A 72089-nucleotide genomic window follows, 5' to 3' on the forward strand; every position below is an offset into this window, starting at 1 on the left:
ATGCTCTTACTTTCACTAGTTAAAATAGCCGGGAGTTCTACTGTCAATGTTTTAAATTTTGATTCCACCAAATAATTTTATTTATTTTAAGTGATCTCCCATAATGATCATTAAATATTTCTTTCAGACCATATTTCTTCCTCAAAGATGACTGTTCACTATCTATCCAGGTTTAAATAACGCGTTGGACAGTTCTTAACACCATTTTAGTAGTTTCATCTTCTCCTGAGTAGTTTTCTTTGTTTGATGCAGGCCAATAATTTCACCCTTTCTGAAACAGTTACATCTTTTCCAAAACCACAGCATGTGTCTTCTGACATGGTTGTTTAAGAAATAAGAAGCTATTCACTGCAACTGAAACATAATAATCAGTTTTTGACAGATGGGGGGCTCTTACCTATTTGCCTAGTCAAATCCACGTGGCAACTTTATTTTTGGCTGGGCAGTGAATTACCCCATTGAACATTGATACGCCCCGGCTACAGGACAGGTGGATTTCATGTGGTTCGGTGCGGTCGAGCTGTGTTTTAACAACACACTGAAAAGTATTAAATGTGATTCATTTGTTAAACTCCTTCATGGTCAAAAGACGATTACAAAGTTGTGTGTTTGTAGAAAGTGCATATGTCTGTGCACCTGAGCAGTAAAAATGCAGAATTATGTAAAGTCTGCAAAATAGTTCAACAGAGAAGTCCAATGGATTTGAAATATTTTACTCAGTTAAATTGCTCAACCTTTAGGCCACATTTTTTGTTTCTTTGTGGGGTTGCCATTTCTCATTTGGTCAGAACATGACAACAAAGAGGAACCTGGACAATCTCCACTTAAAGACCGGCTTCCTCGTCTCTTAATCTTTAAGCCGCTTTGAGTAACCAGAGATCAAACAATGTCTTCTTTCAGGCTACTAGACAGACAGAAGTGCCCATACTTGAACCCCACTAAATTACTCTCGCAAGCTATGTGATTACAAAACACTTGTCACGCCTCTGTTATTCTACATAATCTGATTGAAAGGAAATCCTGCAACTAAGTGAAGAGTGAATACACACAGACTGAAATAAATGAAACCCACATACATGTGAGGTATCTTGTGTTTGTGTGACCTGGGTACGATTTCTTTGGAGAGAGCTTTATTTGACTTTGGCTTGCTTGGTAGGAGGGTGGGAGAGGTAGAGGTTGGCTTTGTGTTTTCAAATTCAATTGTCCACTATACAGTCAAAGAGCCTGAGCTTCCTGTGGTTTGCAGTAATAAACCTGAACTCGGGTTACATCCAAGTCACAAAGGGACTGCAAATGGTAAAGCTACAAACCCAGGGATGTGGACCTGTAATAAGGTCAATGCCTCGGGCCTCGGGACCTGCAAGTGTCAAAAAAGTTCAATCTCCGAACTCTGTCCTCAAGACTTGCCAGGCTGAGGTCTGGCCTGGTGGAAAAATAGCTTCCACAACGGTAACAGCGGATCTTCCAGGGCCTTTCAGACCCCCTCGTCTCTTCAAAGTCGGTGAAATTGGGGTCTTTAGTCTTGGTGGTTTACAACAAATTCTCTGGTCCGACCCCAAAATCGAGATCAGCTTGGCAAAGGAAAATAAGCAGCGCAATTACAATACAGGGGCCAGATTATTTATACAAAATAATGAATTTGTTTCTATACACGCCAATCATCTCACCCAGAAGCGAGTTTATTAATGCAGATTTTTTTTCTTTTCACTGGGAGCAAAGCTTTGCAGTAGAGGCATGTGTCTAGTCCATGAAAATGTTTGAGGCATGTGGAAAGCTTACACCCAGGCCCATGTTGACACAAAGTGATTAGTTTATTATAGAAGCCAATGGCCAGAGTACATGGGTGTTTGCTTCCATGTTGTTGCGGTAGCAGGGAGTGAGATCCGACTGGGCGCCCCTGACACGCCGCATGACGACACGTCCGTGGAATCCGAGAGGGAGAGAAGCCGCGGGGCCACACGGGACGGGAGAACCGTGAACAAGGGTAAACACAGGGTGCTGGGATGATGAATGAACTTACTCATCCTTCCATTTTGTTTCTACATTCTGCAATGGCCACTGCCGGTCGGTCTTCATGCCCTTATGCTTATTGCCACAGTAACCTGAGGCCAGGATGAAAACAAGCGCCCACTGCGAGACTAGCTTTCTCTACCAGGGGTGAGCGGTCCCTCTCTCCTGCTTTCTTTAGGGCCTGTACACAGGTCACTGTGGTTTTGAAAATAACAAGAGTGGGTTACAATACAATCATTTAGTCCTAAATTAGATTGACAGAGTATCAAATATGAGGAAACTCAATTAAAGCTCTATTACAAGCTGAACTGACTTACATGGATCTAAGGCCAGAGGTTCACACTAAACAAGGGTAGAAGTTTCCTGCCTACCCGAGGCCCGGTCTTATTAAGTTATGGGGGGGCTGATTTGATTGATGGGTACGCACACAGACCTGTTGCTTCTGAGGATGTAGGTAAGCCTCCGTGGTGACAGAATCCATAGTAATTCCAAGGTACAAAAGATATTTTTACTTGATGCATTCAACACTATAGCCATTCAGCTCGTCTCCATAGCTGAAATATTATTTGATATAAAAATACTCCGCCAGGCCCACACAAGAAGGTTCAAGGATTTGCCGTAGGGAAGTCAAGAGAAGAGGGGTGGGGGTTGACTGACTTCTCTGTAATCCAAAGGACACCGAGGCCTACAGCGGGTCACGCAGCTCAAAACAGATCAGGGTCCTGAAACTGGACGCTCCCGAAGCCTGATGAAATGTCAAAGGGTCTAAATTATAAACGGGTGCAACGATGTAAACACAAGGTCCCACATAATCAAAGTGTTTCCACCTGCAGTGACAGAGCCATCACTTCTGGGCATGTGGGTCATTACCTCACAGTCAGTCTGGTGCTCAGAGGGTAACCTAAGAGAGGCCAGAGCTCGCCTGTTGGCTGACTTGAGAGGAAGGAGAGAGTGGGAGCAAAGGGGGCATTTTCCTCTACCTCACCTCACAACGTAAACAGTGAAACAGTCCGCAGACCTACAGGTGCCTCTGGTTCTTTTTTTGCCCCAAGAACAAGGAAGGTCGACTAGAGAGGAAGGACCTTTGATGGTGTTTGTGAAGGTTCTTCAACCCTAAGACCTGATCGGCGCTGCACTCCTGCCCAAGGACTCTGTTAAAGTGAAGTGGGAGAAAGTCTGCTGCACCTCTGTGTCACCCAGCCCCATCACTTTCTCATTATCTCGGGCCTGACCTTATGGCGAACATATTAGTTCCTCGCCACAATACACAATACAGAGGACGATCTTTCCAATCATCCTCTTCACTCTCTTCTTTACTCCTCGGCATGGCAAAACAATTACCAGATAGCGAAACCGGCAATGAGCATGACAAAGTGAGTGACGTCTGGGAACCCAACACCTTATGAAACGATGCCCGACGTCTCGTAACGTTTTTACACATGACAGCATGACTGCTCTCCTGAGGGGTTCGTCTGAACACTAATCCATACGGCCTGCCGCTGCGGCAAAGCAAAGGAGGAGCAGGGAGACAAGAGTGTGTTAATGAGAGCCAGATCTGCTCTGTTCAGCTTTAGAGCCCGCTGCTGGCTGCATTGCTCAGACACAGACGGCAGGACAGAAAGCAGTCCATCACACCGCCCCGGTGGAGCTGCTCCCAGGCTCCTGTGGCATCAAGGTGGGCAGGAAATGAGGGCTCTGGGAGTTTGGAGCGTTGTGTTAAGTCTGGAAGTCAAAAATAGCCTTAGCTCCTTGCAGTTCTTTGTTGTTGCTGTGCCAACACGGGTAATCCTAGGGCTAAAAACCATCGTACTGCACATATCATTGAAATAATTTTCTTAAAAAGTCACATATTATGCTTATTTGCAGGTTTAAAATTGTAATTGGGGTTTCTGCTAGAATCTGTTTTCATGGTGCAGCGTACAAAAAAAAAACTTAATATTTCACACAGTGCCTTTGAAAAATCTCCTCTTTGTAGGGTTTGTCTGAAACGCTCCGTTTTAAAGCCGGTCTCTTTGAGCCCCGCCTTCCAAAAAGCCTGGTGTGCTCTGATTGGAAGCTGGGAGTGTGTTATTTGGAGGTAGTGCTAAGTTAGGTTAGTCATTTTACGACATCATAATAAGACGGAAATCTGACTTGGGTTTTTGAACACAGGTTTCAGGAAGGTGGTGGTGGAGAAAAAGAAGGTTGTTTTTTTCTATTACTTTTGGAGTCTCTAATCACACTGGGCACCCGTATTAATGGTTAAAAAACATGAAAAATAGGATGACCATGTCAGTCTGTTGATTTTTGTCTGTCTACTAATTAGTTCTAGATGGAAATATCTCATAACTGCAGACGTAAGTGGTCACCGAAGGACAAAGCCTTCCGACTTTGGTGATCACCGACCTTAGTTCCATTTGTGGCTTGGAGTTAGATGACTCAACGGCTACTGGATGGATTGAAATTAAATATGGTAAGGACATGTCCTTCACAGGAAAAAAATGTTAATGATTAAGGTAACCCTAGATTCTCATGCATGCATTTGTCCAGTACTTTGGTTAAAATGCCAACAAAATAATACAATTCCCATGAGCTGTGCTTTGTGTTAAGTTCTAATTAGCTAGCAATGGTAGCATGCTAATTTTACCGCATATACATCAGTGTGTTAGCAACAACAAACAAAGCTTCTAGCCTGGGGGGGGGGGGGGGGGGAGTGGGGGGTGGGGGTCATACATGATCAGATGTCCTAAACTGCAGCAATTTTGAAAATCGTAAAAAAAGGGTACATGCACAATTGGTGATCATTTGCAGATTCAATCTTCTCAAATGTGTTGTTGAAACAGTTATCCTTCTTTTCCATTTCTTGATTGAAATGTGTGAGTGGGCCCTAAGAACGTTTGGGGTTGGATATGTTGGTTGGACAAATCAAGCAATCGGAAAACTTCCAAGTCATTTCAACAATGAATAACATTTTTGACATTTTCCTTGTCGTCCAACTAGGAGGCTTTGTTCATCTCTCAATGGGCAGTGAACTGGAACTTCAGACAGGCTACTATACACTGCCCTATGTTCTCATGATGTGGCAATAAAAAGGATAGTGATTCAACCCACTTCTCAGAAAATATAGACCCTGTCAGCTCAGCCCCCTTGAGTAGCTGATGTTTTTCCAGTGTAGGCATGAGGAAACGGCAGCGCTGCAGCTCAGCTCATGGTTGGACCACATGAAGGCATTAATACTGCTGTATGCCTCTGTTGTTGTTTGACTGAGACATATTTCCAGACGGCTGCCTGGACTGCGGCAGGAAGATGAGGGATATGCTACGAGGGAAGAGTCCTCGCTCTCGCTGCCAACTCCGACCCTTCCATAATCGCCCAGGAATTAGGCACATCCCGGTTGAAGCATTGGTAGAGTGAATTATGACTGCGGTGGTGTTTCTTGAGAAGTCTGTCATAAAGATGATTTAGATAGATCACACGTCTGGGGTCTGAGGGTTCCTCGGACACTGTTTAAACACAAGTCTTTATTCCGAGGACAGAGGAATGTGAAGGGGCGCTGAGTGAAGAACCCATCACCTAACAGTGACATTTCCAACATGGCAACGATGACGACAGTGTTATTGGTCATCTCCGCTGGCCTTGAACATCAGAGGGATAACTAAAAAAGACTTCATTTTTTATACAACCTGGCTCCAGGAGTTTGAAAAAACACCGCTTAGAGTAGCATTAACACAGACCTATTCACATGGTTTAGCTTAAAAAAAGATTTTTATTCATTTTAATATATATGGCGGTTTGCAGTGAAATATGTATACATTCAGCTTTACAATTCATACAGGACTTATCCCACCAAATTCCTGTAAAACACAATGTACAAGGTATACATGTTTCAGCATATTTATGAACACAAAATAAGACAGCTATACCAGTTAAATAAGTAAAAGCCTACTTCCTTTTTGTTTAAATGTACCATTCAATTTAAATGGTAAACCTGTATATGTTTAATTTCCAGCTTAATACAAGTTAAAAAGTGTTTAAAGTAAATAACCTATGAAGGCCATTCACTGAACAATACTCACAAAAGAATGGCACACAGCTTCCCATGCAATTAAAAATATTTAAAAAATTCAATTTGTGATACGACATGCTTGTCATTTTCACCATCCCTGTTACAAGCACCAACTCTCAGAACTACATTTCCCATAACACATGCCAGCACTCGAATACTACAAACATGGCCAGAGGTCAGGGGTACATTTAGAACTGCTTCACAGATACAAACACAGAGATAGGAGTACTGTCAAATCCATTAGCAATGTGGAGCACACAGCCGTTGTCTTTGATTTTCCCAATTCAGTGGAAACACCCTTATGACTCACTGCCTTGTCTAATATTGAACACTTTCCCTTTGTGTCTGTGCAGTCAAAGGGATGTATATGAGAAAGCATAACAGTGCTAGTGATATTACTGGTATTATCTGTCTGAGTGAGCGAGTGCCAGTGAGTCGCACTCCATTAAAACAACTCGTTACAACAAAGGCGTGCAATTTTAAAAGGTTCCCTCTTCTTCGGCACCCAGTGGAAAGCCTGCCGGTGCCAATCTCTTTGATTTATGCACTCTTCCAAAACACACCAAAGGTTTGAAGTCCAAGTCAATAAAAGTAGTGAAACGTCATTCCAGACACTTGGTAACTCTATTATATTCTGAAGAGGGAGGGAGGCGGTTGTGTGTGGACAACAGAGACGCATGATCCGAGCACTTTGAGTGAGAGTGGTGAGGTTGGGATACGAGATGGCCTGGCATGATAAGCTTGTCCATGAGCAGCAGCATAATGTTCATGGAGTCTGAAGGGCTAGGATCAGAATCAAGCCCTGGGACAGAGGAGAGGAGAGATGTTGGCCCTGCGTTGGTGCAGATGTGCTCTCTAAGGCAAAGTGCTCCGAGGACAATAAGCATGCTGGAGACAACAAGAGAGCCCTTGGTCAAAACTCTTTTTTCCATTCTCATGATCATACTCCAGAGATTCAGCCGTACGCCAGACTAACTTTGGTTTATTCTTTCCGAGTCGTATCACTGCACTGCCATAACGGAATCATTCGAATGACGTGAGAACGGCTTAATATTTTGACCAAGGTCCCGAAAAACTGCACATAAACTGTTATTCAAAAACAAAAACAGGAAAACAGCAAAAAAAAAAAATTCACTTAAACTCCATTAAGAGGAAGGCTGAGCTGCAGCTTTGTTAATAGTAAAGTGTGCAAAGTAGAGTCTGTGTGAACTGATGTCACGTAAAGTGGACGGTCAACCCTTACAGTCAGCCCTCCGCTGCCTTCATGTCTGAGGAGCTGAGCTCAGGATGGGGTTTTGGGGGGTATTTGTGTCTATGCTTGTTTTAGTGTGTAACACTGCGTGTGTGGTTAAAGGTGGATGGGTTTCTTTGCGTACGTGTGTGTGTGTGTTATGTCCCACTAGACCAGAGAGCAGTAGCCACCACAGCTCCCTTCACCTCCGGCGTCTTCATCACTGAGCTGGACCCCTCCTCGGCCGTGGCCCTCGCTCTGCCACAGGCCGGGCGTCTGGATGATCTTCTCCACAAGCTCCTCAAACGCACACTGAACCCCGTCCCTGGTCTTAGCACTCGCCTCTGGGAGAACGGGGGGAAGAAAAAGGGAAAGAAGGGACAGATAGAGGGGAGAGGTATATTAAGTTGAGTACGGATGGAAATGGGGGAGAAAAGAAGATGATACCGGTGATGTGTGCATCATGAGGTCATGGTTTGAAGGCGAGCAGAGGAAAATGTCTCAACAATAACTGTCAAGCCCAGACACTAAGGGATATAGTAAACACCTGCTGCACAACACTACAGCGTCCAAACACACTGGAGGAGTAAGAACAATAAGATAAAGAGATAAATCCTATTTAAAATGCCTAATCAGATTTAGTAGCTTTCCACATTTTTAGAATAACAGTTTTTAGCACTTGAAGATAAAGACTAGGTGTTTAACTTGAAGTCATTTCAACAGTTTGAAGTAATCCTTCACTGACTAATCTGAAAAATAAAAGTACAAGAAAAAATAGAGCGCATTGAAGATGATTTAGAAGCCCGTTTTATAAATAGAACTATACAAGCATTCCTCAGCAAGTATGATAGTTATTTTCAAAAGCTGTTTCCCTGTGTAACACTGTGCTGTAACTCATGCCCAGCAGTTGTGTGTGGAGCGGGGAATCCTCCTGACTTACCTATAAAAAGCATGGAATGTTTTCTCGCAAACTTCAGCCCTTCGGCCCTGTCTAGCTCGTGGTTTTCCTAAAACAAAAGAGAGGTAATGGCTTATTTGAGGTCTGTGGGGCTGAGCCGACAGCTACTGTGGTCGTCACAGGGGCAGAGAGGAAAAGTGATTTTCATGGACAAAGAATGGGACATAATAAATTCATAACGCTCTACTTAGTGGGCATTCTCTATCCCCCCTGACTGATTCTGGTATCCAGCTGCCAACATTATGAAAGTGGGTCTGTCACTGTCGTTTAGCTCTGTAATTTGTCAAATAGCTCTTAGCTGACTTTTCTTCTTCTATTTTTTGAATGATACTTTTTCTTGGCAATTTACTATCCTGTTCAGTGGAATAAATGTTTAATTAATTTATTGAATATTTATGTTTTTTTCTAGATACAGACCTGTTTTAAGCATTTCAAATTCATCCAATGATTAAATATATATATTTTTTTAACACAATATTACTTTTGGTCATTGCTCAAGGCATAGGCCAGACGTACAGTGTGTGACGTGCTGAATTAACTGTTTAGATAGTGTGGTGCTCCTCTCTAATCAAACAGCCTTGGTATTATGAATGGGCGTCCATACATAACCACACACACACTCACCCTATCGATTTTATTTCCCACAAGCATTTTGACGAGGTCGTTCCTTGTGCAGTAGGTCTCCAGCTCGTTGAGCCAGTTGTCGAGCTTGGTGAAGGTTTCCCGTCGTGTGACATCATACACTGTGTGAAAGCAAAAGGGACAGGACGTGGTCGGGATCAAGACAGATACATACACTGTACTTTACCAGGGCAGGTTTGAACCCCTTGCTGAGGGAAATGTATCGCTCCTGGATTTGACCATGTTTGAATCCATGATGCAACAGTTAGAACAATAGAATAGTTAGAATTATATTAAATCGTTATTGTATTTACACGTACAGGACCTAATAGAAAGATGTATATTGTCTTTGAAACAAAAAGGTGTTTAAGAGTGATTAAGTCTCAAGATTAAAATCACATTTGATTGTTTCTTTAATGTAAAGAAAAGGACAGACCTGATCAAACTTAACTCCTAATTATTACTTATTTCATTTACATAAAAAGACAAAAATAATACAACAAATAAAGAAGAATAAAATAACTAAACTATTGTTATCAATTAAAAAGACATGGTTGATAAACACAAAAGGCTCTCATAATCCCAGTGCTATAGCAAGTTGCCTTAAGTATCTGCATATCATTAGGGTATTAGAGAGGTCAAAAAGCATGGGTTGCAGAGGAAGTGGGTTTGAAAGGTTAAGCTTAGTTCATGTGTGTGTGTCATATACAGACTGTACATGCATGTCAATGTGTGGAGTCTGACTTAAGGGTAGAAACGTACTTCCAGAGAGAGATGCAAGAGTGTGTGGGTCACAGGATGAAAAGCCATCACTTCTTTCTTTTTACAACCATGGGGCTGACTCAGAAGCCAAGAGGGCAAACACGTGTGGCCGCGTGTTTGCGCACACACGCGCACGCACACACACACACACACACATTGAGTAATGAGGGCGTCAACAGCTGGACTTACCCAGGATGACTCCCTGCGCCCCGCGGTAGTAGCTAGGCGTCAGTGTTCTGAAGCGCTCCTGTCCTGCAGTGTCCTGCAAAACACAAGCCACTCAGCATTACTGGACCATTGGCAGGAGTGACTGGTCACTCAAACTGAAGGGAAACCAGTCCAGGACACACACACACGCAAACAACAAGGCCCTCTCCTCTGTGTCCCTCAATGAGTATACAGGCAGAACTGGTGTTACATAGGCGCCATCTTCTGGCCACTTGATAGAATAGACTGTCTGGAGTCATGGAGGAGCTGGAGAGTTCATTTCTCTGCTCTGACTGACAGAGCCACACTTTTTGTTTAAGGTGTTGCTGCAGAGTGGTTGTCACTTACCCATATTGCCAGCTTGGCCTTGTTGCCGTCCACAGAGATGGTCTTGACTTTGAAGTCCACACCTAGACAATGAAAAAGACAGTCAATCACTGGTGCTGTCACGATGGCTCCTGAAAAGACTCCTCAAGGTTTGGCCAGTTCCAGCCAAGAGTATCATATCAGGGTGACAGTCCAATGATGAATTGTATAAACATACACACCACACAATGACTATGAACCTCTGCTAACCCCAGGCTTCACAGACTGGCACTAGGCCCATCCACTGTCCTGGATTTAAATTATGCTGTGGATTCATATCCAGCACAATGCAGGTCTACTCTGTACTAAAGAAAATAATACATTCAAATCCACCACCTGTGAAATGTCTGACAGGGCCCTGATTTACCTCTGTAAATCCTGCCAGGGCCCAAAGGGACAGACATTTACATGAAAAGTACAATGTCCACCTCCTGTATTGCCTTTGTGCACTGTCTGGGTGTGCAGAGCGTGCAGTGTCTGCATGACATATCTGCCAGAGTTTTAGCATCAACTGACAGATTTACCAGGGAAATGTTCACTTGTGATGGGGCCGGGGAGGGGAGCTCAGGACAGAGCCAGAACAGAGAAGGTAAAACGGGACACAACGACAGACAGAGTTATGATGTGCACACAACACTAAGACTAGGTTTTTGGGACACACATTTAAAATTAAAATTAAAATTACGAGAAAGAGATTAATTTTACGTGAAAAAAAAGTAATAGCACAATATGGCAGGAATAAAGTCCTAATATTACGAGAAAAAAGTTGTAATTTTATGAGAAAAAGACATAATATTTTGAGATGAGGCCTTATGTTTAGGCTGCGTGTTGTTGGAGAATAGATAGTATTTTTCCAGCATTAAAGCGTCTTGTCAAGTTAGAACATGCTTATTTCACAAATAAGGAAATGCTTCATCTTTGGGCAAATCAGCAGCACATGATCATAAACTGCTGTTGACTGTGTGTGACCGACACCCGAGACAAAGAGTGGGTGACATTTGACAGCTCTCGCCAACGTTTTGGAAGTTACCTGGAATATACTTTTCCAGAATGATGTTTTTAATGTCTCGTTTAATGCCTGAATTAATGTCTAGTAGTTTCCTCAACATGGCCCTAATGCTCCGTCTGTCCACACAGTCAATCTAGCTCTCCCTCTAGTCCAGCAGGGCTGCTCAGATAATGTGGCCAGATGCATGGGGGAGTGGAGTTTACTGTAAACATTCCCTTGAACCTGGAGCGGTCTCTCTTGCTTTAACTCAGTGTGAATTCAGATAGGCCTGTTCCAGAGAGTCAACAGTAAAAGCATGTGTTAGTGGTATCACAACACAACGAGATGCCACTACCAGTGCATGTCAAGGCTGGGCTGATGTCTGCAGGCCAAATAGCCCTTACTGTGATACAAACACACAGACAGAGAGAGAGAGAGCGAGAAAACAGCCCTGCTGCATTCCAGACAAGAGGAGTTGCTGTCAGCAGCAGCAGGCCGCACGGTGAGGCAACGTTACCCTGTGTTGTCTATCTCTAACCCGAAAAGACATTCATTTAGATAAGGAGAAAGATGCCCCTTTAAACATGCTCTCTGTCTGAATGTGAGGGAACTCAAGTCAATGAGGGGTTAGGCCTAACTCCAGCAAAGACATCTGTTTGGCACAGGTTCCCCCAGCTGGCTGAGTCAAACAGTAGTGATCCAAGCTTTGACCTTGAGAGAAAGAGAGTGTTTTAACTGTCTCAACCTTCTCCTGGAGTCTGCTGCTTTTGCTTTGTTTTAACAAAAACAACACCGAGAACCGTAGACACTCTGCACACAATCACATTAGTTAAGGTAGAAATACAAATTCTACCCGCCAATTGGATTATAAATCCTAAATTGTTGAACGCATTCATTAACATGAAGCCATTGAGGTTGTTACAGCCTCGGGCCAACCAGAGAAATCTGGCAGGTGCGTCACATGATTTATGCCCTTAAAAAGAAGCAGATATCAATGGCAGATCCAGCCAGGATTTGGAGAAAAAATCTCCACTTTTGTATTGTATGGCGCTAAGTTCACCATTTGACCAGATGAGATTGATAGCTTGGTCTGGCTGCTGGATGTTTTCTTTTTCAACGTCCTCATTAAGTTTTGAATCAATCAAATGTCTTTGTGGCGGTGATGGTGTGTGGTACTGTGGTCACTCATACCTCCTGTTAGAGGCCTTCTCTCAGGACACATCTCTACTTTAGCTTGACTTTCATTCCAGAATACAACACATCTTTTGATTTTAAATTTCTGTTTAAAATGATTTGCTAAATATACTGGTTTGACAATACATGAAGTGAGCGTGGTGATTGTTCCTGGAGCAGATAACAAGCGCTCAGCGATGTGGATTGATGTTCACTCCAACTTCATAGCCATTAGAAGCTGGAATGAGCCATTCTAGAGAACGCTTGATGTCAAAATAGGTAAATATCTCCTCCCGATCCGCTACCTGTATTGTGTGTGTGCAGTGTTAATCCATAGCCTAGGCTCTGTAAACTGTGCGTTGCTACGGTGGGGCCCCTTTTGTTTACATACTTGTATAAGTTAACTGTAACATTAACAGAGCTCCAGCCAGGGATATTCTGACCTGCTATTGTGAAAATTAATTTTTTCATTTCTGTAAATTCCCTGGCCACCTGAAAGACCTACTTCACTGGTGTAAATATGAAGGTGTATAGGGGGCTTATCTGTTTATCAACACGGCGGATGCGCGTGCAGCATATGCAGAAAGAAACATTTTTGACTGGTTGCCATGGTTACCCGTTTGGTTATATTGCAGTTGCGGTGTTTCTTTATAGGTCCATGGTGCTAAATAGCGATGTTGTCAGCTTACTACAACAGTTTACCAGCGAGTGATAACATTGGTTATGCGGAAACATTAACACTATTGAAAGGGATACGTCTTAATGACCCATACGCGTTGCGGGCAGTTGAGTAGATAAATGATGAGAAGAAATGGCCCCGACGACTTCAGTGGCCGGACTTTTTTTTGCAGATGCTGTTGGAGAGTGACAGTGTGCAGTGAGAAAGACCGGCAGACAGATAAACCAAGAGAGGCAGAGATGCCTTTATTTAATAATTTTGCTTTTTGATTTAAAAGTGATCATAACTAGCCTAGTGATCATCTGTTTTTAGACTGACTCCTGCTGTCGGGGCCATTGGGCTCATCAGCCGACCAGCTGATCAGACCAGCTGTATGAGACAGAGATGAAAAGGAAAGTGAAACTTATGGTGGAGCAGTTAAATAGTTAAATCAATAAATATTGTAACGAAACACAAAAATGTGATGTGTTATCTGCTTTAGTAGCCTACAGTAGGCTAGCACATGTCGACCCCACTCGGATTGCGTTTATTGATTTATTCCTAAATGGTATAATTTAGCCTACTTACCGGCTACACGTGTACATGTCCAAACCCCTACTGCCTAGTCAAACACAAGGGAAGAGGACGGAGATGTATAACGTCTGGGTCATTGTAAATAAGCCTCCATTGCTGTAGCCTCGTCTCCGGTCACTGTCCTTATTGTAAACAATTCACAACTCATTTATGTAATTATACAGCAGTGCATTTGGGCATTTCTAGCTTTATCACCATTCAAACTAAAAATTAACGGTTTGTGCATCCAACAGCACAACAAGACATGATTGTGGCTTGTGTCGCTCTCGTCTCTTTCTGCTTCTGACATGCGCAGTAGAGCGGGGAGTGACGCTGTGTGACGTAGACTGATAAGGGGTCTATTAACTCTGAGATCCAATGTAGTATAAATGTGCAAACATTTTAGAAATCGGTTCATCCTAGCCTGAGAAAAGGCAGTAAGAGTGTTTTATGGTCTCACTGTCTAACCCTACATTTTCCCATTTGTGGCATCACACATGGGAAAATGTAGGGTTAGGATTAACAGGACAGCTGGGCCAATGGAAGACTGAGGAAAAACTCAGGGAAGAAGAACCTCATTCATTATATTATAGAAGCGATGTTATAATGATAGAACGCTGGTTCCGTATGGGTGAAGTATTCCTTTAATGGGTACACATAATGCAGTACAACACTTCTGCACAGTATTTGACCTTTATGAAGAATATAATGGCACATTTCTGTTCAAACTTTGTGAGATGTATTAGAACTTTACTAAGGTCTAAGTGCTGTTGTTACTGGACTGCCTTATATTAAAATATGTTACTAATCATTCCCCACTATGTTTGTAAATGTGGTTATAACTAGAGACACCTCACAATATGATGCAGTTGAGTTCTACACCACTGCAAACTACAACCTCAATATAGCTAAATGGTACCGCTCTAACAGTATCAATCAAAACTGAACACTAGTAGTATCCTCATAAAAGGGGTAATGAATGGCTAAACGGTTACATTTGATTACATGGATGCACTGAAATTTAAGGTAGCTACATGTGCCCCTTCTAACATAGGTATGCTAGGCATGATGACCCATAAGGAATCAATATGTTAGCCTTTCATTGAGTGAGCTCGGATGGGTGACTCACCTATTGTTGCCGATTGTTCTGGGTCAAATGTGTCATCTGTGAATCGCAGGAGGAGGCTGGTGACAGGAGGAAGGAAAGAAGACTTGGATTTAGACTCATTAAGAAACACACACACACACACACACACACACGAGTGGCTTTCTACAGTCATTCTATTTCACGCAGGTTGAACAAGCTTTTGGTCTGGGATCTGGTTTCCTTGTGATTAGTTCACTTCACATAACCTGTCTTGAGGCACCATAATTCTCTATCTCTTTCTATTGATCCCTTTGTCCTTGTGCTTGTATTACACACATTATACGAGCTCCGGATGACATCAGCGCCAGATTGCAGTCAGGAGGACAGGGTTCATTTCTTTACTATGACTAATCAAATGCATAGGCCTTAATCACAGAACTGATGATGGGGGGATAAGTGCACTCCTTTGCCTTGACCCAAGCATAATTCCCTTATTTTTCCTCACGGGCCATCAGCATCAGCATGCTGGAGCAATGAGTGTTTATTGTTTGAGGTCCATACAGCCGATGAGCTAGGCTTCGGAGGCCGGCCAAGTTAACATAGAACTCTTCTGTGTAGGTCGTTTGTTCTGCTAGAATGAAACTTGTGTATTCCTCGCCAGGCAGACATCTCCCCTGATGATTTAAAAAGGGGGATTTGTAAAGATTGCAGGGAAACTACTTACATTATCTGTATGATACTCAAAAATCCACTGCAGTCAATGTTCTACTGCCTAATACTTGACAATAGCACAACTGGCTCGAGGAGAATTCACAAAACGACATTTAAAACTAATCACAGTCTAAATGAGTTTATTGTATTAAGCAAAAGTCCATCTAATAATAACAGAAAATTGCCTTCTGGAAGCATCAGCCCCCTTGGCCTCCGATGGTTGATGCACTAGCAGCAGCCCAGGCCGCGTCCAGTTCAGCTGGCCACAGAGCTCCTCTGTTTTCTGGAAATAATAATAATAGTATAAGCAAGCCTAAGTCCATGTTATGGTGCTGGCGTGGGCTCACTTCCCTTCAGTCAAAAACAGAGCTGCCTTCACAGTAAGCAAAGAAACAGCAGAGAAAATGTGAAAAAAAAAAAAAAAAAAGATATTTCCACTGTACACTCAAATCAGGCGCAGACCCAAGATGACAATAACAGTTGTGGATTCTTATCAAAAATCAATCAAAATAGGACACCAAAAAATGTGAAAAGAGGAAGAACAACAGACAATAGGAAAACAACTGTGTCTCAGGAAAGGATTGCTGTTAACATTCTTGGCTGTAAGGTGTAGAAGCAATTTGAGTTTAGTTACAACCTTCTGGGCTAACAGCTGCTCCAAAACAAAAAAAAACAACTCTCAAATTTCTTTTGTATTCGATTCCTTGTTGATCCTGCCGGAGATCTCGCGATTACTACAATACGCAAAAAAAAAAAAAAAAAAGCCCTGTACACTTATGGTGGCTCATGTGAGGTTTGATATTTTGGTGAAGCTGAAGGTTTTTGGTCATTATCAGTCTGCAATGAGAGGAATCCTACTCTGTAAAAAAAAAAAGGCTTAGACCAAAGCTCTGGGCATCTCATTACCTACAGTGTTTGTCTTATGGAAGGCATGCTGAACAGCGGTGCCATATAGTTTGCAATGTGATGGTTGAGATGGCTTAGGGCTGATTCTTCTTACATGCAGTCTGGACCACGGACATGGAGAGACCAGCAGACCTGACCAAGCGCTGTTGGCTTACCACACAACACACCAGCGGGGTAATGTTGGTCAAATACATAACCAGGCTGAATAAGGGGCTTATTTGTGGTTACTAACAGGGTCCTCTCTCTTGATTACCACCTAATGGAAATATGTGGGGATTAGCTGAATAGGCAGTTTAGTCCTTCTGGAGAGGCCAAGCTTGCTAATGTCAAATGAATTAGATTAATGATGGAGTAGTTGGAAATGTCTGGGACATGTTAAAAGTAACAGGGTTAATTAACAAATGCCAGTTGGACTGGTAATGTCAAAATAAAAAAAAGTGCGGATACTGCACTTAAATTTCTATTTTGGGCGTAATTGTCTGTTTTTTTTATATAATCTTAATTGCTAATTTAAGCCTATCAAGCGTAATAAATAAAAACATGTTATTATTAAGGGGGCGCCCTTAGCTCAGTTGGTAGGGCGTCCCCCCCATGGGCCTTGGCCAGCAGCGGACCCGGGTTCGATTCCAGCCCACGGTCGTTCTCTGCATGTCACTCCCCTCTCTGCCCCATTTCAACTCTGTCTCTACACTATCAATAAAGCATAAAAATGCCAAAAAAAAAAAAAAATCTTAAAAACATGTTATCTTGTTTTCTTTTTATGGTGTTTTATGTTCATTCCATTTCCATTTCAATGTGAAGCACTCCTGTAATACATGTCGTTTGTACATTTTAAAATACTCAGAGCTGCATTTCTTGTATGAAAAATGCTGTACACGTAGAGTATATTATTAATAATAATATATATATATATATATATATATATATATATATATATATATATATATATATATATATATATATATATATATATATATATATATATATATATATATGTGAATGGATTATTATTAGTATTTATATTAATAATGAAGCCATTCCGTGTATTCGATAGTGGCAGTCGCTAGTCGCCTACAGATACAGTAAATTACATTAGAAACTGTGAATGCTTGTTGCAAGCATGGACCTATTATAAAAGGTCGCGAGGCCATCCTATATGGGCTATCTAGAAAAGAAACAACTGTTGCCATTACTCATCACTCATTATGCGTCTTTGCGTCAACATGCTAACGCACAGTCACGACCATAGCTCGAGGACACGAAGGCAGAGGGTAGGAAACGTGTAGTCTTGATTGCAACATCTTCGCACAGCTGTGTCAGACAGCGGTGATGTCACACATAGTCACTGTGTGCTAGCTGAGGTTAGCCGGACAACAAGCACCACACAAACCTCAATTTAGCTTCTAATAGCCACAGGTTGTGTCCAGTTTTCTATTAAAGAAAAGCCCAACCACAGCTGACTCGTGTACGTCATTTTAAAACGCCTAATACATTATTTGGTTGGCTCTGAGGCTTACGCTAGGTAGCTAGCTAACAGTTAGCAGCGAGCCACGACAGCAGTTTTTGAGCTTACCTGGACTTCCCAACGCCGCTCTCTCCTATTATAAGTATCTTCAACGTCGTTAGTATATCGTCTTCCATCGTCGCTTCACGGCGAGCACTGTCACTTTGGATAAATGAGGCTACGACAGCCTGTTTCAAGACGACGTCCAAACTCGCGTCCCTGCTGTTTACAGCACACAACAAAGATGGTTTGACAGCAGCCTATGTGTAAGATGTCTCACTACAACCATATCCGCTATGACTTTTTTGGCACTTCCGCTTACATGGAGATCTGATTAGCGTATCTTTATGGTGACGTAACAAAGCACGCGCTGCTGTGACTAATAAATTACTTTCGTTGTAGGATATTAAACAGTAAAACAGACAGGTCAATTGACTGCAAGGCCTCTAAGCACGTATACATGATGGAGCCAATCGGATAGGGCCCCCCACCAGGGGGGTGGCATGGGATGGGACCTTTCTTTATATTTCCATGGATGGGACTCATGCGCGCGCGCGCGTGTGTGTGTGTGTGTGTGTGTGTGTGTGTGTGTGTGATGGAGGTGAATGGCTGTATTTGTACCACTTTATTGTATTGAATTTTTAACTAGGTTTATAATACATATGTTTATAAGTAACAGGACTGAAAGTAACAGGACTGAGTTTTTTTTAACATATAATTGGCATACACATGCAAATATAGATAGATAGGGTCCATTCTAGTAGCATGAGTACACTCAGCACATTCTGGTGATTTATTAGAAATTATTATTTTAAAAATAAACAAATAAAATTAAAGAAATAATTTAGGTAACAGGACTGAACGTTAAGATGTACCCCGTCAACTAGCCTATTGTTACAATATCATCCAATATACTGAAAATAAAAGGGGGAACCTACTTTTGGTCTTCCAATGACCTATCAGAAGACCTACAGTGCTCATATTCCAGTTTAGCAAGGGCTTTTTGTCTGTAGGTTTAGTAAATCATTGTGGCCACATGATGGCAGTATAGAGGCATAAATATAAGGAGATTTAGGTCTTATAGAGAAAAGTTCCCATTTCTGAAAATAGACAATAAACAGTTCTTGAACATCCGGCCAATATCCGAAAAATAGGTCATATATTTTTCCTTCATAATTTTTCATAAAGTTAAATTAAGAAGTGCATTTATTTTGTGTGTGTGTGTGTGTGTGTGTGTGTGTTTTGAGTAAAATTTTATTGTTTTTGATTATTCATTATACTATATAGGTTTTAAGCAATTTGGCTTTCAGAACTCAGTGCCTACCCATTGACTGACCTCACTGCACGTCACTGCAGGCAGGCCTAGTTACATAACCAGTTTACATGTAGGTCTATGGGTAGGTGGGGTGTCAACTCCTGATGCAAAAGAGGTGTCCCATTCTGTAAATAAAGATTCCTTGGAATGACAGTTGGGCAGCAGTCAATACAAGTCTATGTTTCATACATATAGGAGAGAAAACATTTCACTCTGTATAAGTTATTAACTTTGGCTAATATTAGGATATTCCAACATTCTTTTTGTTTATACAAACAACTAACAAGGGTTGTACAACCTTGAATTTACAAGAATTGATCAAATGTGCCTGTCCACATCTGATATTACTAGGCTAATAATACCAATACATCATTATAAGGGGTTCAATGAAGCTTAATACATTATAGGACATTTTTGCACTCACACCTAATATAGGCAAAGGGTAATACGTTTGTTCAGGCTGTGAATATCAGTTATTGAAACTGGACTATTCTGTACAATTTATAGATACAACCTATGGACATGGCATGTACGTACCCCCTACTTATAGAATGACTCATATGTATTTGTGTATGTCTCTGCATGTCTATGGGGGTGGGAGGGTTGGGTTCTTTTCATTTTCTTCTCTTGATTTTATTTGCTGTTTTCTTTTTCTCTGTTGTTGATTGTAATCTCTGTAAGGCACTTCGAGCTACTTCTGTATGAAAAGTGTGATATAAATAAAAATTGATTGATTGATTGATAAATGTGTTTAGATTGGACTGAAATGCTGCATCGCCTTTGCATTTAGATCAACACAGATATAAGAGTAGAATGGCAAATGTAATGATCAATTACAGTTTGTCTCATTTCATTTGTTTTAGGCCTCCTTTTGTTTCTGATAAAATAAGACATTTGTAAATCCACCCCCCGAAAATAATACAAATTCTCTAAAATGTTTATTCATTTTCAAATGTCCATTTGTGCTATTGTTCTACCTTTTATTTTCCTTGTTTTATTGTATGTAGCCTAATGACAGAGATTAGGTGTTATAGCCTACATGGCATCAATAACCCAATAACTATAGGCCTATTATAGGCCTAGTTGAAGTTTAGGTTAAGTTGTTGGTGACAAGTAGCAGGCCTAGCCTATTCTATTAGGCTTGTGTTCATTTTGAAAGGGTCTAAAGGTAGCTAAAAAGCCAGTCATCCTCTGGGTGAGCCCTGTCATTAAAAGTTTACGCAGGAAAAACAATAATCATCTATGAGCCAAACCATGGAAGGAGATGTAGATTTCATGCACCAGTAGGCCTACTGTAGCCTTCTGTACTGAGAACAATACTAACACTGTGTATGCACTTTTGAATTGATCTATCTCCTTGGTTTCATTTGCAATCTTTCAATTGTTGGAGCTTGCCTCTATCCTTCAGCTTACATTATACCATTACTCCTGTTTCTGCCCATCAATTTTTATTTTATTTGAGAAAAGTACAATAAAAAGCTTACTTTTTCAATCTTATAATCATAGTTAGGCGCACAGAAGAGACACAGGCACTTTTTGTAGTTTATTTAATAAATAACTCATAAACAGCATCAGGAGAGAACATGGTACTGAAATAAAAGGCACTTTGATACAATACTGTAAAGGCTTGTGTGTGTGGTGCATCGGATACATTTGGGTGTGAAAGCATTGCAGACATGATTCCTATGACGTCCGAACAATTGCTCTGGTTTCAGCCTTACAATCAAACACATTTGACTCAACAAATGAGCTCACCAGTCCATTGAAACAAAAAGAAAACATATTTTTTGGCGTGCTCGACAAACACAGGAAAGGACCTGAGAATGAGTCATAAAGTTACTGCACTTACACAACAATATTCCATTAGTTCATTGCAACTTGTATCATAACTATACAAATCCTCTGATTGTTTTCGACACTGCCACACTTCTTTCATTTTTTTTAACAAGTGGTATACAGTCCCTTTGTGATAGCATATCAACAACTCATACAATGACGGTTGATATATTGATCTTCTCCTTCTGAATCTACGACAGTATTCAATAAGAGTGCAATACAAATCTCAAACATCAGATGTTTCTTAAGCTGCAGTTCAAATAGCCATTTACAACCATGGCATGCATGATCCGCCGTCACTAACCCATCCAATCTATTTACCAATGCCATATATTACTCAATATTTCCTACTGCAGTTGTCTTCTATATATACACACACATTGACTTAATGCGCTGCTATGGCTGACTGAATTTACATATTAAACTCTCAGGTCCTGCGGGGAACACATAGAAAAACACAGGACATCAGTGCACAAAGAGAGAGACAGAGAGAGACAGAGAGAGAGACCAAAGCTGAGGAAAAATTGGATATATTCTGTTTATCCATAGTGTCCACATTGTGATGTTATTAAAAAATAAAATAAAATAAAAAGTGAAATCTTTCGGCCCATACCAGTCATGTGGCAGGGAGGGGGGGGGAAGCACCACCTTCGTGTCAATCCTTTTTTCTGCAAACATGACACTTCAAAGTATATACTCTTACAGTATACTGTACATCTAAAAGACAACAAATGCATATAAATCGTGGGTGTTAGTAAAAAATACAAATGTAGTGGCTGCACGGTGCATTATAATGGCAAAGCGACAAGAAGAAATGACATAAATTCCCCTCAGCAGACCCCAACACCCCCCCCCCCCCCCAGGTAAATGCTGCAGTTGTCCGATTACTTGATGGCAGAAAAAAACTGTGAGGCCCATCATTTCCCTTCGTATTTGGGATTGACCACAGTGGTCACAGCACTTTTGTAGATGGGATTTTCACCCTAGGAAAAAAAATAAAAAAAGAAAGTTGAAGTTACTATCAATCATGTAACAATTACTCTATCAAGCAACATTTGTGTTAGGCTTTCTGACACACTCACCACAATCACACACAAAAAAAAAATGGTTACCGTTAGGCATCATCGTTTACTGTTACCTTTAATGTCATATCATTTATTTAGATCACACATTCATGCTTTTGTGACAACACACCAAGTATCAGGAGCTACGTATCATATTTAAACTCATAACATACTTACCAGGCGGGTTTTGCCTGTAGACACTATATACCTTCAAAACCTGTGCAGGCTTTTTTTTTTTTTTACTTTTCATCTGTATTGACTGTCACAGCACACACACTCATGCACCAGTGTATACTAACTATGAAGGCAACATCACTCCTGCAGATTCCACTTGTCTATACCGTAGGTTTACTTGATAGTTTAAAAAAAAAGACAGGTGAAATAAAGAAGTGAAATCAAGACACACATGAGCAGCCCATGCTGGAAAATGAAGTTTAAAGGGAGAGAAATACAAACTTAAAGGGCGGCAGCTTTGCGGCCATAGCTTGGGTTCTGGAACTGATTGATTGGACTCTTGTATATGGGGTTGTCTTGCTACAGGTAGAGAGTGAGCACAGAGTTCAGCAGGAAACAACAAAAAGAAACAGAAGAAACCATAACATAGAAACAGAAGAGTAAAGAGGAAGCATGAAGAAGGAAAATGTATGAATGGAGGTCAGAGAGATGAAAGGGAGACAGGTAAGCCTAATGGTCGACCCATATGGGCTTTCAATGGCCAATGTCCATAGTTAGAGAGCAGGTCTGCCAATGACTGAATCATAATGCCCATTTCACATTGTTGTCGTTTTAGTTTTTGATATTAATAACAGTATTATGCAGACATTATTTGTGCATTTTTTAATCCTCATAGGCGTAGATAGATACCGGCGATGCAGATTATTTCGAAATGCCATTACTCGGCCCGATTCATCGGCAAACGATTCATCGGTCTACCTCTACTGTAGCCTATAAAGGAAAATAGTCTAAATGTAATTCAGATCTATTATAATGTACCAAGGTTGAATCTACCTAAACTGCTGAGTCTACCGTTCAGGATTGTGTGGTTGCAATATCTTTGAATTCCTTGCGGTTGCTTCACCGTTGACGCCCGTCATGTCAGTTAACACCAGGTCGGTCAGAGCTTCACTTACAGTCTCTGATTTCTCTTAATTAAAGGGATGTGGAGCCGTATGTTGCCCCGCCCATGGTCATAAGAAAGACCCCAGAATACAGCCCTGATCAGGAACATATGCATCAAACCCACATACAGTGACCCAATCTCACCACTAGGTGGAGGCATAACACTATCCACAAAGTAGAGCAGAAATGCAGTCTTTTGTCATACTGATGTTGGCTTCTGATGCTACAGAGGGGAGGAAGCAGGGAGGGGAAGAGCTGTGGCCACTCCCAGGGAGAGGTCCAGCTATGCTCAGAGTGCATAACATTCCCTAAAAAGTCCACACACTGCACCGGTAGTTTTTCCCTTTTTTTATGTTGAGCGTTGTTCAAAAGCAACACATTCAATCTGTCTCCACAGCTGTGAGACTGAAGAGAATGCCAACGAGACACTTAGTAAAGTTATCAATAAGTCTGCAAATCTCATCTGCTGCTAGGGACAAACAAATTGTCTTCATAAGCTCGCTCCCTGACAGCGGGCTGGCTTTGTCCAGCAGCCAAAGCGACACCTGTTTTCCACATCTCCCCCCCCCTACCAGACTTCTGCCAATACTTCAGTCAAAACTATTTCTCCTTCTCTTCCCACTACAGAGCCACTCACCGTGTCCCATTTGGCGTTCATCTTTTCCTTCTCAAACTTGGCGAACTCCCGTCTGTCCTGGATGATCATCAGCAGCTTCCAGATGAGCAGCAGGGCTAAGCCAATGAGGACGATGCCTGCCACCACGCCCGCCACTATGGGGATGATGTCAGGATCGGTGGGGCAGTCTGGAACACAGCGGGAGGGAGCAAGTCAAGTCAAGCTAACTTTATTTATATAGCACATTTATAACAGCCGAGGCGGACCAAAATGCTGTACAGTAAAATAAGTAAAATACATTACATCCAAGACATCAAATAGACACATAAAAGCAAAAATTAAAACACAAAAGAATAGTGAAAGTTCCAGTAGACACTGCTGGGATAGAACGCTCTCAACTAGAGATAAACGCTAGAGCACAAGTCTTTAGGCATCTTGGAATAACAGCGCAAAAAATATAACCTCATTTAATGTGTGCTCCACCCTGGTTTGTGCAAATGAACATTAGTATGGATCCTTTGCTTTTGTATTCATTCAGTTCTATTGTTGTACATCTCCTTTCCTACCTCCCTAAAGGTGGAGTCAGCTATTCTTGAGAACACTTGGTGTCATAATTACTTTTTGTCAAATAATCTGTGAATATTCTCACGATCTGCTACCTCTCCGTAATGTGTGTGCGACAGGGGAAGAAATCCATTGTTTATACACAGCCTAGGCTCTGTAAATGGCAAGTTGCTAGCTACAGTGGGCCCCTTTGTTTACATACCACTTTAGAGACATTTATTATTTTACCTCCATTTAGCTTTTTTACCATTTGTCTATAATATATATTTTTTATTTATATAAAGTATATAGGCCTACATATATATATTTTTTAATAATTTTATTTACAGTATAGCTATGTCGTTTTTTTTAACAGAAAATTATGTTTTCATGCTGAGCCATTAAGGCCCAAGGCCGCCTAAAAAAACACCTTCGAAACCATAGCATTGTTTCAAAACAGCCTCCCAAAACCTGCACAGAATGGAAACGTTTACTAAATCAATGTATTCTCAGCCTCTGTAACAGATAGACACATGGAATAAAGAAACATTTAAAAGCTTAAACCCTTGGCCTTAACTGGTCATCACTAACTCTGCCCTATAATTCATGAATATTATTTTTTTAAATCAACTACCATCATAACAAACATGATACATTATAAGATTTCTTAGCCTCTGCAGTAGATGAAAAAACAACAACATTTAAAAACTTTTAACTGGGCTTTAACTGTCAGTTACTTTTGACTAGATTCTTTGCCACATAGGTTTCATTGGCAATGATGCTGTCAGTCCTTAACGGGTTAACGTACACCTATTTTGATCCTCTGAGCATTTTTTAAAATAACAACACAGTGTGAAAAACATACCATCACACAACTGTATGTCCATTATACACTAACACTCTTTATTTTGTCAGACCACCACCTCTGCCCCTGTAATTAGCGCTGCTCTGTGTAACTGACACCCTCCCACTCCCCGGCTCATGTTCACCCAGCCCTGAGCTCACCGGGTGTGGACACCACGTGGACCTCCTTCTGGGTGTTGTTGTTGATGGCGTAGGTGTAGTAGAACCAGCAGTCGTTTGCGTCCCGCTCCTTGCAGTGCATGACGGGGTAGGACGCGTCGTTGGGCTGGGGCAGCTTGTCCCGGTCGGTCACTTTGATCAGGGTGAAGTAGTCGCAGTCTCTCATGCACGTCTCCTGCTTCTCCCCAGTGTTAAAGGCCCGGCACTGGACACACTCCCTGGTGGGAAATGTGTGTGTGGGGGGGGGGGGGGGGGGTTCTTGTCGTTAGTGATGATGAGATGTCATGTTTTAACTGCTAGGAAACCAGGAAATACCCCTCTGCCTCAAATCAGGAAGGAAATGCCAACCGTGGAAAAACACAATGGGGGAAAGCTAACACTTGTAACATACCCACTAATGGGCTCATTCAGGCGTGCTGAAACTCATATCAGTTTGGCCAGATTTTGGGGGATTTTCACACACATTGTTGTAGTTCCGCAATGGTTACAGCGAAAATACGGCATGTGAGCATTTGATTAAGATAGACCTATCCAGCGCTCTTAAGAAATGTCCGTGTAAGGTCTCATGAAGTATTACATTATTTTAAACATGCAGTTTATAATATTTATTTAAATTTTTTATTCATTTTATATTTATTATTTCAACATGTATATGACATTGCTGTCATGTGTTTTTGTTTTCTTCTGTCTTTTTATAAATCTAAAATATATATAGGCCTATATATGTAAATTAATATATCCTTCCAGCTTGACAACGACAGCATACAGCATACAAATAAATTGAAAAAGCATGTTGTACATTGATGTGAATTGGTGTGGGACCATAGATAGTATATAAAATGGATGAGCATCCGGGCTGACCTCAGTTATTCCAACTGCATCCAATCTTCCTGGCCTATGTGCGTCGCAATCTTCTCCGATTTTGACTCCTTTGTATCATATTGTATGGAATGTATAGACCACTGAGGCAAATGTCTACTTGTGATATTGGGCTATACAAATAAAACTGATTTGATTTGATTTGACTCCACTTCGTTTCCTCGTAGCCAAAAAGGGCATTGATATGAGGGAGGGAGATACGCCCATCTAGCTGACATATACCTCCGAGGCGAAGTGAGGGCTAACGGGCAGCTAGCTGTCACTATAGAGACTGCGCTCTTAATTATTTATACATTTTAACCTCCAATAGAATAAAAGCTAGCCTGGTAAAAAAAATTAAGAAACATGCCCCTAGTGGCCACATGGCAAACTGCATGTTTAGTCACTTCAGCATCGGATGCTGGTAGAACTCGCTGTGGTTGGGGCTTGTGCTGGACTTACTTGTGTTCAGTGCAGACCCCTGGACAGGTTGGGCAGGTCTCACAGGTGGGCCCCTGGAACTTGGGGTCGGTACACTTGCAGGTGCCACATTCACACTTCCCCCTGCCGTTACAGATCTGCTTGTTGGAAGCCATACACGTGCTGTTGTCCAGGGAACAATCACAGGCAGTGCCGGTCCACATGGGCTCACAGATACACTTTCTGCAGTCACAGATCCCATGGCCTGGAAGAGAGAGAGAGAGAGAGAGAGAGAGAGAGAGAGAGAGAGAGAGAGAGAGAGAGAGAAAGTTCACAGTAGATGAATAGGGTACAGTTTTTGAGTTAAATATTTCATCAAAGTTTTTACACAATAGATTTTGGACCGGTACAGCCTTTTTTCATTTTATAAATAAATAAGTACAGGTCTTACAAAATTAAGATCAAAATGTATCATGATTCACACACGTAACCACATACTAACACATCTTTTTGTAATTACCTTCAGAATGGTGCTAAGAATGATGATGGAAAGTGTAGTTGATTGTAATCTTTTAAACAGTCCCTATGCCCCACTACATGCCCGAGATCTTCCCTTTCGGGTCACTCACCTCCACACAGTTTGTTTCCAGAGCGGTCGCAGTTGAAGTTGTCACAGTCGCAGTAGGGTCCGCTGTACCGCTCCTCGGGGTTGTCCCTCTTCTTGCACTCACAGGTCCCACACACACAGTCTCCGTTGTTGCTGCAGATGTCCGTGCCGTTGTCCTTGCGGCAGGTGCGGTCCATGTCCTCCGTGGCCACGTCGTTACTGCTGCACTCACACTGTCGGCCCACGCGCCCTTCATTACACCTGGGACAAAGGGGTTTGTTTAAAGGTCACATATTCAACTCATACTCAGGTTCAAAGTGTAATTTGAGTTTGGGACTATAAACTCTTTTCATGGTGTAGGGGTCCAAGAAAAAAAAACCTTTATATTTCTCACAGTGCCATAATTGCTAAATTTCCTCTTTTCAGCCTCTGTCCAAAATGCTTTGTTTAGCAGCCCTGTCTCTTTATATTAAGCGCCGCAATCCAAAAAGCCTGTTCTTCTCTTTAGGGCTTATCTGACTCCCTATTTGAATCTAACTGCCAAATAGATTTGGGTGTATCTGGGGGTGTGCTCATCACAGGTTGAGGTAGTGCAAGTTATGTTGGTAATGAGGGGGCGTGGCTTCTTCCCTTATAGCATCATATGGGGAGAGAAATCCGCTTTTCAGAAAAGTGAAGGTTGAGGAAAAAGTGAAAGGGTTGTTTTTCCTCCTGCTTTTGGAGTCTGTAGTCACATGGGGGACCCATACTAATGTTGACAAAACATGAAGAAGTGCATTTTGAATAATAATAGGTGATTTTTAACAACAACTCTGAAACTCAAAGTAAGACTGGATCCGAGATCTGGATGTTTTGACTGCTTTTAGTGTGGAATTCTTCAGACTTACTTGCAGGCTCCACACTCGAAGGCCCCGTTGCCAAAGTGGCAGTTGGAACTGTTCTTGACGGCCTCCTTGCTGCATTCACAGTCGCAGATGAAGTTGAGTGTGATCTCCACCTCCTCCGTGAAGCCCAGGGGCTTGATCTTGATGGTCTCAGGCTTAGGTTTTTCGGGGCAGCCCTTAGACGTCACACTGATGGTAAACGTAACCTGGGAGCAAATGACGGAGAAAGCCAAATAGTGAGATTTTTGGTCTTTGAAAATCTCAAAAACAAAATCGCTGTAAAGGTCAATCAAGAATCGAGTTAAAGCAAAATAAACCACTGTGACTGGGAGCATTTTTGTTAGATGGAAACGCATCATGTTGTTTCAATTAAGGAAAACAGCTAGTGTGCTAGAGTTCTTTTGGACGGCTTGTGCATGATAAATAATGCTTTCTAAATCCTGGGTTCCATGCGCGAACAGCAGGAATTTCATTCAGCTTAGGAAAATAATATTTAGCTGGAGGTGGCTTCTCTTTTCCTACTGCTACTTAGGTATAACCAATGCATTTACAATTTTTTTTACAATCATTCCTATTTGAATACTACTTATTGCTAGCTTGAATTCCAATTCTAAACTTGGGTCACATACAAGCAGACCTCTATACTGTTATTCTATTAGGCCTTATTGCTCTGGCAACTTTAGACAGGGGCCTACTTTTACTCTACATCTACTCTATTGTACATCTACTCTACTCTACATCCATTTCTCGTTAGCCTAATAGCATAATTGCCTGAGTCTGTCATATTTTAAGGGTTATAGAGTAGGGTAAAGTACAGTAGATGTAGAATAGAGTAGATGTAGAGTAAAAGTAGAGTAAAGTAAATATGATTTAGGCAATTATGCTACGAGGCTAACGTAATCTTTCTGTTCAAGACAACTTCCTTATCCCCACCTCGTCCCCGATGGAGATGTTGGAGCACTTGCGTCCGTTCTCTCCCTGGTTGACCACTCCGTTCTTACAGCGGGCCGTGTACGCGATGCTCACTCCCTCTGGCAGCTTGCTGTTCTCCAGAATAACCTCTGACGAGAGAGACTGCCATAAAAAAAACAAAAAGAGTTTGAATGCTTTAATGTGGCTCAAATGAGGACATTATACATTGATTTAAAAATCTCATTGTGTACTTACATTATACGCGTCTATGATGAGGTTGATGACATTGCTGGAGTTGCCAGACAGTATGCCCACTGCAGACTTTGGTATCAGATTCTTCAGCTCCTGAAGATAGAGAGGAAACGTTTGGCACAAAGCTGTTATATTCTTCTGATCCCTAGAACCAGGGTCAAGTATACCTTCTTTGAGCTTGTATGGAGTGTAGCACATCCTTTAGAACTTTCATTCCAGACTGACAGCGTCGATTCGAACCGTGAAATCCCTTAATTGTGATCGCTTTGAAGCATTCTGAAGCTACTATACTGTGAGGCTATGCAATGAAAAAGTTATGCTAACTGTCAGAACGAGCAACAGCCCAGGTGGATATTTTATCCACTGGGCATCTTCCAAACACACACACACACACACACACACACACACACACACACACACACACACACACACACACACACACACACACACGCACGGAAGGAATGAAGAATGAATGTGTTCCAAATGGAGCTTTTCCATTATACAATGCCAGCTCTTTTCTGCTCTCCTTTGGTGTCAGGTCCTTTTCTGTAGGTGGTTTTCCATAACACAGAATCCCCATGAAAGCAACGCCTCTGTGAAGCTGTGAGTCATAGTGACGGTAACGGCTATCATCAATATCTATACGTTTCTAATATTCTTTATTAAGGCTTATTAATTTATTTTATGGATAAAGTAATGTTCAGTCCTTTACCTCTCAGAGAAATGTGCCGTGTCACAGCAGGCTTTCTTATTTTTAATGTTAACCAACATGCTTAATGCTTGGTTTGGAAAGAAAGTAGAACAAATACTGGAGAGAAAGCAAGCTCCGAAAGTGCTGCGACCACTACAGTACCTTGGCTGATTGTTGTGCAGAATAGCCTGCAACCAACTGAGGACGCTCTGACCAATCAGTGGTCTGCAGTGTTTCATGTCACCGTTTAGTAAGTGGAACCAGGTAGCAGGGACTTTTTCATAGTTGAAAACCAAAAACGCGAGTAGAGTAGATTTGAGCTGATCAGGTACCATGTAGTGGAAAAGCACCAAAAGTGTACCAGACAGAGAACAGAGGAGCAAACAGAACTCACTTGGTAAACAGGCTGGAACTCCTCCGTGACTGCAAAGATGGTCTGTATGTTGTTGTCGCTCAGCTTCTGAACCAGGTGAGCAATGGAGGGATAGTCCTTTAAAACAGAATGGAGGAGAAAAGGTCAAATTTACAATGGAACACAGGCTCCACATGAGTGGCAGTGTGTGCTAGCCTGTAAATCCAGACCCTATTTAGCCAACAGCGGGGTTAACTGGTAAATTAAACTTTTGCTGTGTTCTGTCGGCAAAACTGAAAATTCTTCTTTCTTGTTCATGAAATATTTGAGTTCCGTTTTCCAAATCGTTAAGTGTCGATGCTAAAGCCGTTTCAAACTCAAACAACGTATCCGCAGCCATCTTTGATGTTTACTATCACGGCTTCGACGGTGCATGCCAAGCACTGCGGTCATCTGCTCACGTCCGCCCCAGAGCACCATACTCCCATATATAGGGCTCTGGCTCGCCCATATCAGACAGAACGTTTTGATTGGTAAGTCAGAATTTTCTGACATAGTTAATGAGCTTCGTGCCAATTTAAATTTGTCAGTGGCAGGTCTGGATTTCCAGGCTAAGTGTGTGCCCCAATTCAGCTACATTTGATATAGAAACAGCCGAACAATACTGAGCTACTTACGTAGTAGTGGCTCATGGTGTAAATGTCGTTCTCCAAGTGGCATTTCCCATCGTTTGGCAGGACGATGCCTCCCAGTTTTCCGTCGCCGGCAAAGTGGAAGCCAGCGTCGGTGGAGAACACCAGCAGACGAGTCACGTTCCTCCAACCGATCTGGTCCTGAGCATTCAGAGAGAGGAAGGGCTTTGAGTTGAAAATGTACTCTTTAAAAGAAGCTTAGGGAGGATAGAATGTTTCAAATTAACTTTTTTTATTATCGCTGCATCCAAATAATGCCTTGTAAAGAGCTAGGACTCGTAAAAAAAAATATATTTTCACACATCACCACATAAACACATTTATGGGCGCTGTATCCCTCCGAGCATAGGGGCCCTAATTGTGGGAAAATGATCTTGAATTGAAAACATAAGCGTGATTATTTCCGAATGAGGTGCACCAAGACGTAACAGTGTTTTGCTTGCTTACCCCACACACAGCCACTTGCATGATGGCATCAAAGCCGCCCTCTGGAGAGTCCAGGTTGCCAGAGATCTGCTGCTGCCCCACTAGGTCGTTGAAGTGCTTGCCGTTGCTGGTGAGCCTCAGGACGTTCTTGTAGCTGAAGGGGCTGGTGCAGTTCTGGTCTCCTGTGCACGGGTTGAGCAGCTTGGCCGGCGTGGTGCTGATGTAGGGCATGACTGTCTTCTCCACAAAGGACCCAAAACCTTTGAAAGACAGTTGGATTGAAGAGTTTAGGGTGAAAAGTCGAGAAGTGATTTGTGGAAAGGCTTGCACGAGATGCGTAGGTTTGAGACTGGATCCAGCCGAGGTAAGATGACACCAAATGCATTCAGAGATAGATAGATAGATAGATAGATAGATAGATAGATAGATAGATAGATAGATAGATAGATAGATAGATAGATAGATAGATAGATAGATAGATAGATAGATAGATAGATAGATAGATAGATAGATAGATAGATAGATAGATAGATAGATAGATAGATAGATAGATAGATAGATAGATAGATAGATCCTTTAATAATCGTTTACAGGAAATTACAGAAGGAGGTCAATGAACCCTCCAGTGGTCTTTTGTTTTGTTTGTTTGTTCAAGTCAGATACAGGTCCTTTAAATGTAAGGTGCAACTTATCGTACCAAAAAGAGGACACCTGCAAATACAAAGTGCTAAAACATTCCTCGGCACCCCCACACACATATGTATTGTTTTTTGTCTGTATAAACAAGTATCTGTAAAGTAACTATGTTGATGGGTTTTTTAGTGATGTTGAAAACATATAATGATCGTGCAACATCAAAAAATCATTCTCTAAATTTTAAACTTTATTTTACATAGTGTGTGGGCTTTTGTCGATGTCAACAGGAAGTTATGTGTTTCCATGGAGTCACTGTGGTCTACCGATTGAGCGCTATTTTATAAGCCTACATTTGTTCACCCTTTGGTAAGTTGGCACCATTACAATGGACGGCGAAGTATTAGCAGCTCCTATTTGCAATGTACACATCGATGTAAAAACAACTGTCGCCACATTATTTCTGTACAGAAGAAAACTTTAAAATGTGATGATTTTTCAGGTCAAGTTCCTGTAGGATTGCCATTTTTTGATTGTTTCTAAGCAAATTCATATTTTAAAGTCTCACTGACTCTAATCACTTGGAGAAGAAGTAAACATTTTGGGCACAGGTATTTTTCAACGTGCCTAAAATATATGAGCTTTGAGGCACCTGGCCCTCTTTCCTCAGACAGTATCCTTGCCTCGCGTGTCACCCTCTGGCACACACTTTGATCCCAAACATTTTTTTGCTAGATTTGATTTGGTATTAATATTGCCGTAGTTTAAGAACAAGCACACAAAACAAAACAAAAATGCGAAAAAGAAAATGTCTGTCTTTCACGTCCTCACCTATCCTGAAGTCAGAGGTGATCTGTGACATCTTGTCCATCAGACGGGTGCCCAGGATCTTGACGTTCTCCAAATCGTCCTTCATGGAGAAGGACAGGTCCATCAGGTAGTACAGGTCGATGGGGTAATCCTCTGCTCGTTTGAACTTCAAGTCGAAAGACTGGGGCTCACCTGTATCAAGTTTCCATAGTTAAAAACCAGTGATGCATATGCAACCACTACTAGAGAATAATAGCCATATGTCCTCACCAGATCTGAGGGTCAGGCTGAGTTTCTGGGGCTGGATCTGTGTGATGTCCTCTGGCGAGAGCTCAATGTCTCCCTTCTTGCGATGCGTCACCGTCTTGTTTTTGAGGGTCTGCTGTTCCCCGTGTGGGCTCTCTATCATGGGCTCCAGACAGCCCCTCTTTACTAGAGACTGTACCTCGTCACAGCGCGTAGACACAGTCTCGCCCGGTTTCAGGAAGTCCTAAAAGACAGCAGCACGGGGAGACTTAAAGGGGCCATACATCAGCAAGTGAATATCAGTGTCATGTACTGGGAAGCTGTTAAAAGCATAACTGTCTTTTGAGGCTCTGAAGGAGCTTTCATCAGGGGTTACTGTCTCAGACTTATCTGGGCTTAGGCTCGGAGACTACGAAATCTAAAACAGAAAGCGTGTGTTACAAACTGTGGGCGCTGTGGACATGTAAATTAGGCAGAGGAGGTCTCACAAAAGACTCTATTGAGGCGCATTATGGAAAATGTATGCTTCTAACTGTGCTACAAACTTATAGTCAGCTTATTTGAGTCTTTTATTGAGCAAATATACTTTTGCTATTACTGCTTTTCTACTATTTATTTTCTTGATGAATCCGGATTCGTCATCACCTCCACAACATCAGAGAGTGGTTGCAATTCTCTGTTTGACCAAATGTCCAAAACCGATATGGATGAAACAAAAGCATCGAATCTGGAAATATTAAAGTATAGTTCATTTAGTTGCAGATGGCTCTATTGTTGAACCCAAATATATTCCAGTTTATGACAGTTTTACTAGGAATGTTAGCACCCCCCTACATGAAGATTATTTGCTGAGAAATCCCCCAAAAAATAATCAATGACTTAAGAAAAAGATCAAAATATAATCATCTGACACAGCCTTATACTAGGCACAATTCAACAGAACTTGCCTACTATCACTGGATGACTAAAAGCATTGTAAGGGGGCGCATCAAACCACATTTCTCAGCAGTAATTCTAGCTGACTGCTTTGCTTTGGGGATTCACTCACTGGGTCTTTACACCAGCCACACTTGGCTCCAGCCTGGATGCACTCCCCGCAGTATTTGGCGTTGGCATTGATGCACTCGTTCCCCTCTGGTTGAACAAAGAGAGAAGAGGAGAGGAGAGAGAGAGAGAGAGAGAGAGAGAGAGAGAGAGAGAGAGAGAGAAAGAGAGAGAGAGTATGGGTATAGTCAGTCACATTGCCTGCAGAGTAAGCCGCCTGCTAAGCCCCCCGTGTTTACACATGGGTCGGTCTGGAACAACTGGTAATTGGAGACAGAGATGGAATATTCTTATGTCTTTTTCCAGTATCCTCTCTCTCTCTCTCTCTCTCTCTCCCGTGCGCGATGCTGAGGTGGATCTCTGCTCAATGACATCATTAATATAAAGAAGCCTCTCTCTCTCTCTCTCCGTCAGGCTCACATCAAACAACATCACGTAACAGCATAATGATTTTACAGCAGTAACGTAATGCATCCTTTGAGGAACTCCATAATAGCCTCCTTCGGACCATTTTTGGCCAAGATTAATATCAATATAAAAATAATATGAATGTATTTTTCCATTTCTTTTAATAATGTTCTTGATCAATACAGACCATATTCATCTTTATTTGAAGGGTTTGATGCCAGTAGGTTAACATAATGATGTCACTGTTTTATTTTTTAACAAGATGACTGAGAGACAGCTTACCTTTCTGAGCACTGCTGTAACAAAAGACTCCTAACACCGTGAATGTCAAGAACAGCTTCAGGTCCATCTGAAAACACACAAGTAAGAATACAGGAAAATACGTTAACATGTTGTGGTCTCATGGATATAACTGTAATATGCCTTATCTCTTTGTTAACGATACTAGCTGGGGGGGGGGGGGGGGGGGGGTGGTCGCTTGAATGCTTTTCAATTCATAATTTCCTGTACAGAAGGATCCACACGAGTGAGAGGGGGAGTGTCTGAGAGATGATGAATGGAATCTGTAATTTTCTGGTTTGTAATTGGACGGTAGTAAATCATCCAATGGGAAAGAGGCTTTGGCTATTTCTCAGTCGGTCAGCTGATTCAATTCAGACCACTTTCACACGCAAACATGTACAGTACACAGACTGACACACAGACACACACACACACATACAGACATCACACACACACACACACACACACACACAAACACTTGGCCCTGGCTGTAAGTGGTCGCGGCAATCCCCTTTTACTGTAAATAGCACCAGCTCCCTGGAGTAAAGGCCTCTCTCGCTGTATTGATCCCTTGTCTGTGTAGGCCCTTTGGTCAGCCATATGTATGTCTTCCTCTTAATGCAAAGCTCATGACTCCTTAAGGACGGGTGGAACTGAAGGACCTTTCTCTGAACTCAATGGCTGATTGTGTGAACAGACTACAGCTATACAATATGTCATCAACATCCATGATAAATACGGAGATACTTTTGTCTCCCATGGACAAAAACAACTGATATTTCTATCCCCAAGGCAAACACTGCCAAAACAAAAGTGTTTTAAGCTGACAATATTATAATCACGAGGACAGATGCTTACGCGCCCCACACACATCCTACCTCTACTGCGCGTCTACCTCGCGTCTGCGTCTGACTTTTGGTCACAGACTGTGAAATCAACGTAGAGCGAGCACACATCCAACCTCAGACGCACTGCTGAGGCGCGTCGGAGGCACGTCTGCAGCGCCGCTCCCCTTCACCTCAGGAGGCTCGCCTATTTTTTTCTGAGAGCAGCGCGTCTCTCTCGCGTCTCTGTGCTTTAACTGATAGAGAAATACTCTGCTGACAGTCATACCAGCAGCATTCACTCTAGTTACACGTTTACCCGGTGTGTTTATTTCAAAATAAAACATCCCTCAGTCGTATACGCAAATAATCCCTTTATTTCACGATGTAATTGTGCAATCAAAATCCGAGGGATTCAAAACCTAATTTTCAATTAGTTCTGGCATTTCATTTTTGGATAAATGACACATATAGAGATCCAATATAGTGAAGAAATAAAAAAGATCATGATGAGCGCAACAGTTTTCCGTTGCTCTATCTGTGTCTACGGCCTTCTTCTTCCCCGACCACACCCCCCTCTCTCTCTCCCGTATAAATCAGTAAAGTGATTTTTGAAATACTCTGCTGAGAGTCATATTGACTTCATACTGGCAGCTTTCGCTGTAGTTTCACCATTTCCTGGTGTGTCCCCTTCAAAATAAAACTTCCAACAAGCAGCAGCAGCTGCTGAGACGTTGCATGTGTGTCCGAGAAAAGTCCGAGAGAGGCAGCAGTAAGGTAACGCGCCCCACACACATCCTACCTCTACTGCGCGTCTACCTCGCGTCTGCGTCTGACTTTTGGTCACAGACTGTGAAATCAACGTAGAGCGAGCACACATCCAACCTCAGACGCACTGCTGAGGCGCGTCGGAGGCACGTCTGCAGCGACACTCCCCTTCACCTCAGGAGGCTCGCCTATTTTTTTCTGAGAGCAGCGCGTCTCTCTCGCGTCTCTGTGCTTTAACTGATAGAGAAATACTCTACTGACAGTCATACCAGCAGCATTCACTCTAGTTACACGTTTACCCGGTGTGTTTATTTCAAAATAAAACATCCCTCAGTCGTATACGCGAATAATCCCTTTATTTTACGATTTAATTGTGCAATCAAAATCCGAGGGATTTAAAACCTAATTTTCAATTAGTTCTGGCATTTCATTTTTGGATAAATGACACATATAGAGATCCAATATAGTGAAGAAATAAAAAAGATCATGATGAGCGCAACAGTTTTCCGTTGCTCTATCTGTGTCTACGGCCTTCTTCTTCCCCGACCACACCCCCCTCTCTCTCTCCCGTATAAATCAGTAAAGTGATTTTTGAAATACTCTGCTGAGAGTCATTTTGACTTCATACTGGCAGCTTTCGCTGTAGTTTCACCATTTCCTGGTGTGTCCCCTTCAAAATAAAACTTCCAACCAGCGAAAATATGGCAAAAAAAAAGAACAAAAATGGCAATGGGGCGCACGGATTACTGTCCAGACTCAATATAAATCATATGCATCATAGATGACATGAAAGAACTTCATTTTTAATGGGAATTATCTATGAAAACTCTATGTAGAAAGATAGGGCTTTTAGAAGCAGCGCTGCAGCAGCAGCTGCTGAGACGTTGCATGTGTGTCCGAGAAAAGTCCGAGAGAGGCAGCAGTAAGGTAAGGCGACGCGCTCCAGAGGTAGACGCAGGATGTGTGTGGGGCGCGTAAGGCGACGCGCTCCAGAGGTAGACGCAGGATGTGTGTGGGGCGCGTTAAGGACAATGGATTTTCACCGACCCCTAACTTGTCCTTTCACTAAATTCCACGCCACTGCTGCCGGATCAGAAGATTTAGTTAGCGCTGTCTTTTTTCGGGGGCCTCTCACCTCCTCTTTATTGGCGTTTCTAATAGGGGACAGATGGGAAAGGCTCCTGTTAGAGAGAGACACCCAATCAATGTGCCTGATGTAGCTTTAAGGTGCAGCAGCGGTGGTGGCCAGCCAGGGGATCAGCGTGTGCCCAATCTAATAAACGTGTGGAATGTACAGCAAAAACCATCATGAATCCCCACACGCATGGGAGTCATTTTTCATAGAGAAAACTCAACAGTAGCTAATCAGGCTGATATGAAAACATGAGGTTCCTGTTAGAGCTAGACGGACAGAGAGAGAGCTTTTTCTTCTTTTCTTTTTTCTTTTTATTAATTTTTTATTAAAGTTATATTAGACCAGTGGTTGTTGCGGTCTATTCATAGAGGCTACATTAAAAGACTGCATTCCCCTTACACTGTGGTAAAAAAAGCTCTGACGTTCAGTGTGCACGGTGTGGAGGGATGCATTCCTGAGCGTGCGTGCGTGTGTGTGTGTGTGTCCGTTTATATAGACACAGAGGGGCAGACGGCATGTCTCCGGCCCCCCAGATTAGATCAGCTGGCCTGAATCTCCAGCGCTGTGCATGGGGTGGGTGGCATGTGTGTATGTGTGACTGAGTTGAAGCCGGCTCTGCCACCATCAACACACCATATACTGAAGCTAACAGACTTATTGAGGGAGATAAGAAAGCCTGTCACTAGACCGGTGTATAGTAGGGTGATTTGATCCGTGTGGAAAAAGGTTTAGATAATGTTACAGTTAGTAATGCACGGCGTGAACATCTGATTTATGGCCGTGCCGAGGTTAGGGTGAAGCAACTTTAAGTTCACATTCCTCTTTAGACAAAACCACACACTTAGATGCTGGATTTTTTTTAGACCGCAGCTCCAAGGAATCATTCAAGTGCAAACTATGTCTGGGAATTGGGAAACGCCAGCTAGGTGTCAAGTTAGAAGAATAACCATGTTGTCCTCAAACCCATGGAGCTTAGCAACTGCACGAAGGAATGAATACTCAGTACAAAAAACAACAAACACCAGAACTACATTAAAATGTAGCAGAGAAAAAAAAAGAGAGCAGCCCAATAACTCTAGGTCTAGGAACAGGATGTTGCCCCCCCCCCACCCAGTCCACTTCCCAAGCCCGGGGTTCAGACATCATAAATACACATTGTCAGCGTTTCCAGGTGGTTTTGGTTAACATTGGACACTTTAATAAATGTAGTTTTTGTCTGTAACATTTGAGCAGTAACAAAGCAGAATATTTAGTTTGGTTTATTCTTTTTTTTTGTCAAACTACTATTTCCAAGGTCATGAATGAGCCTTTGTTCTCAAGGATTCTACATATTTATTGCTTCAATTGTCCATTATACAGACCTTCCACACATCATTTAAATCATTGTTTAGTCTAACTACGGGATTCACATACTGTATCCCTGCGTTCCGAATCGCATACTCTTTCTTTTTTCTATTCTACATACTACATCCGACGATAAAAATAATCTTGTTAGGATGCAGTATGCATACTATTGGGACATACTTTTACTCTTTTATTTCATCATAACATTGCGCCTTGATCTTGCCTCTTGCTTTTATATCCGTCGCATCCCCGTTTGTTTTCATATGGAGGCTTCGTCGATGTGACTTCACTTCACGTGCGCACCGGATTGTGGGTCAGAATCGCCCAAATAGGATGCAGTTTTCAACACTAACAATCTTGTCCGGATGAAGCAGGACATCCGGGTACTTCTAACCATCCTAAATCTGGCCACAAGAATCGGGACATCCTAAATCTTTTTTTCTACATACTATAGTATAGTAGAAAGTACGCGATTCGGAACGCAGGGCAAGTCTCTACTGGCCAGTAAAAGTTAAGTCCCTGACCCGGACTAATTCAAATGTGTCCCAAATTTATGTTTGTGTGCTAACAGTTTTACTTTAGAGAAATGTACCACTGCGCTGCAGCTTTTCTTGAGATCAATCAGCAATAGGACATTCACAAAGGCATTTAAAAGACACCATGCAGCATGCTTTCAAAATGAGGAAGTTCAGACGTAAACCAGACACGTCTCAAAAGATGCTGTATTATGTCTTAAACTGCCCACTATAAACTGTTTTCTATCAGGTAAAATTGAAGTTTTCTTTGCAATGCAGGTCTCTCTGTCATGTCTGTGCAGGAAGCAGCTGTGCAGACTTAGCCAACAGGTAAAGCAATATGCTTTTTAGCAGAGATGTCTGATCAACTGTAAGCGGCTTGATCTTTAAAGGGTTGTAATTGTGGATTTCCCCACTGAACTATGTTCTAGCCCAGTAAGGAAGCTGAAGATGAGACAGTTTTTTCCCCCATGTAGATCTTTATTGACAGTTTTTGACATTAACATGCAAGTTACAACACCATTATACCATATCTACAGATAGAAGTTGGCAAGAGAAATAAAAGAAAAACAAACTGCTTGGGAAGTGCCATATTATCACATCCTGGGGATGTAAGTATCTATTATTTATTGTTCTAGTCCAATGTCTTCATTTTGAGACCTGTTCTGAGTCCATTTTCTGTCGAATTGTGCTTCTTGAAGTCTCAGTGTGTGTCAATTTCTCCATTACGAATATCTCTTCAACAATAGTTAGCCACTGATTTTTCTGTTAGTGGGGTTTCCTTACACCAATGTCTGTTGATAGCTTTCTTGCTCGCTAGTAGCAGTATTTTGATTAAAAATACATCACTCGCAATAACATTCTCTTTTTAAAGTACATAGATAGAGCACCAAGCTACTTTAAGGGACCTCATATCCTAGTTTTTGCTTTAGCACCTCATAAACCATTTCCCAAAATACATTTATCTCCAGTGGCTATTCCAAAAAACATGAGAAGAAGAAGGATCATCATGAGACCCACATTCCTGCCAACATTTCTGACGTTTGTGCAGCTGCTTACTTTTTACTTTTGGTGTAATAACATAAATAAATCAGATTCTTCTAAGAAAATTCCCCCCAAATACCTGAATTGGTGGATAAGTGATTGGCTCATATGGCAATGTTGCTCTGTTGGTCGGGCGATCGCTCCCATAATTCATGTCTCCCCAGGATGAATTGTTATAACGTCGGTGAATATCCCTCTAGGAGGATATCAGCTCAAAATTATAACTTGGTCAATACCTTTATTTATAACGAATACCTGCTAAATGAAAGCTGGAGTGATGGATTACACAGAAAGCCTGAACACCAATACAAATCTCCCCCTCCCTTCCTGCTCCTTCAGAGGCTCCGCCCTCAGATACGCCTTGCCTTAGCAACAGCAGTCGTCACTAGCTTCCTGACCAATAGCATTGTTGTTAATAGAGTCACGGATGCTGCCTATAGCTGATTGGTTGGAGAAGTGTTGATGGTCTTAGTACGGTTCCCTTTGTTTACATACCGGTGTACAGAGCCTGGACTGTGTATAAACCCCAGAATTATTTTTCTGGACACACACAGAAAAAAGACGGGTAGCGGACGGTAAATAAATATTAACTGATTTTGACAAAAAATGGTTTTGGATTAGAATTGCTGATTCAATTTAATTTCGATCAGCCTCAGCTCAACTAGCACATGTTAAGGTGTAAACACACCGGGCCCAATGCTGATCGTCGCCAGAAAATGGAATCGGACGACATCAAGCGCGGGATGCTCAAGTAGGCCGGTTTCATAACGTAGGCTTTCATTATAACTGAGTTTATGCTGCAGACACACACACACACACACACACACACACACACACACACACACACACACACACACTTGTGGCTGCTCCTCGCCCAAACCCTTCTACCCTACCTCGACTATTTCTGAAAACGTGAAAACGTTGTGCACTCACAATCTAATGCTGTGTGCTGACTGTGTTTAGCCTACATGGAAATCCGAACATTCTCCGATACTATCGATAGCTTCATTAATCATGTTTGACAAAAGTGAAACTAATATCTGCTCCGCTGCCGTGGCAGAGCAGAGACGGGCTAGCCATCCACCAATCAGATTGCATTTCCCACCTTTTGTCCCTGGGCGGGTACGAATGATAAATACTACAAAACTAAACAAGACACAATAATATATAGACACGATATTAAACATTCAAAGGATAACAAGATACAATGATATAAATAGGATAGCATGTTTTAAAGTTTACGATAAGCACTAAATTGCATATTTAAAAAAATGTATACCCCTATCCCACTCGCACTACAACATTCTATAAGTGTGTTACTAGTTTATGTTACTGCAACAGAGTGTAAGGAGCGAGTACAACAAGGCCATAAAACCTACAGCAATACGTTTTTTAAAACAGTGACCCCTACCTTAAGGTCTCCGTCTAAGTTCTGACTTTCACAGACATATTGACCATGTCTTCAGTTTTTCATCTATGTTAAGTTTGGAAAAGCAATATTTGCAACATGCATTGCTCTCTTCTGTGGAAATCCAGAGTCATGATGCTCGGAAAAACCACAATACCCACACACCACTTTGTAAGAAAACAGATAATGCCAAGAAAACATTTTCTTGTATTGAGTAACATCACTATTATGAAGACTGTCCGATCGAGTTATGAGGTCTTCAAAGTGCATGCTTCAACAAGTACACTTGAAGAGAAGGGCTTGGATATTTTGGTGGCGACACCAGATAGGAATCAAAATTGCTAATGTGCGGAAGGGAGGGAAGAGGACCATTAAGGGATGTTTGCCTAATGACCATAATGCTCCAATGTAGCCTATTTGTCTACTAAAAAAGGGGAAAAAATACATTCCAGATAGTTTCCTAAAAACAACAAGACAGAGCAGCAGCAGGGGTTATTCTCTTTCAGTAAAGTAGCTCATCTTACTCCTGCATTTTTTTGGCCTAACTCAGTCAGACACCAGCGCACATATTATGCACATTTTACAAGACAACGCCTGTCTACTTGTCACACACACCTGAGTCGTGATTAATGGCATCTCAGTGTATCAGGGGCTCGCCAAAGCCCTATCAGTTGGCAGGAGAAGGTGATGCATGGCAGACACTGCGGTGCGTGACTAAAACGGGCCGAGCTTCTCAGGCATTCCTGAGGAACTGAACACTGCTTGACAGAGATAGTAACCTGCAGCACTGGTACTGCACTGTGGGGACATGGGAGCTGTGGGACCCATGATGAAGAAGGCATGCTGTTACTGAAACACCATGATTCCCACAGGCCCCTTCCCCAGTTTCATCCACCGATGCCTGTAGTCTTGACAATACACAAGGCTCATTCTAAGGTAATAAAAAAAACATACATTTTCTAGCGATGATACACTAATTTAACTTTACTTACTAATACCTTTAGGTCTGTTCTGAACAACGCCAATTCCCTTTTGACACTGCACCTTTAATTCTGTTTAAGAGACCTGCACAACCTGAAAAAAACTGAAACAGGTTATCCCATAAAACTACGACCGTCATAATAGATGCTTTATCTTTAAAGAGGACCTATGATACTTTTCGACTTTTATGACCTATAAACGTTGTTATAATGATTTATAGTCATGTTTAACCACACTAGAGTATCAAATAATTACGTACATGCATTTCGACGTATTCCCTGCTGACCGTCTGGGGTGGCTATGCAGAGAGCACTAAACACTATGGCAGCCGGTCGAGCCGAACTCGTTCAAATTTCCGGATTGTTTCTGTCACGCTCGGGTCGTTTCTGTCATGTTTCCAAGTATGGTAATGCTGCCGCTCAGGCAAGCTCCGGCTGCATGCCCCCAGCTTCCTGAAAATTTCCCGCTGCTGGAAGGAAGGTAACCAATCACGGAGTGGGGTTTGCAGCAGGGGGGGGGGGGAGGGGCGGAGAAGCTCAAAGCAGTGTGTAGAGAGAGACTGCTGTGCTCGCTAGGGTAAGAGGAAGAGTGTCCCGAAAATCTACATAGTTTTTTGTGATGTGATTCGTGTCAGGTTGCTCTATAGCAGTTTTAACAAGAAATGAAGACCAGAAAAGTAGTATAATAGGATCTCTTTAACGGAAATCCAGTTTGAGAAGCTATGTAGCTTTAGCTACCAAATACTGTAAAGGCCAGGACACACCGGCCCGATAATCGGCCATCGGACATGGTCGGAGAGTCTGGAGGGGGCGGGGACACAAATCTGTTTGGTGTGTTCGGTGACGTCGGCCGTCGTAGATGTCGTCGGGCTTCTTTTCAGCCTATTTAACATGTTCAATCGGCGCAGTCGGAGCAATTTGATTGGTGGAGGACTAGCGAATCAGTGAAGTCCGGAAGTGAGGCGGGTAGCACAAACAGCTAACAACAGCTAGCCATTGTTTTAATGTGTTTGTTTCTTTCTTTCAGCGAGTACTCACATGCATCAACCCTTGTTGACTGCTCGAGACCATGCTCGACACTCTCTGCTAAAAATTGTGGTCTTTATGGTCCATAAATGTAAATACGTATTTCTATCTATGTTTATAGTCTAGAGAGCTGTCCCATCATTTCCGGCTTCCGTATTTTTTTGGGCCACAATACAGATTTAGCGCCACCTGCTGTTATGGAGACATTACGTCCCACGCAAGCGCAGAGCGTACGTAAAGTCAGTAGTCGGCTCGGTGTGTTCTTGGCACTTTTTTGGCCGCAATCAGCAGACTCCATTTTCGGGCGAGGGTCGGTAGTCGGTATAGTCGGACCGGTGTGTCCTGGCCTTAAGACAGAATTTCCCTACTGCTTTACCTCCCAGAGATAATGCCTGAATCAATGACTAGGTCCGTCCTTCTTGTAGATGCAGTTAATCATACTTCCTAGCTAATCATATCACACGAGGCTATTGTGACTCAAGACTTTCTGTTCAGTTTTAACGATGCATAAATTAGACACAGAGTGCGAAAACAATAATTCAAATTAATCTCATTAATTCGATTTATCACCCAGCCCTAAACTATAATAAGTAGACCTACAACACCCTGATTTGCTAGGGCTACCCAGGTGTCCACGAACCTCTGGAGGTTCTTAAGTCCCCGTGTGAAAACCTCTGGTCTAAAAATAACAGGCTTTATTGAGCCACGCAAGCAATAGCGGTGAATGAGTGGATTTATTTTCCCCTTAAGTGAGCTGCATTTGCAAGTGCTTAGAAGTACTTACTTCAGCAAGCACTGCCATGAATAATGAGCAGCAGAGTCCAGGAGCCAGACACAGTAAAGGACACAGTGCAGCAGTGGTAGCATAGTGGTGGCGACTCATATCACAGCGCTCTTTGTAAGAAGCGGTCTGGGCTTCCTTCACTCATTCACTCAAAAAGGCTTTTCTTCTCCAGACGTGAAAAAAAGGAATGGAAAAGAAGAAAAAACAGGAAAGGGCGGTGCACAACTCGGAGAGGAAAGGGGTTGTTTCAAAGCCATATGAGAGAAAGACTTTCCTCGCCTCCACTGAGTTTCGCCCTTCAGTCTAACATAATCCTCCCTCCTCCATTTGTACAGTATGTGTCTGGCTATTCAGGCCTTATAATTGCAAGTACAGTATAGGTCTATTTGGTAAAGGCAACGCAGTGAAAATAAACATGTTTGAATGGTTTAAGTCTTGGACTAGATACTCTGAGGATCTGTGAGGAGTAAGGTGAAGATTTCTTTCAAACATTCCAAGATGCTTTCAGTCACCCCACTGTTGTCCGTAGAATATCTTTGGCATCCTTATAGTCCCATCCTCCCTCTCTCTCCATCGTTTCACCCACGCAACTGCTTAGTTCACTCCCTCCACTGTGAGCCGAGCCAGCCCAGTGGCCCCCTTGTCTTTGCATACCCTTCAAATCAGCACGAGGCGGGGGGGATCATGTCTGAGTTTTGAGACATATACAAGCCGTCCAACAGAACTGAAGGAGAATACCAAACAGTGTCCGTCTGTGTCCTCTGTCTACCCCCCTCCCCGCCCACCACCATCCAGAGGAGGACCCCTCTCGTTGCAGACAAAAGCGATGAATCACTCTGCTCCGTGAGGCCTTGACAGAAGGTCTGATCGTTAAAGTGGCCCACTCGCCGTCCCCTCTTTGCCAAAAGAGCCCTTTGGGATAAATAATACTAATGAGGCACATGTTGATGTCTTTAATCTTTTAGTCCAGCTTTGCGTCTGTGACACTGATCTTGGCAGACAATCCAGTGTGATCATTCCAGAAGAAGAAGAAAAAAAGATAAGTATGAAGGCCCAAACCAGACTAGAAAAATGTCATCATAGTTTCCACATTACATGAGCTTTCAAACTATCTTTCAGTAGCAAAAACTGAAGGCAGATAGAAAGGTGTTTTTAAACAGCTAGAGTTGGGGTGAGTATTGACAAGCAATGTCAAAGAGTGTTTTCCATCACGTCTGAATCAGCCGGCCATCCCTTATGTTAAGCTTCAAACTAGTGTACACAGATACATACTAATAACATCAGCGTCAATTTCTGTTTTCTCATTTTGAGAAGGGGTTCAATGATCTAACCCTAACCATAGTCCTAGGACCGGAATGCGGAAAGCACAGGTCTAGTCCGGGTCCGGGTAGTACATTTCCTGGTCTCTTTGGGTACTGTATGAATTTTTGGAACCGTGAAGACCTCTACTAACACGGTATTGTCAGCTCCTGTCCCGTGGGACTTGATCATATTCTACAAACTTGCAGCAGCACATTCCATGAGTGTACTAAAATAAGGAAGTGTGTTCTATCGCTAAAGTGACATCTTCCAACACCAACCGTGTCATGTTTAAATGCCTAAAATTGTTAGGACTACATTGTATAAAAAAGGCTGATCAAAGTTGTGGCTGAGTGACATTTTTCGGAACACACAGCATGAAAAGTATTAACTCAGTATTCAGGTATTTTAAAGCAGTTTCCAAATTGGTACAGCTACCCATAATTATCCACTCACTGTAATAGCTTAACTGAATAAAAGGTGTAGTAGCTACAGCCTTAAAGTCATATGAGACGTTTAACAGACAGCTTGTTGGAAATTCTGCTCTGCTTTTTTCACACAAAACACTTAGCCACATAATGTTGACTGGAAGCCTGCCGACATTCCCCTTGTGTATGAAGAAGGCTAAAGATACACTTCTGTTTGGGGGCCGGGGTGGGGGATACTGCCTTGGAAGGACATTGTAACTTTCCCAGTCAGAAAATCAATAACACTTAAGCAGTTCTGAGTTTTTTGTTTTTTTCGGCCCTGAAAAATACAGGGTCTACATCTCATCACGACTTTCCCCCCCAGCATGGCTCAGCAGAGAGAGGCAATCGAGGCAAAAACCACAACCTTTGGAGGAGAGCCCTAACCCTACCACTATTCATGGCTCCATTGCTGTGTTGAAAATAGCTGTGCAGTGCTAACAAGTTATTTCTGACTCGTCCTCCACACCTGGCTTCTGCAATCACTCCAAATTGTGGACTAAATCACACGAGACACAAAGACAAATCTGCATTGAACCCCTTGAGATATGGGAAACCTACAACTAACCCTTGTGCTATTATAAACTGTGCAATTTCAGCCCAAGGTGTTATTCTTGGACCGGAAAATGTCTTCCACTTACATTAACTGAATAGCTCTGATGTTGTTATGCTGTTGCATTTGAAGTACAGCTAAGTAAAGTCAACTTGACAGCCGACAAACTTGACTCGAGCATCTGTACAATATGATATTGTTCAGGAACCATCTGTTTAACAGGTTATGGTGATCCTGTGAAAGCAGATCTAGAGAAGGGCACCACCATGCTATAATGTAGGCTACTTTTAGGGGATCTTGTGGGGTTGTCTGGCTGTGACAGTATGAGCTCAGGGCTCATCCTATGGAGCTGGGATCGGCTGTACAGTAAGCCCCATCCCCCCGTCTCTGCTGAGTCGGCCCTTCCTTTCACTGGAACAGGAAGCTCAGCTGGATCACACGGGAAGCCTGAATCATGGTGCCTCTAAGATGACCTATTTGGCATTCAATCGAGGAAGAGAAAGAGAGACGTAGCGATGGGACCGGACCACCTCCATACACAGAGTTGAAAAATGCCTTGAGCTGCCAAAACGGCAGTATATTGTCTTTGTGAATCAAGCGTGTCTGATTCTTCCACCTAAACCAGGCCATTCATTGCTGTAATATAAACTCTGGGTGAAACTAAACACGCCTGGAACCTGCTTCACATAATGACCCGAATAGTGGAAATGAATTAAGAGCTGTCACAGATATTCATTCTCTGGGACCGTCTATAAAAGTCAGCGCAGCATCTGCATTGTTGAGACTGAGAGGACTGGTTTAGATAGATGACAGTAGCCTCAGATAAATATTTACAGCAGTGAGGTGATTAGTCATCAGTGTGTGGATGGAGCCAAAGACAGTCGGAGCTGCTGCTACTGGGAGACTAACTGTATTCGCTAAGATAAGTCAAGTATATACTGGGCAAGTAACTGTGTCTTTAAAGGGGAAGCAAACTGAGTTTTGAAGACCATGTTAATGCTTATAATCAAGGGGAAAGATGTAATTAGTCACACATTTGCAGACGTGTTAGCTAATATGCTCACAAGGACAATGCAAACTGGCTGTTGTGTTGTTCACAATGTTAATTTAGCATGTTAGCATGTGGAGTCTGATGGGAATCTCATACTCCATGTCATGCTGTTGCAGGTATTTGGTCATAAACCTAAGTATTTCCTCCAGTGATGGTGCTAGATGAAATGTTACAAGGTCACCAAGTTACTACAACCAATCCTGATGGGAGAAGAATGCCTGTACCAGATTTCATCCAAATTTATCAAAATATTTACCTAAAAGCTATTCGTATAGAAGCATAGTCAGTCAGAACAAACTAGCCCTGCCATTGTGTGTAAGAACAGCAGCACAGCTAGGGAATAATTACAGTATGCAAGCTGCCAAGCAGAAGTTAACAAGACAAAGACTTTAAAGTCCTTGGCTGTTCTGTCCACCACACACCAGATGTCAAAGTTTGGTCTTAATCCGATTTTAACCCAGCAGTAGGCCACCTCTGCCGCCTTTCTGCCGTGGCCCTTATGTTCCAAAACTGGCACCTTAATGTCACTCAGATGTCTTTCATTAAGCACCACACTTGACACTTGAACCAGAGGGCCCCCGTTTCCGCTACCAAGAGAGAGAGAGAGAAAGCTGCTGAAACGCTAAGCAGTTCACAGCTATGTGCGTTCCCTCTCAGGAAACAGGGGAGGAAATATCTGTCAGGTTTGTTTCTTAAGGCGTTCTCAGAGGCAAACCGACTTAACATCGTGTACAAGACCAGCTTATGAACTCTGCCGTACCACTACATCAGGCGAACAAGACTTGTAGTAAAAGGATTGCTCATCCCTGAACTGTACAGCTGCTGTTGAATATAAATGAGTGAATTAGATGTCAAGTTGTTCTTACATTAACATTTAGTATGGCTGCATTGTCCTGAAGTGCTGCTGCTGCCAGTGATCTGCCTCATTAGTCTGCTTCAATTTAATAAAGACCTTCCTCAAACACTGCAGCGTATCAGTTCATTTTAATGCAGCAGTGGATGAGAACCCTAGGCATGAAGGAACTAACTTGAACCACTTCCCTTTGTTATTTTTGTGTATCAGTAAGATTTGGTTCTTCGAGAATGTAACTAAATGTTGGGCTGGTTCAGTACTAACTCCTATGTTCAAGCTGTGCATATCTGCAAATCCCAGTATTTCCCACAGGTTGAGAATATACCTGCGGTGGTCAGGTGGGGCAGAGTGTGTCGGCGTGGCGCGTGATGGGCGTGTTCAGTAGTAAACCATTTTTTGATAAACAATAAGTCAATAACTTTAAATAATTTAGAAAGGAATACCTATTTACATAATACAAACCAGACTATAGGCCTACGGTTGGGCGGTATCCAATTTTTGTTACCTTTAAATTGTCCTCAAATTATACCCCAGTAGCCTACAAGGTATTACCTTTTTGCAATTGCTGTTTTATATATATTTTTCTCCGATTTACTACTTCAACAGCAGCTGTAGCCTTTTTGTTTTGGTTCGCCTCACACTACTTTTTACAAGATCACATAGAACTAGTCACCATGAGTTATATCTGTCAAATTCTCATTTTAACCAACAGCACTTGAACAAATCAACATGTACTGTAACGTGCCGCTTTTTTTCTCTTCAGAGGCTGACAGTGACGCACTGCCCTTTTTGACAGGTTCTTTATTTGACAAATGAAGGGCTTTTCACTTACAGGAGTTCTGTTATACGTCAGCTTCTTGACCCAAACTGTATTTGGGAGGGTGCGGGTCTCTCTCAGCAAGTGTTCTTGTTTTGGCTCGGCTAAGCTAACTAGCTTTAGCGGCAGGATCAACTTTGCCGAGGAATGAAGTAGCGAGACATTGCGGTGGTGTTAATGTCTTTACTTTGATCCAACTGGACACTTAAACAACACACACACACACACACACACACACACACACACACACGTAGCATGAGCCGCACACGGCTGCTCCATGATAACACTCACACTGATACATTTGATTTGAATTTATTTTATCTATATTTTTTCAAATAATGGAATATACAGGTTTTATCTTGGCTACTCGTGCGGGTCTCGGTCTAACTGGGACCAAGGTAGAGCCTTTGTGTGGGAAACACAAAGTCAAGAAGGAGTCCATGTATTAAGCAAAAGCACCATAATGTCCTTCTGTCTGCTAACTGGCCGACTACAGTCCCCTGACCCACTTAACACCCCTGGGACGTCAGTGTTTAACAGACCACATTCATAAAGATAGAACAGAGTTGCATTGTAGTGGTATGTGTTCCCGCATTAAGGGTACTATGGGGTGACACATGGAAACCGATCAATGCTCAGGAAAACATCAAAGGTATTTAAGACCAATTATTTTCTTGTTTTTCTTTACAACCTTTATTTTAATAAATAATCAGAAAATCCATGAACTACACTGCGAATGACATCAAAATGTCAGGGATACTGTTTTCAGGAAAATGATACAGCTGACTTTTGATTTTGAGCCATTTTCCTGAAGCTTACACTATGGGAGTTTCAGAACTGAAAACAAAACCTCTATTGTACACACAAGAAGCGTTGAACATGAACTTGAACCAATTCTTGATTTAAAACAGATACTGTCCAAGTAAAGAATGCGTAAACAATAGAACAAATCTAGGAGGTATTCATTAACACTGACCATGTTATCGCAACATTCCAAGTTCCCAGCAGGGGATTTTTGTTGCATGTCATCCCCCATCCCTCTCCATTCATTTCCTGTCACCTCTCTACGGTCTCCTATCTAATAATTGACAACAGTATTCAATACTCTATGTCTGATTGGTACAAACTAAGTATTGAGGATTTATACCTAGCCCCAATTCTCCACTCAAATAGTGACCATGACTTTGATTACATGTAAGTCTTTGCGAAAGCCAGCCATGTGTTCATGTTAGTGAAAGTGCCACATTTGGAAAACACAAAACTCTTTTATATCCTTGAACTGGGTGGATTTGTGAATGAATGGCTTGTAAACATTTCCATTCAAAAGCCCTCTCAGACAAACCTTCACACACTCACAATAATAAACCTGGTGCGACAGAAGTCTGCTACTATTTACGCCCCAACATTACATGTTTAGCCTCATTTTGGCTACAGACCATGGCAAGCAGAGGTCAGCTCTCAACACGCTATTCCACACCAGCCTTTCTGGGGCTGTTTTTAGAAGCCAGAGCACACCCCCACCCCCTTCTGAAAACAACCCAGAAGTGTATTTAAGCCCAATGTGGAACGCAAAGGGAAAGGCAGAAGTTTTGTCTAAAAGCAGCTCTAGAGGTCACAAACCAAAAACCAGGAGTACAGCCCACCCCGCAATCTAGCTGCAAAAATAGACAAATCAGCGGCAAAAAGGTTTTCCAGAAGAATGCAAGAGAACAAACGCAGGAAATAGCTTTATTGTGTTGCACACAGAAAACATTGGAGAGAGCCGTTTCAAATATAAGTGGACTTTACATTTCCATATGGTTGGAGAGAGCTTCAGAGTGTAGGGAAGACTGCAGATCTTTGTGCTTGCTGTTCAGACATGTGACTCCCCACCACCTTTACAGAGCACAGATGATTGTTGTTGAGGGACCATCACTTGTAGAGCTGCAGCTTTCTAACTTGAAGGGGGTGTTGCATGTGTGTGTGTGTGTGTGTGTGTGTGTGTGTGTGTGTGTGTGTGTGTGTGTGTGTGTGTGTGTGTGTGTGTGTGTGTGATGGAGGTGAATGGCTGTATTTGTACCACTTTACATCTCTGAGCCTGATATCTCCCCCTCCAGCACAAAGTGTGTGTCATGGAGGGCATTCACACACATTCATCACTTCTGTTCCATTAGGAACACACACACACACACACACACACACACACACACACACACACACACACACACACACACACACACACACACACACACACACACACACACAGAGACCTTTGTACCTCTATCCTCGCGAGGACACCATTGACAAAATTCAGTCCCTGGCACCTTACTCGAACTTAACCATCACAACTAAATGCCTAACCCCAATCCTTACACTAACCCTAACTTACTGTTATTCTAAAATGAACATTAAAACCAAGCCTTAAAAAATGCCCATTGAAGAAGTGAGGACCGGGCAATATGTCCTCACTTTGCAAAAATGTCCTCACTCTGATGGTTTAAAGATTAGAATGGTCCCCACAAAGCTGCATTTACAAGTACACACACAAACTCACACAAATCACTAATGTCTCAAGGGGAAGCATTTCGCACATAAGGTGTGCGTCAGTCACCGACAGGGAAACAAACACACATTTGTTAATGTCTAGTGTCCAGGAGAAAGGCCTGGGTGTGGCCCTGTGTGTTGCAGTAAGTGGCCTCGTAAATCAGGTAGGGAAACCCAGCCCCTGCACACAGCGGCGGCAGTTGCTCCCTGGGGGTCTGAGGTCACAGCCATTCAGCTGATGATGGTGGTGGCTACTGAATGACTACCACTGACTTTCAACTCCCCCACTCTGTCCTACGTTTACCCTCCTCCTCAATTACCCCATCCTCCCCCTCCCTCCTTACTGTCCTGTCTCCACCCTCTCCCCCCTCCTCCTCCCTCCCTTCTTCCTGCCTCCATTTCCCTGATTAAACTGATGCTTCCACTACACAGCGTCGCAGTCGGCTCCATTTATAAAAGGCCTTCATCCTCCCGCTGTCCTTCACCGAAGGACCGAAACCCGGCTCCATCCAATCAATAGATGCTAGGCAGGCTGTCCATCAGGCACGGGCCAGGGAAAATCATATGAGCAGCATCGTTATGTTCTGTCAGAAAAATCAACTGCACGTTTAGGCTACTCTGTTATGGCAGCCAGTCCTCACTCCTCAACCTTAATCAGTCCTTCTCTGTGTATTCATATCTTTGTTTCCCTGCTTGTTAAAGATGACTTCAGATTCTTTTAACAACCTTATTGACTCAGGATTTGGACTGTTTTGGATGCCTGCCCTGTAGCCTACTCTCTCCCTGTCCGGGGCTGTTCTGTCAGCATCTCTTGTCAAGTGATCCCTGGGTAATCTGAAGTGATCATGTGAGATTACTATGTCCAAGTCCCTTTCATAGGACCACCAGGAGAGAGTAGTGTTGGCAGCCTGTTGCATCTGATGGACAGTGTGTTGGAGTTCACAATAGGCTACACACAGCAGATCAGAGAGAATGCAGGAGGACACCCTCAAAGCGCGCACACACACATAGAAACAGACACACACAAAGACAACCCTATCACCATTTGTCAACTACTTAAAAGCCACAGCTGGTCCATCGCACCACATATAAGTATTGTGTAAAAGATCATTTAAGCTTAGGCCTAAATCTTGAAAAAAATATCATAACCTGATAATTATGATAACTTAAAGTGTAAACCATAAGTAACTTTGGAGCGACATAGGCAACTATATCCAGGCTTAGGTAGCCTAATACAGTACATGTTACTAAAAGTGAACCTATAGTAGCCATATGCTACCAAACCTTCCATATTCACTGAGAAGCCAAGGCTACATAGTCTAGTATCATGACACAAAACCTTACAAAAAACATCTTAACAATAATAAAAGTGAGCTTTTTAGAGCTGGTAAATAAGCAATATAACACAAAGCGCTGTATGGCTTCCTTACCTTGGCGCTTGCTTGTTATTTCCGAGGCAGCATACAGAGGAAGTGAGCTGGCCCGCTCTGTCCCAGCTATTCAGTGATGGTCCGCTCACTCTCTGCCCTGTTGGCACCGGGGGCCACTTTCTACTCCGAGCAAATAAAGTCACGGTAGACTCCTGTTTCTCATTCCCCGATACAAAAATAAAATCAATAGCTGTATACAAAGCGAAATGCAGCAACAGTTCGGTAGCTGGGGGAGAAAAAAGGAAGGTAACCAAATCCCAGCGCCGCCTGTGTGGACCGTTATCCCCTCGGTGTGAGTCAGGGGAGAGCGGAGAAGCAGAGCCGCAGAGCCCCGCTCTTCCTACTCAACTGCGCAAAGACCAACAGTGTAACATAGGGCTTTTCCCCATATACCCTTCAAAATAAAACTAACCGGTACACCTGTTGAAATATTAGAAACTAGTTCGATTTATTTCCAATCTCACTTTGCCTACTTTGAATTCTTTTCAAGCCTGTTCATGGTCCATCATTATAAAGGCACTATGCTTACATTGAATACAAATATGTGAGTCTTTCTTGGCTGCTGTAGGCCTACATTGGAATTAAAACAGCTACAGTGAAAGGCCATATTGGGGATAGAGAGAGCTCCTCCTATGCAGATATAGTAGCAAGCAGACACATCAGTTGCATTAATATAGGCTACTGTTAGGCCTACATATAAGCAGTGTTATTATAAAAGTTGGGATAGGCAAGCACTACAACATTTATTATGTAGGCTATTGGTAACATAATGGCAAAGAGAATATCCTAGGCTACGCTCTCTAAAGGGCTTAAAATACATATTCACAACAATAGCCTATTACATAGGCTATAGGCATATTCTGTCAGGTAGGCTTACCTGGAATAGAGTAATTTGGATGATATTTCATCCGGACAAATTGTTCAATTCAAATAGGTCATAGTCCGACTCCTTTTATTTTGAAGGCAACTATCTTCCTTTTACCGGTCAACTGTTGCTGACTTAGTGCGGCTCCGGTCTGACCCTCTGACGTCACTGACAGAGGACACCCCCCCCACTCACATAATTGCCTATTTATACAGATGCTGGCAACATGATGTCTGTTCGATGTTTCATCAATCTGTAACTCCATTAAACATGGATCGTTCGTCATCACCACATGCAACATCATCATCGTCCTTATCCTATTCATCGACGTAAAACACTTTTAGATATTTAAACAGAATGGAGGTTAATCCAAGAACTGAATAAATAGTATTCATTTATTAATGTACATGTATATACTGGCATCTAGCTTAACAAATAATACCTTTCTGTGCAATCTTAACAATCACCACAAACACACAACCAGAAAACCCAGTCCAACCCTCAGAATAACAGTATGTGGAATAGACTTTAGTGCTGACTGTATATTTATTCAATCCATATGTATGTAAAGTTTTCATTATTTCTGAAAATGAATTAGACAGTAAATTCAAACCGCCATGAAACAAATAAGTGTGCAAATAAAGTGCCATTGGCCATTACCGAAACAGACGCGTGATTTGTAAGTCATTTAAGGTTTCACGATCACAGTTCCTTGCCTTACAATTACTTGTAGCCTACCTGTATGCATCTCAGACAAAAAACTAAAATATTTTCATTCGGGCTTTTCTCCTGAGATGGTTGTTTAAACACAAAGTCAAATCAAGTTAAAGAAAGAAAGAAAGAAAGAAAGAAAGAAAGAAAGAAAGAAAGAAAGAAAGAAAGAAAGAAAGAAAGAAAGAAAGAAAGAAAGAAAGAGAAAAATGTATCCAATTAACCTTTTAGTGTTGAATAAATGCCAGTTTAAGAGTGCCATATGAATGCTTCTCACAGCAGGATGATAAACTGTAATACACACACTGAACAACACAGCAGCTAAATGTGTAATATCAGTGAAATGTTTTGGTTCCACAGTATCAGATGCCACATAAAACAAGCTGGGCCGAGTGAACGCTGTCTGGATTAGTTTCAGTGTAAATAATCAACCCAGCCAGTTCTGTATATTTGCTTTTAAACTTAGTGGAAAGTGATTCCTGCCTCTGCACTGGAGGGGGGGGGGGGGGGGGGGGGGGGGGGGTGTAGTGGAAAAAATGTGAGAGAAAATAAACTATCACCACCGGAAGCCACTTGGATCCTGTTTAGTCTCTAGGGGGGTGTTTACCATGGAATGCAGCACTTTATCTCCCTCCATGTATCTCTGAAGATGGGAGAAAAGTTGAATCTGCTTTAACTACAGCAAACCCATTTATTCAGCCCTCTTCCCCATATGGTTCTTGTCCCTGGCACTTGCTGTACAACCTGACATTAATAGTCTTCTTGGTAAAAAAAAAAAAAAAAAAAAAAAAAGCGAGACACTGCAGGCAAAAACATTGATTTTTTAAAAATTTTTGGGGGGGATATTTTGCTTCTATAACATGTCTTTCATACTAATATAAAAGAAAGGTCCAAATAATTTACATTTAGCTTGTTTATTTTACTAAACCTTGTCTGTTTGAGTCTGTATCATTCTCCTATACAGCCATCTTTTACGGACATTATCTCAACATTTGCTTTTTTCAATACTCTGAACCAGGAATCCCAACTTCTAAAGCACTTACATCACCCAAATGTTCCATGGTTATTCTTAGCAATATTCTGAAGGTTGTTACTGAAGGATGTGTTCATATGTTATTAATTGTCTGATTTAGGATACACTTTTTCTTAAAACCCCCAAATAATAGTTGAATGTTATGTAAGTAATCAACAGGCAAAGTTTTTATGGTGATATCTACAAGTTAATCATTTTACCCCAGTGGTTCTCAATTATTTTCTGTCATGCCCCCCCTAGGGGACAGAATTTTTTTCGCGCCCCCCCCCCCTCCCCTAAATTGAAATACTATTGAGAACCAGCTAATATTTATTTATTTATCTGTACAAAACCACTGTATGAGTTTCTGGCACGAGCATTCTGCATACAATCACCTTATTATCAAATTAGATAACAAAAAATAGCTGAGATAACTTAGCTAGCAGACCCAGATGACGCAATGATTTCCCTGATCTCTTACTCAACATTTCAGAACACAGTCATTTGCTGCGTGCTCAGTAACGGGCTGTGTAGGAGGTGAGGATAAAGGCCCATAGCAGGAGCACAAGCGGGGCCCAACAACAGCAGCCAAATATCTGACACGTCCAGTCAGAAGAGATATGGAGCGTAGCATGGGCCTCAGACAAACCGTATGTGACCCAGATGTGATCCACTTGACTGGAATGAACCTGCTCTAAAAATAGAAAAAAAATGCCTATCTTCTGTCTCAACCATGTGATTTCCTCTACAACTACAAATAGGGTTGATCAAGCCATGGTTTTAGATTTGAAACCGATGAAGGTCAAAGTTTTTAAAGGTTGTGCTGTCTTGTTCAAAGTGTCCCTGCATTCCAAATCACGTACTCTTTCTTTTTACTACACTACATACTAAAGTACAGACGAGTTTTAGGGCTACGGGAGAAAAAAAAATGGAATGAGGAAGATTTTTTTTCATTATGTTGAGAAATGTTGAGAATAAAGACGAACACTCCAAAATGCTATCAGATTTGGTGAGGCATCTAGGTATTTTTGACATACTGCAATTGACGTGCATGTATTGGGACATCCTAAATCTTTGTCTGGCATACTTAATAGTAGGGAAGTATGGGTATTGGAATGCAGGGTCTATGTCTTTGATGTAATGTTCTATAGTGATTTTGACTTGAATTTATTTTTTTAAAGATGCAAACTTTAAATCTTTGATAAAGTGTTTAATAGCTCATTATAAAGAAGGGAGTCCTGATGTGGTACCATAGTGTGGTACACAGTATGTATTTATGTCAGTATACATCCTTGACTTGTAGAGCCTCCCTGTGGCCTGTCTGCGTTACTGCATAACAAAAATACATTTACACTTTGTTTCCATCTCCATCTTAATAAAAAGTGGCCCCTTTTCATTGTATTTATTTATTTTCTTTTTTTATCATAGCAAACAGCTTGACTTGTCATAGTAGGAAGAGCACAGGTCTTAAGATGGCTGCTATTTTAACAAAGTGTCCCAGACAGTGAGCCAGCATTTTACCAGACCCTCAGACTTAAATTGAATTGCATGATATATGCTAGGAATGATATAAGATGTAGAAGAAAAAATAATGAAACCAGCAGCCACACATGCACTTCCATTTTGTTTCATGATAACATTGTGTTGAACTTGTTTGGCAAGCTATGTGCTTTCTATAGTTGGAAGTATAGTGCTGAGTCATGTGGAGACACAAGGTTTTTAACTGTTATTTCAAATATACTGTACAGTATATCCATCAGACATTTGTACTTGTGTGATGGGGAATGCTCTACTGTGCCCTCCAGTGGTACAATGGAAAACTACAGGTTGAGTTTACCTTTCAGATAGCAAGAAAACAATGTTTAAAATACTCCATTAGAAGTTCGAGTCTTCTTTAACAGCATTACCAGCCAGATAGTAGTCGAAGTATCAAAAGTAAAAGTATTAATTTTGCAGTAAATGTTAACATAGGCTGCATGCTTATACAGAAATGATCATTCTAAATAGCAGTAATTAAAGTAAAGTGTAAATGTGCTATTAATATTTAGGACTTATGTTCCATGAAACATTGGCAAAAGAGACAAATGTTACCCCCTGTCAACAGTCAGACTGTGGAACAGTCATCTATATGAAATCATGTGACTAATTCAGAAGGGAAGTATCTCTATGGTAAGTTCAGGAACCACTGGCGTATTCTAAGATGTCTCAGATGTGTTTGTGTAAAGTCTCAATCTCAAAGTGACCACTACACATACTATCTTAAATCTACCAAACTCTAACTGTATTATTTAGGCCATATTGTACTTTTACCAATTACATTTTATTTCCAGCCACTATACGCCACTGTACACCTCTGTCTAAAATGTTTCTCTTTACCAGCTTGTTGTGTATTTGATGTATTTGCATTGTATATTGTGTATGTATTGTTGTTTTTGTTTCTTGACATCAGTGCAAATGAGGGTCACCCCTCAATGATAAGATTAAAGGTTAAATAAATAAAAAAATAAAACCTTAGCTGTCAGATACAGTACATGTAATGGATTAAGTATAAAGTAGCGTCAATTGTAAATACACTAGTAAAATACAGTTACTTACCTCAACATTGTATTCATGTACAGTACTTGAGTATTTAATTAATGCTGTAGCCTATATACTAGTCATTTCCCACCCTATAATAACATATTGAGGGTTGCAAGGTTGTGAAAAATCCTTCTTAGTCTAGGTCCTGGATAAGATTTGTATGCACTTCATTTAGCAGAGAATATCTCAACTGTTATAGACTAATATGACCCCAGTGATCAACGTGGGATGTGTGACAAAATCTCTATCCGGGGCGAAAGTCCTGAAAATGACCACAACAGGTTACACTAGTATCACACTACGTGGTGAATGGGACTTTTTTTCTTCCTTTATAGATATCCTCATACTTTTTTTTACCAGATCAATCTTCATATTAAGAGAAATACTTTTTGTATTATACTTTGTCTAAAAAATTAAAGAAAATGTGCAAATGAGGCAATATATGATTAGATTTGACGGCCGTCTTCCAAATCGAAAAGGGTCGAGGCCAAAGCCGTCTCCAACTCAAACAACATATCCACAGCCATCTTTGATGTTTACTATCACGTCTTTGACTGCGCACACACAGCACTGTCATCATCTGGTTACGTCCACCCCTGAGCACCATACAAAGGGCTCTGGCCCGCCCATATCAGATAGAACCAATTGAAACGTAGCTCAGGATTTCTTGACATATTTAATGAGCTTCAATGGAGAGTGCCCAGACCAACAGGCGCAGCAAATTTAATTTGCCAGCGCCTAGTGGCAGGTCTGGATTTCCAGGCTAATGCAGCAGGACATCTGGACCTGAACACGCTTTTTAAAACAAAGACCTGATGAATTAGTAGACAGTGATAAAGTAATGACCCCTTATTATGATTTGTTCAAGCCAACTGACTGGCTGTAAATGAAACTTGTATAATGAATAAAAATAAGATATTTTTTACATTTCTAAGCCCTTTTGAACATGAACAATATTATTTGAGATTCTTATTTGTTGCTTGGATGTTGTTGCAGAGGATCTAATTTGTCTTCTTTTAATTGTATTCTTTATACGTTTTACTTTGTGTTTGTTTTATTTGAATATAGTTTAATAAATTGACAGTATTTATCTGGAATGTTTCCCAATCTATCAACCCAAAGTTATTTCTTCTCAAGGCTTATAACTAAAATATAGGCCTAGTGTTGGTATAATCACTTAGAAACCGTTTATGAACAACTTTCCGATACATCCTTCACCATGGGTGTCATTGTAGAAGGTAGTGGGGCTAAATGAAAACACTTTATAGTATGAGTGTCCATATGGTGTTATACACCGCTGACAATAACTGAGCCGTTTATTAAATTTCTTTCTTTGCATGAATCATTTCATTGTTTTCTAATTATTTGATTGTCCCGTGGATCACTTCAAGCCATTCTCCATTACTGCGAAAATAGAAGATCGATGGCGCTTTTGTCTCTCGCTTGCCTGAGTCAGGGGCGTAGCACCAAATTCTGGGCCCCTATACAAAAAGTCCTGATGGGCCCCCTGAAAAGCGGTCTTACATTACACATGGCTCTCTGAGCCAGACAACTCCACAATATATTTATTTGAGGAATGACCAAATAATTACTTTTACCGGTGTTTCCCCCATAATATGTCTTAGTCAAGGTGGTCACTGGCCAGGGTCACTGGAGGTGCGGCGAAAATTTTGGGGGTTTTTTGCTCAAAGATGCCAATGCGCACTATAGAAATAAACAACTGTTTATTTGAATACAGATGTGCAATTTTGTTTGCTATGTGCAGGTATAATTTTACAGACAATACAAAACACAATTAAAGAAAACTTCTACTGTTTTGGTGCAATACTATGCAGACACACTAAATACAAATAAAAGACCATACACTTGTGTAGGCACATCAAGTGCAAATTCAACTTTTTAAAGTTCCTTTATGGATGGGGGGCTGTGATTATTGTGGACAATAGGCCTACTGTGATGTGATAGCCTATAATTCATTAATGGTTATTATTAGCCTACTTGCTTGATTTCTTTTTAAATACAGGTCGTTTTGGAACATGTCTTTCCCAATTTAAAACATAAAAATAAAGCAGCATTGAAAATTCAGAAAATAAATCTTGTTGGCCTACACTAGCATGCTGTTCTACAAATAACTCAATAATTGAAATAATAAATACAATGTGTTTTCCCCTTAAAATGTCTAAATGCATTTCAAAGACAGTAACAGTGTGGCACTTCTTTAAACTTACTGAAACTTGCAGGGGCCATCACTCTCATGTATTCCTCAGACTTTTATTTGCGCTGTCTGAGCTGATTGATAAGTTGTGTTGCCACAGTGATGTGGAGTCTCAAACTGTCCTAGCTTTGCCAGCACTTATTTCTGTACAGCTAAATATCCCCATAGAAACATTGCTGCGTTTATTTTCGCCACCAGTTCAATTCAATGTTGGCTTGCTCCTGCTTACTCTCCCGCATACATGCCTTAGTCATGCACAGGCCCCTGATCTCCTTGCAAGGGTCACGAGCCAGTCAATTATTTCTTTTTTTGGAATGGCATTGTTCAGGGCCTTCGAAGATCGGGGCCCCACATTTAGCTTGTTAAAAAAAAAAAAAAAAAAAAAAAGGGCCCCCCTCTGCCTTGGGCCCCCCCACGACTGTATCACTTTTCCCCCCAGTCCGTCGGCCCTGGCCTGAGTCATTAATTAATGCTAAGTGTCGCCATGCAATATTATTGGTTGGAGTAGTTTTACAAGAGATAAAAAAAACGGATCTGGTGGTGGGGATACAAATCTCTTGCGGTTAATTGTGTGTGAAGGATATACGCAGCCGAATGATGTTACAAGTCTAATTTGCTTGTTCATGATAATGAGGGGCTGAGCGTCGCTGCTGTTTATTGAAGATTGTGCAAATGTTTAGAGACATTAATCGTCGCAAATATTGGCTGATATTCTTACTTCTGTTGTCTCACATTCAGAACTGGAATATAAATGAAACAACAAAAGAACATTTTCCATTCATGTTCCTCCTCTATTTTGAACTCCATGTCCTTGTCAGTGTCCTGCCCAAATAAGACACCGGTACTTAAGGATGTGGCCTTACCTCTGTCGATGAAAAACAAATCAGTGAAAATAGAGACTAATCTCCCCTAATGATAGACCAACAAGAGAAGCGGCTGTAGCTCACATCAGCTTCTCATTAGTGGTCAGTGCCCGCCCTTCGCTCCATGCCATGGTTTTTTCACCACTGTTTACTGCTCCAATACAAGAGGCCTACCATTAGAGATTCCACTGGAGCTGTTTCCATCTGCTCAGAGATCTGGCAATAAATATTCATTCACCATTTATTACTTGTTGTTAGAGTAAATTGGTTTGACCAGGTGCCTCTAATCTGCCATTAAAAGGTCACATATTATGCACATTTTTAAAAGTTCAAATTTTTATTTGGGTTTCTACTAGAAACCATTTTCATGGTGTCGTGTCCAAAAAAATCCTTTGTATTTCTCACCGTGCCACTGCTCGATATCCACTTTTCAGCCCATGTCTGAAACGCTTTGTTTTAAAATTGCTCTGATTGGCCCCAAATCCAAATGCTGGTTTACATCTAGTTAGATTCAGGGGTAACTGGGGGTGTGTGCATATCACAGGTGGATGTGGTGCTAAGTTAAGTTGGTATTAAGGGGCATCGCTCCCCCCTTTATGATGTCATAAGGGTAGATAAATCTGACCAGGGATTTTGAACACAGGTTCTCAGAAAAGACAAGGTGGAGAAAAAGCAAGTTGTTTTTTCATACTTTGGGAGTGTCTGTTCACAAAGGGGGACCCACATTAATGTTGAAAAAAGTTCATTTTGCCTAATAGGTGACCTTTAAAGGCACTACGAGTAAGATGGCACGTTGGCGTCCCCTTTGGACAAAAGCGGTAGTATTTTTACGACGCCCGCTGTCGCAAATGCTCGTGCCAGGCGCGCGAGTGTGAACTGAGAAGGGCGCAATATAGTGCATGTACGTGTGTTGAAAGTGTGAGGACTCTTTTCGGCTCCGTGAGAGTGGTTTTGACACTGCATCAACTAATGCCAGTCAGTACACACCTGATTGCAATGAGTTGATGCAGCAGCGTCACCTAACTACCCTCTCTCACGGAGCTGTGTCCTCACAGAAAGCGAATGAAAGAGAGACGGCAGTTTGTATGGATCACGATGAGGTAATGTGTTTGTGTTGTTGATGTAAATAATGACTATTTCAGATAATGGTTATCTGATGATGGTGAAGCAAAGCAAACGTTGTGTTAGTACCAACCGCTCATTCATTTAGGAGTAAACACAGTCTAGTTTCGCTCTCGTGAAATTGTATACACGTTGCTTGGCAACGTCCTCGTCCCGCCCGTAGTCACTCTCTCTTTTCGCTTTTCTTCATTGCATTCTCTTTTTTTCTTTGATGGTTCAGCCTCGTTACCAGTCATTGTGACGACAAATAACTGTCTCAAACAAGGCTCCCGCTCCCCTTCCCTCACCTAGAGGGATAGGCTTCTCAAATCACGCTGCAGCGCCACACTGAAATCTGCAACCAATACGGATATGTGACCATAGAGCCTGCACGAGCGAACCGAAAATCGGACTGGGTGTGCGACCAGACCAAAAGCAGTAATAAAAACTATATAAAAACGTCTTTCTTTGCACTGATGGTCCCGTTTGCTGTTAAAGGTAATTTATGATTATCAGAGGAAACATGAGGCTGTTTAAAATATATTTAAATGTTACTCGTAGCCGCTTTAAGGCTCCCGAAAACAACCTGATTAAAGTGTAATTGATAAATGACCACATAAATGATCAACTTCCTCCATATGAAGACGTATTTTATTTGTATCTTTGGAAAGCGATGGCTGCAGAGACAAAGACTAGACAAAACATTGTTGTTTACATCACTGTCATGGCTGTACTAATGCTTTCATATGACTTTGATGCAGAAAACAGATGCTGCTTCAGAGAGCTGCCTGTGAAGCGTACTGGGTAGCCCACTAACAGCACAGCACTGTGTGATGGTAAGATCTGACTGGAAAAGGAAAAAAAATACCCTTTAAGTTTTGTATTCTGGATCACAACACAGTTATACTTTTTAAGGCCTTGCTGTTTATTCATTTTTTTTTCCTACAACAGCAGATTACAGAAGCAGTATTGAAAATAAAAGTCTCATTTTCTTGTTCTCGTAAAAAACGAAACAACAAAATTCTGCACAAAATTTGAATGACAAGTACAAAAGAAGCGTTAATATGCCTTGTAAATGGTGGGGGGGAGGGGAGGGGGGTGGCAGGGACATTACCGTGGAAAATCTATTATGCCTTTTTCAATAATGAAAACATCTCAATATTTTTACATCTCAGAATTGGATCACATAATCTGAAACTATATATATATTTATATATAAAAAAGATGAAAGAAATGAACACGTTGTTTTTGTTGTGTTTTTGACTTTCTTCAGTTCTTTTTTCTGAAAATGAATGCTATAAACACATAAACCTCTTAAATATATTTATCAGTGCAAGATTGTTTCTTTTTTGAGTCCACGCTACAGTATCCTTTTTCTCTAGTTTAGCAGACGGAGCTACAGTCCTCTGTAGCTGAAAGCGGCGGACGGTAAAAGAAGTGGGTGGTGGACGTCTGAAAAAAACAGAACAAGCTGAGAAATGTGTTCACCACGGCACAACATACAGAGCACAGCGATGCACAAAGACGTCAAGGTTTTGATTGTTTGATTGTGGCGTTGAAAAAAAACCATTCCGTTCCGCTCCCGTGGGGCCCTTGTGTCCTGATACTGTCGGTGTCACATTGAGTTCACACAGTCCCTTCCCCGCGTAGGGGAAACAAGAGTCTCAATGGAGACTTTGAAGAGTTCACTTTGAGGTGACATTTGCACTTCTTTTTAAGCCTAAAAAAGAGATAGAAAAACAGACTTTTCTCTAGAAGCGTCCCCCCCTATCACTCCCCCTCTTGGGTTTCTCTACTGGGGCTCTGACACGTCAAAGCAAGAAATCACTCCTTGATATGATGACCATTCGTGAACTGTGGTATTATAGCATTTTGTGTGTTGGTGAGAACCCCCATTGAACAAGAACGGGGGCGACAATCCTTTGGTAAAGCCACGAAGGGGAGGCCAGGTGACGCCACTCCACCCCCCCACCGCTGTACCAGTGTCTCGTCCTAATGACATCAGCTCTGACATCACAACATTATGGCTGCTACACGTGAAACACGTAGAAACTCTTTGCTGCCCCTTAAAGGCCTTAAGCTACAATTACAGCATGTGAACATTACAAACTGGGTTTCTTATGAGACAAATGTGTTCAGCTAAAGTTACGATAGCACCATTCTTCAGTTAGTGTGTTTGCCCCTCTTTTTTAATAGATGGGCTCCTAACACGAGGGAATCGGTAACAAAGTGCATTCAAGCTGCATTGTCCAGATAGCACTTCTTCAGTGAACAATCCACAGTGACATTGGGAGGTGACGAGCTAACCTAGGTCTTCTTAGCTAATGCAAAGCAATAATGATTGTTGTTTATTTTTTGGTATGCTGGCAGACATTTTATACATTTTACCCTCGCTGCCATCGACATGAGCGTGTTTGACGCAATGTGAAATGTTCTGGTGACCAGTCAAACTAGCAGCAGTGCTATAATGAAGAAATGAGAAAGAAGAGTTCCTCATGTCAGCTGTTTTTGTTTTGTCTTTAGATTGTTTTGTTACCTTTATTACTCATTTGTGACCTTGTGTTTTTTTGTAAAGTGGGCGTTTTGATGACAGATGGCTTGAATGCACATTGAAAATCGCTGTAATATCAGCGTCACACAAGTCTCACTCATTTGAGTAAGACTTGTGTAGTACAAGTAATCTAAAATGAAAAACGGCAACACTGCACCTTCCACAAAAACAGTCAGAAGATTGTATTTACAAACACACAAACCCATGAAAAAAGGGATACTGCAGCTTTTTTCCTTTCTTTAAAAAGGGCAATAAAATATATTAAAACTTATTTACAGTGTGTGGTTTTTGGACAAAAACATAAAAGAGAGCTGTAATAGATTGTTTTTCCTGTTTTGCACCTATTCATAAGATAATGTGCCCCTGTTTCCTATATCATGACTTAAGCCATGTACAGTAAAAAAACACCCAGATCAACAGAGGAGGCCAACCTAAATGTCCTAAAGGCACTGTCAGAACCATACATTGCCATGAATGGGACCCTCACTTTAGAGTGATAGAAGTCAAAGGGGGAAAAGGTTCAGGGTCATGGGTTATGGGCACACCCTGTATGCCACAACATGGGGCAGATCTACAGTTTTGCCTGATATGGTTCATTTACGATTTTTGATACGTCTCTTTCAAAACGGATTTAAAAAAAAGAAACATTTCTTTCCCAGAAAATGATAAATACTTTAAACATTATTAATAAATTGGTCTCAACACCAGCATCCGATTGTAAAAATGAATGAAAATCAAAATAGAAAAATTAAAATATCATCTAAATCATCTGTACATCATTTTTTGTTCTGTAGTTTATTTGTACACAGTGTCCCCTACTGCAAGGTTCTTTTTTTTTACTGCAGCTCCTGAGAAAAAGCATGGATCAGTTCAAAACCTCCCGTTGGTTCCTGAACTTGTTCCCTCATCCAGCAGGATGAAGGTGTTTGTGGCAGTCCTTTTGAGCCTGTCTGCCTACTAGCAGATACACCAGAGGATATGCCTACAGCCAGTCAGTGTCCTGTGCACACGCTCTGTGAACCTCTGCACGATATACAGTCACACACCAATGCACTCCCAGTCCCATCTCACGCCTCTGAGTATGAGCTCTGTACATTGAGTTTGTCCTTCTTTAGCTTGACACCGTCCACCAGTTCAAAGTTATAGTTCTCCAGGGCTGATAGGTTCCTGTCCGACATGCCCCCGTGTGAGCAGGCGCAGTACAGGACCACGCCGCAGATGGCGCCCAGGAAAACCCCCAGGGCCGACATGGCGATGATGGTGATGAGGATGGGGTCCAGGGTCTTCAGCATGTTGCCCGCTCCGCTGATCTGGTTGGTCTCCACAAAGTCTGGGTATTCAGTGATCTCTTCAACTGGACGGGAGAGAAGGAGAAGGGGAGATTTAAGATACGGCATCAACTAGAAACTGGACCAGAGCAAACTATACCCCACACAAAGGGAATATTACTGGATAAACACCTAAGTACTTACGGATTTCATTGAGGCGATCCTCCGGTAGCATAGGCTCAGTGGGTACATCAGGGTCTGTTCAAATAGAAATTACATTTTTAGTCCAATGTGGAAGACAAACTGAAGTAAAAGCCGAACAGTCATGTTTCAGATGGAGAACTGAAGGCAGGCATTATAACACAGAGCAGTGGAAGCCTCACCTTTACAGTCCGCCATGCTGAGTCCATTGAGAACCTTAATGTCATCCACAGCAATGTCTCCCCAGCTCTTTCCCTCGACCAGACCTTCGACCACCACCTTGAAAATAAGCACACAGTCACTTTCTGTCAACCTTTTCTTGAATGCCAAGAAAGGTATGGTGGTACATTCCCATACAGGTAACAGACTGAAAGGTGTACCAATCCTAATTTACCTGAAAGGGTTTGTTGGTGCGTGGCACAAGGACCCGGCCTTCCCTCCAGCGGTTGCCCTGGTGGCCGCTGACCGTCCACAGTAGGATGTCGGCCGGTCCGTCCAGCGTCTGCTTGCGCTGTTTGATGTGCAGCGTGCCGATGTGTGAGCCGAACATGTGGTACCAGAAGGACAAACACAGGTCTGAGTCTGGGGAGCTGACCACGGGACTGACCAGCCGCGCCACCTCCGTCTCTTGGGGACCGGTTGCTAGGGTGTAGATGAAGTTCCCCGATCCACCTGTTGGGTGTAAAGTCACCTATTATGCAAATTGCACTTTTCCATGGCTTTTCAACATTAATATGGGTACTAGGTGTGACTACATACTCCCAAAGGAAAATAAAAAAAACAACACTCTCTCTTATGACGCCATATGGGGGGGAAAACCACGGCTCCTCTCGACCAACCTAACTTAACACTACCTCCACCTGTGATAAGCCCACCCTTAGATATCGCTGAATCTAACAGGCAGTGAGATTGAAACCAGCATTGAGATTCAGGGCAAATCAGAGCAGACTGGGCTTTTTTGAAAGGCAGGTCTTAAAGAGACAGGCTCTAAAACGGAGCGTTTGAGACAGAGGCTAAAGAGAGGAGATTCATCAATGGCACTTTGAGAAATGTAAAGGGTTCTTTGGACACTAAAAACCATGAAAATCGTTTCAACTAGAAACCCTAATTACAATTTTGAACTGACACATGAGTATTATATGTGACCTTTAAATAACTTGTAACACTGCCGGACAAAAAACTCTGAGGCTAAAAGGAAATGTGACTTTCAGCATGTAAGGAGGTTGCAAATTGTCTGGATTGAGCGACACCCTACGCCTAAGGGGTCCTCACCTGTGTGGTCCATGTTGGGTCCAGTGTTGAGTGTGGGGGTGCCACTAGACTGGATCTGCCACCTGGAGCCGGTGTCCTCTGACGTCCAGCTGCAGAAGGACGGGTCACTGGCCCAGCCAAAGTCACAGGCGAACCACAGGAAGGCTGCAAGAATGATCAAAGAAAACGTCAAGATCATGTGTCGAATTTCAGGAGATCAAATTTTTCATCATCCTCTTTACTACAAATGGAGAAATTGCCAAGAGCTTCGGGCTTCAAAAACTGAAACAATGACCTGGGGGCCTGTTGTGATATGACTGCAGGGTACGCTTTGGGGCTTCATCCACCCACCCACCCTGACCAGCTACAAGCACTAGAGGGCAGCAGAGAACTGTCAGATGTAACTTTGTCCCTGATAAAAAAACAGCACATTCAGGAGGGAGAATCAGACTGGGATAGAGGGCAAGTCATGGCCTCTAACATGGGAAAGAGCCAATAGACAGCTCAGACCTCATGTGGACCTTATTTCTTGGCTGTGGTTGATCTCTTTTTAATGAACGTAACGGGGTATATAAAGAGGTATAGAGGGACACAGAGGACTGGCACAGTGAAAAGACATGGACAGGGGAAGAAGAATAAGACGTGGTCTGGACACAGAGTCCAGCTGAAAAAAGCAACATTCATAGCAACCCGCAGAGAGTTTGGGATTTTAATGAGAGCGGGGACTTGAGAATTAAAGACAGCTATGGTAACAGTGCCGGGGCCCCATTCCAACAATGCAATCCCCCGTGGACACACGCAGCGCTCAAGGAGCCTCCATAGAGACAATAAAATGTGTGGGAGCTCAGGCTTCAATGTTTTTCTTTAAAAAAAAATTGGATAAAGAAAGACTTCCAAAGAACACAAGGGAGGGAGCTGTGTTGGGAAGTTAACCACGGCCTTCAAACTCCAGCATGAGACATCTTTAGAGATACAATGAGGCGGCGCTCCAAATGATGTAATATATGAGCCAATATTCCCTTTAATAATGGGAAGACTTTAACTAGCTTCTGGAGGCAACGGCTACATGTACCCATTAAGCACAAAGGATGGAATTCCCATGTGGTACCACATTTCAGATGCCAAGCCACTTTTTACTTTTCGTCGAGAGATCCCATTTCCAATTAAAATGGCTATGGCTCTTTTTTTCCATAATTCGGAGGCTTTGATTAGCAACCAACAAACTCTGGGTAAGATGAGCAGCCACATGACTCACTTGGCCATTTCATGAAAAAGAAAAAAGAGAGTTTGTACATGCCCAATGCCAAGCAGAACTACATCCTCTGAGATTAGCGTCCATGAATGAGAAATCAGACGGATTCTAGTTTACCCGCAGATATTTTGTTATGCAGATACGTACACCCTAATAAACACACACACACACACACACACACGCACGCACGCACGCACGCACGCACGCACGCACGCACACACACACACACACACACACACACACACACACACACACACACACACACACACACACACCTGTACCTCTCCTATCTATTATCATGGCTTGTGTCCCAGCAGACTGCAGACAGAACACAGAGCCAGCTGATGGAGTGAACAGGGCTGGGTGGAGCCTATGGCCCATTAGCCAAGGTCAGACTGGGGCACAGTCTCTCAGCTGGCTGCTTCACTATGTTTGTGTGTGTGTGTGTGTGTGTGTGTGTGTGCGTGCATGTGATCCCAGAGCACACCTAATTTCCTCTGGTCATTTGCATCACTCGTCCCTGTTTCTGTGGTGTGTATGTGTGTGTATGTGTCTGTGTGTAGTGTGCGCAGTGTGTCAGTGTCGGCCCAGTGATTAGTGCTTATGCTGAGAAGGCAGCGACGGAGCACCAGTGCTAATCATCAGCAAGCCCTGCATCACCCAACCTCCCTCACCCTGTCAGTGAGAGCCTCTCGGGGCCTTATCATCAACTTTAATAACAGACACACATCAGAGGAGAGAGAGAAAGAGGCTGCCTCGAGCTGGCAATCATTAGCTCATGTATGCTTCTGGATAAATCGATGGAAATTAATTCAAAAACTCAAAACCTTGAGCAGTAAATATTAATTCTCTGTCCCAACCCTTCTGGCAGGCAATCTTTAAAAACATCACATCCAGAACTCGGTTTGATATGGAATAATCGGCAGGAAAAGCAAAAATATATTCAGTTTAGCTCACCTGGGATGGTATCTACTTCAGCAGCGGTAGTAGTTTCTGGCATCATGGTACCACCTGGTCACAACCACAACACATTAGCATGGTTAGCATAGCCTGACAAGAGTTAACTTCCCTTTCAAATAACCGCACTATATGCACTAAACGTATCAGTGCTAGCTACGTTTAGCTCATCAACGCACGTCTTGTATTATCTGTGCCTTTGAAACACTTTCAAAACACCTGGCTGACACAGTGCCATGCTAATCACCAGAGACTGCTGGTTAATGGGGAGCGCAGGCGCCAGTGAGAGAGTCAAAGAGTTACTGGGTTAGTAGGAAATGAGGCCAAGTGGAGTGTGTGCAAAAATGTAATTGCTGGAGGACAAGGCAGGTTAGTGCTGAAAGGATACAGTTGGTGGGTTTAGAAGCAGGTGTGTGTGTGTGTGTGTGTGTGTGTGTGTGTGTGTGTGTGTGTGTGTGTGTGTGTGTGTGTGTGTGTGGATTAGCACATTTGACGGTCTATGGAGCAAGCACGACAAAAACCTCTCCTGTGAGCCTGCAGAGGTTGTAGCTACAGGTGCAGATAATTAGAGCGGTGTATATGCAAGTGTGCAGATTAGCTGTAGTATCAGATCTAGCGATATCTAGCGACAGTGAGCAGGGGAAGCAGAGCAAGATGGAGTGTGAGCCAAAGAAGAAGAAAGGGGAGAGAGAGAGAGGGGGGGAGAGAGAGAGAAAGAGAGAAAGTTAGAGAGAGAAAAAGGGGGGGTTAGCTTGCAGTCTCATGAGGGAGATGTTAGCACCTGTCACGTCGTAGTCATCACCTGTGCCGCTGTGGCAGCTGGCCTGGTCGTCGTCACACTCGTCCGACTGAGTGGTGCTCGGTGCTAGTGTGGTAGGAGCCAGGGTGGGAGCTGCAGGGGGCAAAGAAGAAGAAGAAGAAGAGAGAAAGCACACAATATGGATTAGATTTCAATTTACAGATGCAAAATGCACTGATGCAGATGAGCTTTGGGCTCGGTTTGGTGATTTAAATGTGTTCATATTGAAAGAAATGTTAAGCAATTCATCATTTCTATGGTGCTTTTTCCCTGAGAGAAGGTAAGCTAATGTGAATCGTTTGCTATGAGCATTAGCATAACGATGTATTCCTGTTGTTAGTTCCCATCACTGTCCGATCGTGTTCTCACCTCAAATGAGGCACTGAGCTTTAGGGGGAAAATGCAGCACGGCTTGATATCACATTACATTGATTCATTTATTTATGTATTCTTTTTTTCCAATGTGACTCACGGTAAGTGCATTTCAACATTACAAGGACAAGAGCTATATTTCATGACCAACTGGAGTGAATACCTCTTAAACAAACACTGAAGAGTGCCAGAGTAAAAGTACTTTGAATTGTTTTATAAAATGAGAAAGAAAGAGTGCTAGCATGCAGTACAAATGGAGTCTGAAAATGTGTTTTACCAGCTTGCTTTACAGTAAAAATGTATAATAGAAGAAAAGCAAAGACAAACTCTAATATATATGTAAAATCTGCATGCTCCATTCATGGGCCTGAGCTTAGCTATTAGCGTCCTTACTTTGGATCATGCTGTGGAGGTGTGGGTGTATAAATAGAGCTGAA

The 72089-nt window shown here is 42.1% G+C and overlaps 3 protein-coding genes across 5 annotated transcripts in view; all 3 read right to left on the reverse strand.

The window, feature by feature from the left end:
- Window positions 1-5741: 5741 nt before the first annotated feature.
- Window positions 5742-18045, reverse strand: rab18a (RAB18A, member RAS oncogene family). Its single transcript, XM_080050311.1, has 7 exons — window positions 17870-18045; window positions 14722-14777; window positions 10183-10244; window positions 9817-9889; window positions 8869-8987; window positions 8227-8293; window positions 5742-7630 (listed from the first exon to the last, which is right to left on the reverse strand). The coding sequence occupies exons 1-7, from the start codon at window positions 17935-17937 to the stop codon at window positions 7455-7457; spliced, it is 621 nt and encodes a 206-aa protein (XP_079906437.1). The 5' UTR covers window positions 17938-18045; the 3' UTR covers window positions 5742-7454.
- A 2600-nt stretch (window positions 18046-20645) lies between these two features.
- On the reverse strand, window positions 20646-53949 carry itgb1a (integrin, beta 1a). The gene is made up of 16 exons (XM_080049953.1): window positions 53655-53949; window positions 34834-34900; window positions 34148-34233; window positions 33124-33343; window positions 32875-33045; window positions 31432-31670; window positions 30970-31125; window positions 30335-30430; window positions 29253-29342; window positions 29019-29159; window positions 28089-28291; window positions 27224-27462; window positions 26637-26859; window positions 25299-25534; window positions 23772-23938; window positions 20646-21934 (listed from the first exon to the last, which is right to left on the reverse strand). The coding sequence occupies exons 2-16, from the start codon at window positions 34898-34900 to the stop codon at window positions 21869-21871; spliced, it is 2400 nt and encodes a 799-aa protein (XP_079906079.1). The 5' UTR covers window positions 53655-53949; the 3' UTR covers window positions 20646-21868.
- A 9784-nt stretch (window positions 53950-63733) lies between these two features.
- Window positions 63734-72089, reverse strand: part of nrp1a (neuropilin 1a) — a 70788-nt gene continuing 62432 nt past the window's right edge. For 2 of the 3 annotated variants that reach the window (XM_080050346.1, XM_080050347.1), the window contains 7 exons: window positions 71263-71373; window positions 70482-70535; window positions 68294-68437; window positions 67416-67693; window positions 67204-67300; window positions 67025-67078; window positions 63734-66906 (listed from right to left, as the gene is read on the reverse strand). In XM_080050346.1, coding sequence (XP_079906472.1) covers window positions 66620-66906; window positions 67025-67078; window positions 67204-67300; window positions 67416-67693; window positions 68294-68437; window positions 70482-70535; window positions 71263-71373 — 1025 coding nt within the window. In that variant the 3' untranslated portion in view covers window positions 63734-66619. The remainder of the gene's footprint in view (window positions 66907-67024; window positions 67079-67203; window positions 67301-67415; window positions 67694-68293; window positions 68438-70481; window positions 70536-71262; window positions 71374-72089) is intronic. The other variant, XM_080050348.1, reaches the window with a different exon arrangement.

Source organism: Ammodytes marinus (assembly GCF_949987685.1).
Source record: "Ammodytes marinus genome assembly, chromosome: 21".
Taxonomy (NCBI): Eukaryota; Metazoa; Chordata; class Actinopteri; order Uranoscopiformes; family Ammodytidae; genus Ammodytes; species Ammodytes marinus.

Excerpts from the sequence above, each read along its gene's own strand:
- rab18a (XM_080050311.1), bottom strand. The coding sequence starts at position 17,937 with ATGGAAGACGATATACTAACGACGTTGAAGATACTTATAATAGGAGAG. Across the intron at positions 10,245-14,721 it reads AGAACAATCGGCAACAATAG|GTGTGGACTTCAAAGTCAAG; the intron begins GTGAGTCACCCA and ends TTCATTGTCTAG. Across the intron at positions 8,988-9,816 it reads GGCGCAGGGAGTCATCCTGG|TGTATGATGTCACACGACGG; the intron begins GTAAGTCCAGCT and ends GCTTTCACACAG.
- itgb1a (XM_080049953.1), bottom strand. The coding sequence starts at position 34,900 with ATGGACCTGAAGCTGTTCTTGACATTCACGGTGTTAGGAGTCTTTTGT. Across the intron at positions 33,344-34,147 it reads GTGGCTGGTGTAAAGACCCA|GACTTCCTGAAACCGGGCGA; the intron begins GTGAGTGAATCC and ends GCTGTCTTTTAG. Across the intron at positions 27,463-28,088 it reads TTCGAGTGTGGAGCCTGCAA|GTGTAATGAAGGGCGCGTGG; the intron begins GTAAGTCTGAAG and ends CCTTTGTCCCAG.